This window comes from Bubalus kerabau, chromosome 2 (assembly GCF_029407905.1).
Source record: "Bubalus kerabau isolate K-KA32 ecotype Philippines breed swamp buffalo chromosome 2, PCC_UOA_SB_1v2, whole genome shotgun sequence".
Classification (NCBI taxonomy): domain Eukaryota; kingdom Metazoa; phylum Chordata; class Mammalia; order Artiodactyla; family Bovidae; genus Bubalus; species Bubalus kerabau.
Window position 1 is genome coordinate 49128137 of NC_073625.1, and position 60948 is coordinate 49189084.

A 60948-nucleotide genomic window follows, 5' to 3' on the forward strand; every position below is an offset into this window, starting at 1 on the left:
AAGTGGGTTTTTTTGGACATCCAGACACTGGATTTCTTCTGCCTTTCTACCCCGTGTTGCCATTTAGATTTATATCTCAGACCATCTGCTTCTTACTGGAGCATCTCATCAGTGTCTGGTTCTCTTACTTCTCTAGTTTCTTAAATTGAGTCTTTTCCTTAAATTGCCTTTCTGCTTTAAAAAAAATCACTCCTAATTTCAAATTAAATTTACTTCTGAATTAAAATTTGAGATCACTCTTCAGTTTTAATTGCTGCAAGGATTTGGAGAACGTTACTCTACATTCCCAGAGTCATTTTTCTTGTCTTTTGTGTTAAGACTATAGAATTCAAAACATCGTTATTCGTGACATTTCAAATCTGTTTTCAGGAAAATGGTCCAAATGCTATCCTCCCACTGACACACTATCTCCTTACCAGTAATATCTTCTTATAAACAAAACTAGTCCAGTTTGAAACGTTCCTTTTGGAGCCAAGTATAAACATTATCTAAATTTTGGGTGTAATCCTAGATTGGGAAGGAATCTGTGTGGAATTTTTTTGAAGTTACTGATGTCTGTATCTGCTCAATTCAGGAGTCTTTGCTTTTGCGCAGCTAGCTGTTCACATTAATTGCACTCAGGATTTCTCCAACTGCAATATAAAAATGATATTTGCACTAAGTCTGAATAGGAGCTCTGGTTTCTGGACATGTTCAGTGACTCCATGATCAAAGAGTTAATGATCATACATGGTTTTCAGCCTCTTGCCTGAAAGGTTTAGGAGGATTGACACCGCCTGAGCTTTTGTCGTGGTTGCATAAAGTCATTCTTTGTGTCTTACAACCTAGGTGTGGTCAGTAACTTTTAGTGCCCACCAATACCCATGCTCTCCTCTTCCTTCCTGGCACACTGCAGGGCATCATTTCCAAGCTGCTTGCAGTCAGGTGGCTCAGTTCTGGCCCATGAAATGTGGGCAGAAAATGCTGCGGAGGACCTGCAGGCCCTAGAAGTTAGCATTAAAAAAAAATAAAGCCTGAGTCCCTGAATGACTGTGTGGAGCTGAGTAAATCCTCCTTTTGTCTTTAATGGCATTAGACTGTCATGTAAGGAAGCAATTAACTTTTATCCTGCTTTCACTATGCATTTGTTCATTTGTGGGCAGATTCTAGCATGGCATAGAAAGATGGGCACAGATAGATCCCATGCCCCCTGCCCCTCCCTGTGTCCCTGCCCCTAGGGTTGTGGAAGGGGTTCATATCAGGACACAGCAGGCAAATCTCAGTGATGGAGTGAGCACAGGAAAGGCTGGGACACTGAGAAAACGATGTGTCAGAGCAAGTCAGAGGATTCCAGCCCCACAGGACCCCCCACAGCCCTTTCCCACTGCTGCTCTGGTTTCCTACTGCCATGTAGTCAAAGCTATGGTTTTCCCAGTGGTAATATATGGATGTGAGGGTGGACCGTAAAGAAAGCTGAGTGCCAAAGAATTGATGCTTTTGAACTGTGGTGTTGGAGAAGACTCTTGAGAGTCCCTTGGACTGCAAGGAAATCTAACCAGTCCATCCTAAAGGAAATCAGTCCTGAGTGTTCATTAGAAGGACTGATGCTGAAGTTCCAATACTTTGGCCACCTGATGCAAAGAACTGACTCATTGGAAAGACCCTGATGCTGGGAAAGATTGAAGGCAGGAGGAGAAGGGGACGACAGAGGATGAGATGGTTGGATGGCATCACCGACTAGATGGACATGGGTTTGAGCAAGCTCTGGGAGATGGTGAAGGACAGGGAAGCCTGGAGTGCTGCAGTCCATGGGGTCACAAAGAGTTGGACACGACTGAGTGACTGAACTGAACTGAACTGACTGCTACTCCTGCCATCTTCATAAACTGTCCATCTCTCTATCCTACTTTTTGATTGTAAAAATTCTGATCAGCCTCTGCTAATTACATAGATATTTTTCCTTCTATCTTTCCCATTCAAAAAATATTCCTCTAATCAGATATTACCTCCCCTGTGAACTTAGCCACTCCCAGGGAGTCCTACTGCTGCTGCTAAGTCGCTTCAGTCGTGTCTGACTCTGTGTGACCCCATAGACGGCAGCCCACCAGGCTCCCCCGTCCCTGGGATTCTCCAGGCAAGAACACTGGAGTGGGTTGCCATTTCCTTCTCCAATGCATGGAAGTGAGAAGTGAAAGGGAAGTCGCTCAGTCGTGTCTGACTCTTCGCAACCCCATGGACTGCAGCCTACCAGGCTCCTCCATCCATGGGAAAGAGTACTGGAGTGGGGTCCTAGTGCAGACTGAATATCCCATACAAATTGTGGTTATGATTATTATCACATGACACTGTGACTATTGGTTCAGTGTGTCCCTGACTAGAGTGTAACTCCTTGACAGAGCTCCTATTGGCTTTCTTTCCTCCACTTCTAGCACAGTCCAGGCACAAAGCAAGTGCTCAACAAATGTTTGCTGAGTGAATGAAAAAAGCATAGTTTATCAAATGTCAGTGCACCAAGACTCCTTCAGCTGCTCGGTATAGAAATCCCAATTCAGACTGGCTTGAATAGGGAAAAAGTGTGGCTCACATCTTTTTTTAAAAATCAAGAAAGAATGTCACTACCCCATGGCCACAACTACTGCGTCAGTGCTCTGGAGCCCTTGAGCTGCAGCTACTGGGTCCCCGCACCTAGAGCCTGTGCTCCTCAACGAGAGAAGCCTTTGAAACGAGAGAAGCCTTTGAAACGAGAGAAGCCTTTGAAACGAGAAGCCTGTGTGCCACAGCTAGAGAGTAGCCCCTGCCCTCTGCAACCAGAGAAAGCCACTGTGCAGCAATGAAGACCTAGCACAACCAAAAACAAAATAAATCTTTTTTTTTTTTTTTTAAAGAAAGAATGTCAGGCATGGCTTGATCTGGGTGCTGGAAAAAAAAAAAGATTGTTAGGAATATCTTTCTACTTCTTATCTCTGTTTTTCACTGGGTTGGCTTCACTCGCAAGCGCACCCCTTCTGGACACTTGGCAGTTGCCAACAGATCCATGGTTCCCTTCTACAAGTTCAGCAGCCTCCAGAGAAAACCATCCTTCCCATAGTGCCACCCCAACTATGGGTAGAGGCAGAGCAAGCGGCGGGGGTAGGGACCTGTCTGCAGGTCCAGTGGCTGAGACTCTGCACTTCCGATGCAGGGGGACCAGGTTCAATCTCTGGTCAGGGAACTGGATCCCACAGGCGGCAACTAAGACCTGGCGCAACCAAGTAAATAAATATTAAAGGGGCGTGGGGGGTGGGGCAATGTGACACGCTTGCACCCATTCTGCTTACGCCAGCCTGGAATTCACCCCCAGATGAATAGTGGAAAAGAGTCTGCCTGCAATGCCAGAGGCGAGGGTTCGATCCCTGGATGGGGAAGATCCCCTGGAGGAGGGCAAGGCAACCCACCCCAGTATTCTTGCCTGGAGAATCCCAAGGACAGAGGAGCCTGGTGGGCTACAGTCCATGGAGTTACAAAGAGTCGGACATGACTGAGCGACTGAGCACACACAGATAGATATTAATACATAGTGAAAGTCGGGTGCTCACAATCCACAGTCAAGAAACCTGAAGAAAGAAATCCACAGTAAGACTGAAGGAGAACAATGTCCACCTAGCATCTTTGAGGAAACCACGTAAACCCACTACCAGGGACAGTTGGCCCACTCTGTGCCCCTTCATTAGGCTCCATCTGGCCTCCTTGGTCTGGCCTTCAATCTCCCTGACATCCAGAAGGCAGGGCTCCTGCTGAGGTGCGGCCAGGTCTTTGACTGCTGGGAATTTGCTCACAAATCCCTTTGGGGATCTCCAGCCCAACTCGTTCCGGGAAATTCATGTTCTTTTCCTGTCTTCAGTTCAGTTCAGTCACTCAGTTAACTGTGTCTGACTCTGCGACCCCATGGACTGCTTCACGCCAGGCTTCCCTGTCCATCACCAACTCCCGGAGTTCACTCAAACCCATGTCCACTGAGTCGGTGATGCCATCCAGCCATCTCATCCTCTGTCGTCCCCTTCTCCTCCTGCCCCCAATCCCTCCCAGCATCAGGGACTTTTCAAATGAGTCAGTTCTTCGCATCAGGTGGCCAAAGTGTCTTACCCCTGTCTTTTTCCACCTGTGCCTCTGATCAGTATCAACACTTAAGAGAATGATATCAATACTTTGTTGCCAGGTTTCAGCTGATGGGTAGATGCCCCTCCCTTCCTTTCCCTCCAAGTCTGGGAGCAAAGCAGGCCAGTGGTACTGGCGTCAGCATTCCTAGTCCAGGGATGACGAGGTTTCTGGGTCATGAAGTCCTAGAAACCTTCAGTGGAATCTAGGACAGATAATCATCTAAAATTGTCTTATAATTAATAAGTTATGCACTGTTCCATACTAAGTGGAGTACTTACCATCACATTGCAACACAATGTAAAACCGTTAAGCCTCTGGTTCAGGGAGAATTATGTCTCTACACATTTCTCAAATTCTTTCTTTTGCTACAAAATGAACTAATGAATAAATCCTTTAAGAAAACCCTGTGAAATATAGATACTACTAAACGATGTAAACAGGCAGAAAACAGGTCTACGAACTTGCAGTAAAACAAGTAAAACATACTCCGATGTGGATGCATGGGTAAGACGGATGCAAACAAGAACACTCTGAATAGCCACTAAGTTAAAATGGCAGAAGGGACACAGTTAACAAGAATATGTTGAATCTATGTATTAAAGATATTACTCAGCCATAAAAAAGAATGAAATAATGCCATTTGCAGCAACGTGGATGGACCTAGAGACTGGTGTGGGGCCTCCCTCGTAGCTCAGCTGGTAAAGAATTCTCCTGCAATTCAGGAGACCCTGGTTTGATTCCTGGGTCAGGAAGATCTGCAGGAGAAGGGATAGGCTACCCACTCCAGTATTCTTGGGCTTTCCTGGTGGCTAAGCGGTAAAGAATCCACCTGCAATGCGGGAGACCTTGGTTTGATCCCTGGGTTGGGAAGATTCCCTGGAGAAGGGAAAGGCTACCAATTCCAGTATTCTGGCCTGGAGAATTCCATGGACTGTATAGTCCATGGGGTAGTACAGAGTAGGACACGACTGAGTGACTTTCACTTTCAGAGACTGTATACTGAGTGAAGTGAGTTAGAGAAAGACAAATATAGATATTGCTTATATGTGGAACCTAAAAAAAAATGGTATAAATGAACCCATTTACAAAGTAGAAATAGAGTCACAGATGTACAAAACAAACTTATGATTCCTAAGGAGTAAGGGAGGGCGGGATAATTTGGGATATTGGGATGGACATTTATACAGTATTATATATAAAACATACAGTTAATAAGGACCTACTGTATAGTACAGGGAACTCTTCTCAATACTCTGTAACAACCAATATGGAAATAGAATCTTAAAAAGGAGTGGATATATGTATGTGCATAACTGAATCACTTTTCTGCACAGCAGAAACTAACCCAACATTGTAAATCAACTAAACTCCAGTAAAAATTAATTTTAAAAAATTGTTTGAAAAATACACTTTTAGAAAGGAGAAAAACACTACTTATACTTTTTAAAAAAGTAAAACTCAAACTCTGTGCCAACTTCAAAGTAAACACAAAGCACTATCAAACATCTTGCCCAGTTTCCTGAATGGACTCTTAGCTTGCCTCTCTGCTATGATCCTACATCTGTGTGTGTCTTCAGGAGTGCAGTTCAGCTCAGTCGCTCAGTCACGTCCGACTCTTTGCAACCCCATGAACCGCAGCACGCCAGGCCGCCCTGTCCATCACCAACTCCTGGAGTTTACTCAAACTCATGTCCATTGAGTCGGTGATGCCATCCAACCATCTCATCCTCTGTCGTCCCCCTCTCCTTCTGCCTTCAATCTTTCCCAGCATCAGGGTCTTTTCCAATGAGTCAGTTCTTCGCATCAAGTGGCCAAAGTATTGGAGTTTCAGCTTCAACATCAGTCCTTCCAATGAACACCCAGGACTGATCTCCTTTAGGATGGACTGGTTGGATCTCATTGCAGTCCAAGGAACTCTCAAGAGTCTTCTCCAACACCACAATTCAAAAGCATCAATTCTTCTGCACTCAGCTTTCTTTATAGTCCAACTCTCACATCCATACATGACCACTGGAAAAACCATAGCCTTGACTAGATGGACCTTTGTTGACAAAGTAATATCTCTGCTTTTTAATATGCTGTGTACTAGTTTCCCTGGTAGCTCAGTCGATCCCCAGGTAGGGAAGATCCCGTGAAGAAGGAAATGGCAACCCACTCCAGTACTCTTGCTTGGAAAATTCCATGGATGGAGGAGCCTGGTAGGCTACAGTCCATGGGACTGCAGAGTTGGACATGACTGAGCAGATTCGCTGACTGACTGACTAGGTTGGTCATAACTTTCCTTCCAAGGACTGACTTCCTCAGTTCAGCCTTCTTTATCTTCCTCTTGTGCATAGGTGCCCTCAGGGCAGGATCCAGGTTTTGTTTCCTTTTGTATCTTCTGCTTGGCCTTACCTGACTCCTGCCTTTGCCCCCTTCACTCTCCCAGCCTCTGGTCCTCACGCGCAGGCCTGGCCCACCTTGGGCACTGGAAGCAGAATCAAGTCCCATCGAGCTCTTTGTTCGTTTTCTCATTCTGCACTGTATCCCCAGGGCTAGCAAAGTGCCTGCACCTCGGAAGCTCCCCATGAGCGTTTGCTGGATGAATGGATGGATGACGTCATGACGGCTGTGAACCAGCGTCTCACCTCCTGTTCAGGTTTACTGGGCTGAGACGATTGGTCATCTCCTTACCCTCCCTCCAGCTCCTGCTGATGGCCTTGTGCTGCCTGTGTGCCCGCCCTAGCACTCTTAGCTCTGTCCCCCTTGGGTTTTGCATTGACCTGCGCTGCCCTCTTGTAGTGGTGCGGGTCAGCCTAGCTCCTTTCCCTCTGTCACCATCTTCTGTGGACGCATGTTTAACCCCCCGGGCACTGACTTTCCATCGGTGTCTCCTTAGCACTCCTCCTGCGGGGGCCGTCACCAGATCCTGTTCAGAGGTCTCATTCCCAGCATCTTGCCGTGCCCACCACCATACAGATAGATACCCTGGATTATATTGTTTTCTCTCTTTGGTCATCAGCTAAGTCAGGGGAAATTTACTTATTCAGAAAAACTGAAATCTGGTGTCCTATTTCACAACATGTGTCATTTCAATCACACCATAAAAGAAGACCACACACACATCAATTAAACGCCAGACACCCATAGGGCATTTTCACCCAAGTTGGACATCAGGGTTGCTCTTTCAATTCAGCATGCGTTCCTACCTAATTTGATCATTTAACAGTGTTTACATACTGTTTCACATTTGGATTTCAGTTCATAGGACTTCCCTAGGGGTACACTGGATAGGAATCACCTGCGAATGGGGGGGCAGGGGTTCGATCCCTGATCTGGGAAGATCCCACATGCCTTCGAGCAACCAAACCCATGTGCCACAGCTACTGAGCCTGCGAACTTGAGCCTGTGCTTGGTAACAAGTGAAGCCACGGCAACGAGAAGCCTGAGCACTGGAAGGAGGAGTATCCGCTGCTAGCCACAACGAGAGAGAGCCCGTGTGGCAGCAAAAGACCCATTGCAACCAACTGAAAAATAAAAAAACTTAAATCAATTGATAAGGCTTGTTTGGGGGAAAGGAGTTGGTAAATCAAGATCCCTGTGATGAATTGCTGTGCAGTGGGTCTTTTCCTTGTCTAGTGACACAGTTAATGTGGACTACAGTCCTGGTCTCGGAGACCAGGAAAATATGAACGGTCATATAAACAGAGCGATAAGAGGGAGGGGAGCGTGTTTGTCTAGTTAGACATTGAGGTTTACCATTAACTGTTTCATCATCGGTATGCATGCTGCGTTAACAGACAGTAGGTGGGTAGCTGATTCCAACAAGAAACCGCTTGTCTCCTGAATTCCAGGAAGTCAGATATTGAGGGGGAGGAGGGAATGTGTGTGCTTAAGTGGGTAAGACAGACAGTACCCTCCAATCACTCCAATTCTCTGTCCACAGACAGGATGCACTGGGTCTCCTCCCCCTGCATCTACTCTTTGCTTGCTTATTGGCGTGTTCATCTCACCACCAGCAGACACTACCGGGAGTTTTCTAGCTCGCTTTTTCAGATTTCAGGGGCCTGGTTGCTGCCCTCCCCCCACCCTCACCCCAGGCTCTTAGAAAAGAGCATGCCCTGGACTTGGGTTCCTAGCATCGCCTGCCTTTGCTGAAACTGCAAGTGAGAAAGTTTACGACGTGTTATTCCGGGGCTTCCTTTTTTTCCCAGAGGCTGCTCATTTCTAAGGAGAGGCTGTGATAACAAAACTGCTTATTTTCTTTCAGGTGAGTTTCAATGAATCTGCTCATGAAGGGGAACCTGGCTGGCCCGCGCTGAGACGAGAATGGCACCTCCTTCTGGGCACAGCTTCTTTCTGATCGGTGCGCTGGGTGTCTTTGCACTCAACTGCTTCACCAGGGCTCAGAGGAACGGCACGCTCATTTTCATCAAGGAAAACACCATTCGGAAGTGCAGCTGCTCAGCAGACATCCGCGACTGTGACTACAGTTTGGCCAACCTGATGTGCAGCTGTAAAACCGTGCTGCCTCTTGCCGTTGAGCAAACGAGCTACAGTGACCGTCTGACCATCTGGTTCACAGACACATCTGCGCTGGGGCTCCTGCTGAACTTCACGCTGGTCCGGGACCTGAAGCTTTCCCTGTGCAGTACCAACACTCTCCCCACTGAGTACCTGGCTATTTGCGGTCTGAAGAGGCTTCGGGTCAGCACGGAGGCCAAGCATCCCTCCCCTGAACAGAGTTTGCTCATCCACGACGGTGGGGAGAGTGAATCCAGAGAGAAGCCCACGTTACAGCAAGGCTGGCAAACCTGTATGTATCTCTCCTTCTTAGACATGGCACTCTTCAACAGGGAGTCTGCCTTAAAATCATACAGTGTTGCAAACTCTGCCAGCGTGGCCAACAACTTCCCCTATTTTTCCTACCTTAAAACCTTCCCAGTTCTAAACAATAAAAGCTATGTGGTCACCTTCATTTACTAACATCGTAGCTGTGCCCATCCTCTGGGGACTTTGGCATCTGCTGGATCCTCTCAACAAGGGATCTGTGAACAAGGTCATGGGTATTCCTAGCCTCAACTTCACTTCTCCTCCAGCCTCCTTTCAGACAGAGCCAGCCCTCTGCTCCACCCACGCCTGGCCCTGGGAAAACAAAATAAAAATAATAAAAAAAACCTACTTGATTCAGTCCAGAAGCATATGTTGGGGCCAGCTAGAGGCTAGGTTTTTGCTACTAAGGGAGGGTAGGGAAATGTCAGATCAGTGCACCCCAAGGACTGCTTAGTGGAGCTCAGCAGAGGGGGTGAACCCTAAAGAAAGGAGTCTTCCAGGATTTCGCTGGTGATGCAGCGATTGACACTTGACTTTCAATGCAGGGGGTGCTGGTTCGATCCTTGGTCAGAGAACTAAGATCCCACATGCCTCGTGGCCAAAAACCCAAAATATAAAACAGAAGCAATGTGTAAAAAATTCAATAAAGACTTTCAAAAAGTGAAAGAGAACTGAAAGTGTTAGTCGCTCATTCTTGTCTCACTCTCTGCAACCAGTGGACTGTAGCCCACCAGGCTCCTCTAGCCATGGACTTCTCTAGGCAAGAACACTGGAATATGTAGCTATTTCTTTCTCCAGGGGATCTTCTCGACCCAGGGATCAAACTTGGGTCTCCTGGCAGATTCTTTACCATCTGCCATCTGAGCCACCAAGGAAGCCCTTTAAAAAAAAAAAAAAAAAGCATCTTCCTTCAAAACATTGCCTTTTTTCTTCCCTCCTTCATGTTCTTACATAGTCTGGAATTCCCCTACATAGAGAATGACAGACTTCAGTGGTTTTGGGACAAGGAGCCCCTCAAAATGATTGGATCCTCTTAGACTGGTATTTTCCAAACATCTTGTAAAGCACATTCACACTGAGAGAGGGAAGTCTTGTGAGTGTGTTCAGTGGCGGGGAGTGGTGGGTGGTGCGGGTGGGGAGGGTTGAAGCCTGGTGGATATGGTGGAAGCTTAGGGCTGAATGAGAACATCAGGGTCCGAGAGGGAAGTCACAAAAGCCAAGTGCATTGGGGTTTTTGTTGCTTAGAAAGAGGCCTAAATCCGGGGAACGCTCTCTCCCTCTGGCCCTTCTCTCCCTCTCTTGCCTGGCCACCTCCTACCTTTGGCCCAGCTACACAGCTTCCCCACTGTTCCTCCCCTCCTCCTCCTCCTGCTCCAGAAATCAAAGCTTAGATTAATACCGCTGGAACTGTGTTTGACTACATTAGGGGCTAGCCTGGGAATGTAATAACCCCTTTATAACACTACTCGCATGGGTAAATACATCCAGATTACTGATAGATAATTAACAGAAGAATTTCTAGGGCTCAGTCCATTTGGAAGTTTAAGACTGGGAAGTGAAGACACTCTGTATGATGCGGTTAACATAAAATGCTTTTATGTGTGTTCATACAAAGAACCAAGGCAATATTTTTCATTAATTTTCCCTGGAGAATAGCTGCTTTACAAAGTTGTGTCAGCTTCTGCTCTCAGCAAAGTGAATCACCACACGGATACACGTACCCTCCCTCTTGTGGATTTCCTCCCGTTTAGGTCGCCAGCAAGCACGGAGGAGAGTTCGCGGTGCAGGACAGTGGGTTCTCATCAGTTATTTATTCTATAGATAGTATCCATTTTAAAAAATTAAACTGACTCATCATTGGACAAAGAAAATCTTCCCTCACAGAAACCCAATTCAACACTAAAGTGGGATATAAAGAATTTGTGGCAATTATGGTACAAACACCTAAACCCAGAAGGCAGAAAGTTGGAACGTATTGAATGCATGATACCATAATGATAAGAAATAGTTCTACCATGAAATAACACGTATTTTTCTCTTAGCCTTAACACCAGGTAGCTGAAATAACCTGAAATGTTTCCATTTGCTTAACTGGTGAGAGATTTGGCCATTTAGACTAATTAGCATGTATCTATAATGTCAGTGCTTAAATTAGGCCAGAACTAAGACCAAGATACCAATTTTAATAGAAAGATGTGATGACCTTATCACTGACATCGTATGTGAGAGGTAAGATTAAAGTGGTAGAAAAAGATAAATAAGGAAACAAAAGAGAGAGAAAGAATGGCAAGAAGGATATAGATGAAAAGATTAATATTAAATGTATTTACTGCCATTAGTTACTGAAAATGTAACAAATTGAATTTTAATAATTTTTATTAATAAAGTATAAAATTTACTGATACTACAAATTATGAGTATCTTAATGTGCATATCTTCCATTTGGTGACTTTTAATAGCTTCAGAGCTCTTTCACATATATTTTAAGTAATTCTTACAAGAAATACTTTTGGGGTCCTCCTCTTGTGGCTCAGTGGTAAAGAATCTGCCTGTCAATGTAGGGGACACGGGTTTGATCCCTGATCCCGGAAGATCCCACGTGCTGCAGAGCAACTAAGCCTGCGTGCCACAGCTACTGAACCGGAGCTCTAGAGCCCCGGAGTCACAACTGCTGAGCCCTGCAACAGTTGGGGCTGTTGCAACAACTGTTGCAACAAAGCAGTTGCAACAACGCACTGCAATTACTGAAGCCTCTGCTCCCCAACCAGAGAAGCCACCGCAAGGAGAAGCTCGAGCACCGCATGCGAGACAGGCCCCGCCCACCACAACTGCACACAGCAACAAAGACCCGATGCAACCCAGAACAATGCTTTAACAAGCGGACAAGAAAAAAGTAACTAGTGTACAGTGGAACTATATGTAACCTTGCTCTGCATTTTCCAAGTCTCCTGTAAATGTGTTATTATGTTTTCATAATTAAAAAAAAAAAAAAAACTCATGTTCCAAAAAAAAAAAAAAAAATTCTGAACACAATGATAAATTCATCTTTGATAGGAAGAAGGTCACTTTTTTCAGTTTCCTGAGTGGAGCCGAGAGAAGTACAGATGCAAGTGGGTGTGTAGATGTGGTTCCCTCCGATGCTTCTCTATTGTCAGTAAGAAATTAGCTAGTTATTAGCTGGGGATAGAACGAAGGATTTGAGAAGAGGTGTATCATAATCTCATGGTTTGGGAAAGCTGGTGGCTCAGAGGTTAAAGCGTCTGCCTGCAATGCAGGAGACCTGGGTTCAATCCCTGGGTCGGGAAGATCTCCTGGAGAAGGAAATGGCAACCCACTCCAGTATTCTTGCCTGGAAAATCCCGTGGACAGAGGAACCTGGTAGGCTACAGTCCATGGGGTCGCAAATAGTTGGATGACTGAGCAACTTCACTTTCTTTTCTTTCTATGGGAAAGTAAACTTAACAAGGGAACATTAAAAATACGGGACAGATAAATTGGTTGAAATCCCAAAGGTACAGATGGCTCTCTCATGATCTCTTCATTGCCATATGTTTACATGTTTTAAAACTTTGCCATTGTTTCACTGGAGTGATGGGAACAGGAAACGATAAAAACACATGATTATTCCCATATCATTAACTCAAAATCTATTTACCTCTTCCAAAACTTTCCCACTTCTTCTTTGCTTATTGGTTTGTTAAGAACCGCTGTTGTTGTTCTGTTGCTAAGTCGTGTCCGACTCTTTGTGACTCCATGGACTGCAGCACTCCAGGCTTTCCTGTCCTTCACCATCACCTGGAGTCTGCTCAAACTCGTGTCCATTGAGTCGGTGATGCCATCCAGCCATCTCATCCTTCGTCGTTCCCTTCTCCTCCTGCCTTCAATCTTTCCCAGCATCAGGGTCTTTTCCAATGAGTCAGCTCTTCGCATCAGGTGGCCAAAGTATTAGAGCTTTACTGTCCAATATTCCAATGGATATTCAGGGTTGATTTCCTTTGGGATTGACTGGTTTGATCTCCTTGCTGTCCAAGGGACCCTCAGGAGTTTTCTCCATTACCACAATTTGAAAGCATTATATTCTTCTTAAATCAGTTGTGAAATTTGTATTTTGCCAAAATATACATTTTCTGTAGAATTTCCAATGTATTGTCACTGGGTACCATACAACATTTTCTCACAATTAATTTGGCTCTTCCTCATGTCTAGTTATAGTTAAAGTTTTGGGGGATATGTATGTTCCTTAATTAAGTTTGAGTTTTTCTTGGTAATCCCTATGTTTGGGGTTTTATTTTATTATTTTCTAATTTATTTTTTATTAGTAATCATTTTATCTTTGACTATTTCTACTATACACATTCTTTGAATTGTTTTGCTGTTTTTTTTTTCTTTGTTTTTCTGAGGCTGAATATTTCTCTTTTCACTTGTGTAATTATAAACAGTTTATTTTTTTCCTTTTTTAAAATATGAATTTATTTATTTTAATTGGAGGGTAATTACTTTACAATATTGTAGTGGTTTTGCCATACATTGACATGAATCAGCCATCGGTGTACATGTGTTCCCCGTCCTGAACCCCCCTCCCACCTCCCTCCCCATCCCATCCCTCTGGGTCACCCCAGTGCATCAGCCCTGAGCACCCTGTCTCATGCACTGAACCTGGACTGGCGATCCATTTCACATATGATAATATACATGTTTCAGTGCTATTCTCCCAAATCATCCCACCCTCGCCCTCTCCCACAGAGTCCAAAAGACTGTTCTATACATCTGTGTCTCTTTTGCTATCTCACATATAGGGTTATTGTTACCATCTTTCTAAATTCCATATATATGTGTTAGTATACTATATTGGTTTTTTTCTTTCTGGCTTACTTCACTCTGAATAGGCTCCAGTTTCATCTGCCTCATTAGAACTGATTCAAATGTATTCTTTTTAATGGCTGAGTAATACTCCATTGTGTATATGTACCACAGCTTTCTTATCCATTTGTCTGCCAATGGACATCTAGGATGCTTCCATGTCCTGGCTATTGCAAACAGCGTTGTGATGAATATTGGGGTACACGTGTCTCTTTCAATTCTGGTTTCCTTGGTGTATATGCCCAGCAGTTGGATTGCTGGGTCATATGGCAGTTCTATTTCCAGTTTTTTAAGGAATCTCCACACTGTTCTCCATAGTGGCTGTACTAGTTTGCATTCCCACCAACAGTGGAAGAGGCTTCCCTTTTCTCCACACCCTCTCCGGCATTTATTGCTTGTAGACTTTTGGACAGCAGCCATTCTGACTGGCGTGAAATGGTACCTCATTGTGGTTTTGATTTGCATTTCTCTGATAATGAGTGATGTTGAGCATCTTTTCATGTGTTTGTTAGCCATCTGTATGTCTTCTTTGGAGAAATGTCTGTTTAGTTCTTTGGCCCAATTTTTGATTGGGTTGTTTATTTTTCTGGAATTGAGCTGCAGGATTTGCTTGTATATTTTTGAGATTAATTCTTTGTCAGTTGCTTCGTTTGCTATTACTTTCTCCCATTCTGAAGGCTGCCTTTTCACCTTGCTTATAGTTTCCTTTGTTGTTCGAAAGCTTTTAAGTTTAATTAGGTCCCATTTGTTTATTTTTGCTTTTATTTCCAATACTCTGGGCGGTGGGTCATAGAGGATCCTGCTGTGATATATGTAGGAGAATGTTTTGCCTATGTTTTCCTCTAGGAGTTTTCTAGTTTCTGGTCTTACATTTAGATCTTAATCCATTTTTAGTTTATTTTTGTGTATGGTGTTAGAAAGTGTTCTAGTTTCATTCTTTTACAAGTGGTTGACCAGTTTTCCCAGCACCACTTGTTAAAGAGATTGTCTTTTCTCCACTGTATATTCTTGCCTCCTTTGTCAAAGATAAGGTGTCCATAGGTGCGTGGGTTTATCTCTGGGCTAAAGTTATACATTATTCTGTGAGTACCCCTTTAGGTATGTACCATATAGGCAAATGACACTTTTATATGTCATTATAAGTGTCATAAAAATGACACTTTTATTAATTTCTAGAGATCTTAGATAATGTATGTCTTATTTCCCCTTTGATTTAGAGATTTAGATGACTGTTCATTAATTCCCAAATAGTTAAGACTTTTTTTTTGTATCGGAGGGGTTATTCAGCTTCCTGAATTTGGCTCATCATTTAACTTTTTTTCTCTGGTTAGAGAACATTCCCTGTAAAAATCTCTGTTTTGAAGAATTTGTTCAGTTGTTTGTTTACCCAGGTTAATGACTGACATTTATAAATGTTTCACAGATGCCATGGGTAATTAAATAGTCTCTATTTGGAGAGAACATAATTTTATTAATCTATATATTTGAGCTCACTGATTATATTATTAAAATCCTATACAAACTTACGCATTATTTGACTACTTCATCTGCCTGATTCAGACAGAGACCCACATACAAATAATAATAAAAAATAATGTATTTAGTGTCCATTTGATGTCTGCAGTTAATTTAAGAGGAAATCTGGAAAGTTAACTAACCAGGGACAGATACAGAGAAGGCCACAGTCTGGCTCAGCTATGGCTAGGGTTTTTCTGAATGAGTACAACAAACCATTCAATCCTAAAGGAAATCAACTCTGAATATTCATTGGGAGTACTGATGCTGAAGCTAAAACTCCAATACTTTGGCCACCTGATGGAAAGAGTCAACTCATTGGAAAAGACCCTAATGCTGGGAAAGATTGAAAGCAGGAAGAGAAGGGGACGACAGAGGATGAGATGGTTGGACTGAATCACCAGCTCAATGAGTTTGAGCAAACTCCAGGAGATGATGAAGGACAAGGAATCCTGGCCTGCTGCAGTCCATGGGGTGGCAAAGAGTTGGACAGGACTAAACAACAACAACAAAGCAGGAGTGGGGAAGGAAGCTGAGCTTGTCGGAATGGAGTGACTATAATCTTGTCCCCATGAAATCCAATCTGGATGAGGCAGGAAACAAAGGCAGGAGGAAGAGAATGGGCAGTGAAAAGTGATGGGTTCTGGACTGGAGGTAGAATAGACAAACTAGAAGATGGAAGTAAAGTTTTACGAAAGTGAAAGAGAAGTCGCTCAGTCATGTCCAACTCTTTGCAACCCCATGGACTGTAGTCTACCAGGCTCCTCCCTCCATGGGATTCTCCAGGCAAGAGTACTGGAGTGGGTTGCCATTTCCTTCTTCATTGAGAAGTTGGAATGAGTTGGAAGTTTTACCAAGAAAGATGCCAAGTAACTCCCTAGTAACTTGGAGAATATGCAAGTTGCAAACTCCAAGATGCAGTCCTTATGATAAGATTAGAGTGAGGAGGTTAGAGAACTAACTCCAAGTAGAAGTTGCACTGGAATGTTGAAAACATGAAGAATGAGAGAGTGAATGTTCATAAAATATTTCTGGAAAGAAATGCTCCAAAAATTAAGTGTTAAGATTAATAACAATTATTACTTCCTTCTTTGTATTGTTCTGCATTTTCTAAATTTCTAAAATGTAGTAATGCAGGTAACACTTGTATAATTAGATAAGGGACTTCCCTGGTGGCTCAGATGGTAAACAATTTGCCTGCAATGCAGGATACCTGGGTTCATTCCTTGGGTTGGGAAGATCCCCTGGAGAAGGGAATGGCTACCCACTCCAGTATTCTTGCCTGGAGAATCCCATGGACAGATGAGCCTGGCGGGCTACAGTCCACGGGGAAGCAAAGCGTCAGACAGGACTAAGCAACTAATACTTTCAAAGGTTATTTTTAAAAGTCCACTTCATTTTTTCAAAAATTTGGAGCTTGGGGACTTATCTGGTGGTCCAGTGATTGAGAATCTGCCTGCCAGTGCAGGAGAGACAGGTCTGATCCCTGGTCTAGGAAGATTCTGCATGCCAGAACACTCTAGAGCCTGTGATCAACACTATGAGAAGCCACCACAACGAGACGCCCATGAACTGCAGCTAGAGTGTAGACCCCACTCACTGCAGCTAGAGAAAGTCCACAAGCAGCAGTGAAGACCCAGCGCAACCAAAAATAAACAAGCAAATAGAATATTTTAAAAGATCTGAAAAATTAAAAGCTTGATTTGATGCCTCGCTCTGTAATCATGCTATAATGTTATTCTGTATTTCTTGTGCAATTCTGCTGCCCTGGAGTAAAATTAAATAGTACAGAAAAAAGACACATTCCTTCATCTTTCCTCCCAAAAGAGATACTTGTAACTCTGTTGTCTTTGATAAGGTATCTGCTTTTGACTTTTTCCCCAAGAAGGAAAGACAACAATGTCTGAACGATTTTGAGCTAATAGAGGTGAATTCTCTGAGAAAGGATGCATAGCTATTTTTGCTTCTGTATTGGTTGTATAGTCCTTAGATGTATTTATAAAGAGTTTATTGTGAATGTAATATAAATATCACATGGTACTATGATTATGAATTGTACTTGTTGACATACTAACACCGGAAGATATAAAACACTAAATCAGATAAAATGATTTGTTATTATTCAGTCACTAAGTTGTGGCCGACTCTCTGTGAGCCCAAGGACTGCAGCACACCAGGGTTCCCTGTCCTTCACTATCTCCCGGAGTTTGTTCAAACTCATGTCCATTGTGTTGATGATGCGATCCAACCACCTCATCCTCTGTTCTCCCTTCTCTTTCTGCCCTCAAATTTTCCCAGCACCAGGGTCTTTTCCAATAAGTCGGCTTTTTGCAACAGGTGGCCAAAGTATTGGAGAAGGGAATGGCAAACTACTTCAGTATCCTTGCCTTGAGAACCCCATGAACAGTATGAAAAGGCATGAATAACACTGGAGTGGGTTGCCATTTCCTTCTCCAGAGGATCTTCCCAACCCAGAGATGGAACCTGCCTCTCCTGCATTGCCAGTGGATTCTTCACCACTGAGCCACCTGAGAGGGACTGTGAAGCTAGCAGTGAAAAAAAAAACCAAAAAACAAAATCTCCTCCCCCAGGAAGCTTACATTTTACTTTAAGTTAATGCAAAACTGTCTTCGCTAAATCAAGGACAAGAAATTTAATGAAATAATTAAATGTTTTCTCCAGCTTTTTGCCCCCCAGAATAGAATTCTTGAGTTATTTAGGAAGAAAGGAAAAATTTGTAGACCAGGAATTCCTAGACTATTAGATTTTGCATGCCACATAAAATTTTTAGATATAATAAACAATTTGGGGGGACTTATAGCTTTCACTACTTTTCAGTTTGTCAAATAAGGGTATGAAAACAAACAAAATATACCATCATCATTATTTCATTTAAGGAAAGAGATTTTAGAATCTTAATATGGAAGGAGGAAGATGACCTCAGAACAAAGCACCATTTTCTCCCCCCTGATAAGAGACATCTGGCTACTATACACGAGTAGACTGTTCGTGTGCTTCTCATTTGGCAACTGACTAGGGAAAACTTCACGGGCTCACAGAGCTACATTTAGTAATCATCGTCTCAGATTACAGAGTCTAATACTGAGTTGGCAAACAAAACAAACAAAAGTGGTTTGCCTATTTTGTCTGAAATCATGGGTCAGTTATTCCATGCGAAGTCACAATTTAGTAGGAAAAAAAAACTAATTGGGATTATTGCTTGGAAAGGTAACTTTAAAAAGCACTGGGTATGGCACATATACACAGTGGAATATTACTCAGCTATAAAAAGGAATACATTTGAGTCTAAATGAGGTGGATGAACCTAGAGCCTATTACACAGAGGGAAGTAAGTCAGAAAGAGAAAGACAAATATCATGTATTAATGCATATACATGGAATCTAGAAAGAGAGTACTGACGATCCTACTGGCAGGGTACCAAAGGAGACACCGATATTTTGTGACACAGAGGGGGAAGGAGAAGGTTGGATGATATGAGAAAATAGCATGGAAACATACATTACCATATGTAAAAAAGACAGCCAGTGGGCATTCGACGTGTGACACGGGAACCCAAAGCCAGTGCTGTGTGACAACCTAGAGGCGAGGGACGGGAAGGGGGGCGGATTGCAAGAGGGAGGGGACATAGGTATATCTAATGTTGACTCATGTTGATGAATGCCAAAAACTGTCACAGCAGTGTAATTACTCTCTAATTAAGAAAAAAAAAATCACTGGGGACCTCCCTGCAGTCCAATTAAGACTTTGCCTTCTGATGAGGGGGTGTGGGTTCGATCCCTGGTCAAGGAGCTAAGATCCCACAGGGCTCACAGCTAAAAAAATGAAGTGTAAAACAGAAGCAATATAAACAAAAAATTCAAGAAAGACTCTCAAAATGGTCCACGTGATCAAAAAATACAACAAAATTTATTTTCTTAAAAAAGCATTGAACTGATTTCAAACAAAATGATGGATGCAAGCATTCTACGAAAGCGGTGTTTGTCTAAAAACACTCCAACATTAAATAGTGATGCTATGCTGTAAACAGTCAGTTTAATACTCAGTGCACAGAGCAGTTTATAAAATAATTAGTTTCAGATCATATACTGGCTGACAGGCGATGAAAGCAGCTCTTCTGTTTCAGGAATTTAATTTCCACAAGCTCTGTAATCTCTAGAAGGGCCTTTGACTTGTGTTAGCAGCAAGATAACCTCTGAATCTTTAACTTTGCCCTTCAATTATCTGAATAGATAGATTATAAAAGTTATAAATACATCCTGGCTTTTCATTTGTTAGCTTGCTTTAAAACAACCAATGTTCTCCTCTCTATCCATATTTAATCATCACTTTCGTACTGGAAGACCGTTTTGAAGTTTCAGGCCAAGATATTAACACAGTCTGCTCTGAACCGTATCTTTCTCACTACCTCTGTCCTAATCATGTTACTGCAAATCTGTCTCTTGGCACTGGCACTGGTGTCTACAGGCTGACCAGGCACAATTTGAAGCTTTTGTGATGAGAACTGGAGTTCAATTTCACCAACGAAACACTCTGCTGGAATCAGAACTTAATGCTGAACAGCCAGAATATAAGAACTTAGAGTAATGCGAGTAGAATGGAAGCCAGATGTTATTAACTTTCTCTACTAACTGGAAGAAAATGTTACAGAGGACACTCTCAGCCTAGATCATCTTTCTAGCTTTCAAAAGTGAGTCACAGGTGGGCAGATTTCAAATGCAGTCAAAGAAAACCAGTGAAAAGAGCCAGTTGTGTGTGAAATCTTGAGCTTGGGATCTTTTGCTTCAACCTGCAACTTAAATCTCAAGTGAAATTTTGACAGAATGGTGTAGGCAAACAGACAGTGTGGTAGGAGTACAAACTGGCATGGTTGGGAGGGCGAAATGAATGAATGCGGTTAAAACGTGTGTAAGTCATGGGAATGTAGTGATAAAATAGAACTTGATTTGGTAAATAATACTATATTACAGAAAAATACTATATTACATATTTGAAAGTTGCTAAGAGAATGGATCTTAAAAGTTCTCATGGCAAGACAAAAACTTTGTAGCTACGCATGGTGATGAAAGTTAACTAAACTCTTGTGATCATTTTTCAATATATGTAAATATTGTATCATTCTGTTGTACACGTGAAACCAATATAATATTCTATGTCAGGTGACTTCATTTGTATTTCTCTGGTGGCTTAGTGGTAAAGAATCTGCCTGTAATTAGGAGATGTGGGTTTGATCTTTGGATCAGGAAGGTCCCCTGGAGAAGGAAATGGCAACCCATTCCAGTATTCTTGCCTGAAATCCCATGGACAGAGGAGTTTGGCAGGCTATAGCCCATGGGGTTGCAAAAGAGTTGGACGTGACTTAGCAACTGAACAACAATTACATTAAAAAAAAAATTTTTTTTTAAACTGGGATGCTGCTATAGAGAGCAGCTTAGAATTGGCAAAATTACAAATGCACACTTGTGGATGTAGTAATTTCAATACCAATGCATCCTACTCATTACCATTTTTCAAAGCTTTTCATCACAGTATTGATTATCATAGCAAGACTGGAAAAAAACATTAATACCAATTCTTATGAAACTACTTAAATATTAATAAATTATGGTACATTTGAACAATGGATCACTATGCAGGTTGGTAGAAGGGACAACACTTTATGAACAGATATGAACTGATGTCCAATGTATGTCAGACTAAAAAAGTAATTTACACATTGTATTAAAAAAAGGTAATTCATAAAATACACATCTTCATTTTTATGTTCAAAGAATATCTCTTGTTGTTCCATCACTAAGATGTGTCCAACTGTGACTCCATGTACTGAAGCATGTCAAGCTTCCCTGTCCTTCACTATCTCCGATAGTTTGCTCAAACTCATGGCCATTGAGTCAGTAATGCCATCCAACCATCTCATCCTCTGCTGCCCCCTTCTCCCGTCCTCAATCTTTCTCAGAATCAGGGTCTTTTCCAATGAGTTGGCTCTTCAAATCAGGTGGACAAAGTATTGGAACTTCATCTTCAGCATCAGTCCTTCCAGTGAATATTCAGGGTTGATTTCCTTTAGGAGTGACTGGTTTGGTCTCCTTGCAGACCAAGGGACTCTCAAGAAGATGAGTCTTCTCCAGCACTACAATTCAAAAGCATCAGTTCTTCAACACTCAACCTTCTTTATGGTCCAACTCTCACATCTGTACACAACTGTTGGAAAAACCATAGGTTTGACTATCCAGACCTTTGATGACAAAGTGATGTCTCTGTAATATGCTGTCTAGGTTTGTCATAGCTTTTCTTCCAAGGAGCAAGTGTCTTAACTTCATGGCTGCCATCAACATCTACAGTGATTTTAGAGTCCAAGAAAATAAAATCTGTCATGTTTTCACTTTTCCCCCATCTATTTGCCATGAAGTGTGGGACTAGATGCCATGGTCTTTGTTTTTTGAATATTGAGTTTTAAGCCAGCTTTTTCACTCTCCTCTTTCACCTTCATCAAGAGGCTCTGTAGATCCTCTTTGCTTTCTGCCATAAGGGTGGTGTCATCTGCGTATCTGAGATTATTGATATATCTCCTGGCAATCTTGATTCCAACTTGCGAGTCATCCAGCCCAGCATTTTGTATGATGTATTCTGCATATAAATTAAATAAGCAGGATGACAATATACAGCCTTGATGTACTCCTTTCCCAATTTTGAACCAGTTCATTGTTCTATGTCTGGTTCCAACTGTTGCTTCTTGTTCTACATATAGGTTTCTCAGGAGACAGATGAAGTTGTCTGATATTCCCATCTCTTTAAGAATTTTCCACAGTTTGTTGTGATACACATAGTCAAAGGTTTTAGTGTAGTCAATGAAATGGAAGTAGATGCTTTTTCTTTTTTGGAACTCTCTTACTTTTTCTATGACCCAACAGATGTCGACAATTTGATCTCTGCCTTGTCTAAATTCAGCTTTTACATCTGCAAGTTCTTGGTTCACATACTGCTGAAGCCTAACTTGATGGATTTTGAGCATTACTTTGCTAGAATGTGAAATGAGTGCAACCGCACAGTAATCTGAACATTCTTTGTCATTGCCTTTCTTTGGGATTGGAATAAAAGCTGACTTTTTCAGTCCTGTGGCCACTGCTGAGTTTTCCAAATTTCCTGGCATATTGAGTGCAGCACTTTCACAGCATCATCTTTCAGGATTTGGAATAGCTCAGCTGGAATTCCATCACCTCCACTACCTTTGTTCATAGTGATGCTTCCTAAGGCCCCCTTGGCTTCACACTCCAGGATGTCTGGCTCTAGGCATGTGACCACACCATAGTGTTTATCTGGGTCATTAAGACATTTTTGTACAGTTCTGTGTATTTTCTCCACCTCTTCTTAATCTCTTCTATTTCTATTAGGTCCTTGCCGTTTCTGTCCTTTATTGAGCCCATTTTTGTAGGAAATGTTCCCTTGGAATCTCCAGTTTTCTTGAAGAGATCTCTAGTCTTTCCCATTCTATTATTTTCCTCTATTTCTTTGCATTGTTCACTTAAGGCAATCTTATCTCTCCTTGCTATTCTCTGAACTCTGCATTTAGTTGGATATACTTTTCCTTTCTCCTTTGCCTTTCACTTCTCTTCTTTTCTCCTGCTATTTGTAAGGTTTCTTTAGACAACCACTTGCCTTATGGCATTTTTATTTGGGATAGTTTTGGCCACCACCTCCTGTATAAAATGTTACGAACCTCCATCCATAATTCTTTAGGCACTCTATAAGACTTAATCCTCTGAATCTATTCATTACCTTTACTATATAATCATAAGGGATTTGATTTAGGTCATACCTGAATGGTCTAGTGGCTTTCCCTACTTTCTTCAGTTTAAGTCTGAATTTGCAATAAGGAGCTCATGATCTGAGCCATAGTCAGCTCCCAGTCTTGTTTTTGCAGACTGTATAGAGCTTCTCCATCTTTGGCTACAAAGAATATAATTGATCTGCTTTTGGTATTGACCATCTGATGATGTCCATGTGCAGAGTTGTCGCTTGTGTTGGAAAAGGGTGTTTGCTATGATCAGTGTGTTCTCTTGGCCTTTGCCCTGCTCCATTTTGTACTCCAAGGCCAAACTTGCCTGTTACTCCAGGCATCTCTTGACTTCCTACTTTTGCATTCCAACCCCCTATGTTGAAAAGGATCTCTTTTTGGTGTTAGTTCTAGAAGGTCTTGTAGGTCTTCATAGAAAGAATCAACTTCAGCTTCTTCAGCATCAGTGGTTGGGGTACAGACTTGGATTACTGTGATACTGAATGGTTTGCCTTGGAAACGAACTGAGATCATTCTGTTGTTTCTGAAATTGCATCCAGGTACTACATTTCAGACTCAATTTCTATTGACTATGAGGGCTACTCCATTTCTTCTAAGGGATTTTTTCCCACAGTAATAAATATAATGGTGTGAATTAAATTCCTGTGATCCCACTAGAGACTGAGATAGATCTGCCTGTCAGCGTTGAAGAGCTCCTGCAGAGGTATGGGTTGGCAGTAGCCTGCTGCGGGGACAGGGTCACTGGCAGCAGCAATCCTGGGAGGCATGTGTTGGCATATGTCCTTTTTGAAGGTTGCCAGTAGTTCTACCATAGAGCCTGTAGACTCCAGTATTGAGTTGCATCAGGGCATAACTAACATAGCATAGATCCAAATATCAGCAGACAATTGGATTAAAGCTTTACTGAGCATGGCCCTAACCACCAGAGCAATACCCAGATTTTCCCACAACCAGTCCCTCCCACCAGGAAGCAAGAACTATAATCCCACACCCTCCAGAAAACCAGTATCACACAAAGCTAACCAAAATCATCACACAGACAACAGTCTTGTGGTTCTCAAGGATGCTATCAAGCCACCTGAGGGCCACCCAAGACTTAACAGCTCATGGTGGAGAGTTCTGAGAAAACTGTCCACTGGAGAAGGGGATGGCAAACCACTTCAGTATTCCTGCCTCGAAAACCCCATGAACAGTATGAAAAAACAAAAAAAAATATGACACTGAAGGATAAGCTCCCCAGGTCAGGAGGTGTCCAACAGGCTACTGTGGAGGAGCAGAGAAGTAACTCCAAAAAGAATGAAGAGGCTGGGCGAAAGTGGAAATGTAGCTAAGTTGTGGATGTGTCTGGTGGTGAAAGTAAAGTCTGATACTGTAAAGAACAATATTGCATAGGAAGCTATAATGTTAGGTCCATGAATCAAGGTAAATTAGATTTAGTCAAGCAGGAGAGGGTAAGAGTAAACACCAACATTTTAGGAATCAGTGAACTAAAATGGACAGGAATGGGTGTATTTAATTGAGAAGTCCTCTGGAGGATCATAAAACTTTTAACATTGCCAGCCACTGGAAGGTGCCTAGAAATGGATGTGAATACCTCTTGTAACCTTTTGAATTTTGAAACAAGAAAATTCACATCTAGGCACATAGGCGAAGGAGAAGGCCCTACATTCGGTGACACAATGAGAAAGTACGTGAACTCAACTTCAGAGTCAATGTGCCCTTGCCACTTTAAAGGGTTACCTCTGTGACATACGTCTGAAACGTGTCTCGCTATGTCGATTTTTTCCTACACTTGTTTCTGAAATCAGCCAAGTTGAGGAACTGCTAGCAAACCTGGCCTTCTTTTGAAAAAACCAAGGACACTTTTGCTTTCATTGTAATAGAGGGAAAGGTGCTTAAAAAGAAAAAAAAAAGGCCAAATAACATTTTATCCTGTATGACACTCCGTCTTTTTGAAAGTGCTCTTAAATCATGAAGGTGTAGAAATATGACGTACAAAGAAGGTTAGGCATATTAATATATCACGGCTCAGTAATCTGGCCTAGAGAATTCCATGGACTGTATAGTCCAAGGGGTCGCAGAGAGTCAGACACGACTGAGCGACCTTCATTTCACTTCACTCAATTCAGTCTCAAGAAAAAATATCGCACCCTTGGGATTCCACTTCCAGCTCCTCCCTACCTCCTCCCACTCCACCTTGGATCTCCTCCTTCCCTCCCCACTACTTCTCCGCCTTTACCCCGTCTCCTCCTTCACTCCCAGCGCTTGTAGGGAGGTTTCCTCGCGTGACTACGTCAGTGAGGGAGACGCACTGCAGCACCCGGTGCTGACTCTTTCCTCTTGTCTCTATGATTCTCTTTGTGACCGGCCGGACGGCTCCGGACTCCCAGAGTTCCGTGCCAATAGTCCTCCGGGCCGACAGGGGGACGCCACCGGTCGGGTCGGGGTGGTGGGGAACAAAACAAAACTGACGTTCTCGCGAGAGGCGCGGAGTTCTCTCCAATCATTGCGCGCTTGAGCGCCTGCGCGCTCCCCGCGGTGCGCGGTAGCTGGGAAAGGGAAACAAGGAGCCCGGCTGGACTCCCGGGGAGATCGCGCGTGCGCTGTCGCGAGCTCCGCGCTGCCGGGGCGGCGGAGTTGGGAGCCGGCTGGTGTGTGTGTGTGTGAGAGCGCCGTGCGGGACGCGGGGCAATGTTCCGAAAGGCCCGGCGGGTGAACGTGCGCAAGCGGAATGACTCGGAGGAGGAGGAGCGAGAGCGCGATGAGGAGCAGGAGCCCCCGCCGTTGCTGCCGCCGCCGCCTGGCACCGGCGAGGAGCCTGGCCCCGGCCCGGGCCCCGGCGGCGGCGGAGGCGACAGGGCCCCAGCGGGCGAGTCCCTGCTGGGCCCGGGGCCGCCGCCGCCGCCGCCGGCCGCGCTGACCTCGGGGACGGAGGCCGGGGGCTGCCTCCCCGGCGGCGCGGAGCCGGGCAACGGGCTGAAGCCGCGCAAGAGGCCGCGCGAGAACAAAGAGGTGCCCCGGGCCAGCCTGCTCAGCTTCCAGGACGAGGACGAAGGTAAACCGCCGCGCCTCGGGGGACCCCCCCGGACCCCGGGATCTCTATCCTAGCTAGGCCTCCACCGCGGGTCCCTGCGTTCCCAGGACGCTTCAAGCCTCAGCATCCCCTTCCCCCGCCCCGGAAACCCAGTCGCTTCTTCCCGCCCCGACCCGCTGCACGTTTTCCCCCGCCTTCGGCCTTCTGCGCAGGCAGGGTTGGGGGGGCGGGGGCGGGGGACGTGTTCCCGCGCCGCCGCCGGCCTTGTCTTAACTACCGCCTCCTCGCCGGCCTCCCGAGCATCTCCTGTTCCGAGGGGCCGGGGACCTAAGATCAGTCATTCTGAGTTTTTTTTCACCTGGAAATTCAGTGTCTCCTTGTCCTGCCTCGTTCCTAGCCGCTGTGTTTTAGGGAGAACCAGACTGCTTTATTAGATGGCTCCCTGGACTGCCCTGGGCACGTTCTCCGGGCCTTCCGTAGGTCCCCGTGCCCACGCCTCTTTGGCATGCTCGTCCTGGTCAGACATCCTTGAGTAGGAAGGGGCCAGACATCCTTGACCAGAAAGGCTGAGTATGTCAAGAGGAGTGCTAGGTCTGGAAAGAGAAGCCCAGAGTTGAAGCTCTGGTTCTGAGTCACTTTGGGCCAGCCCTTGGCGATCGCCGATCCTGTTTCGGATCCTCAGTTTCCCTGTAAAAGCAAATAGGGGTACAAATGTGCGACCTTAACTCACATTAACATTTGGACCGTGAAAAGAGACGGTGTAATGGTAATTCAAGGCGGTTTATCTAATCTGGTGTGAGGGGCCAGGCTACAGTGGATTTAGATTTCTGATCGTAGATGAGCCTTCTATCATTTTACTTCCCCAATTGTTGAGTGTATGTTTGTATAATCCAGTTAAGTCTATGTTATGAAAAAAGAATTTAAGACTTGGAAATCTGACTTGCATCTTGATGCGTGATGCTTTCTTGTTTCCAGTAATAGGCAGTTTCTGAAGTCTGCCAGGAGTCTAGTCACATTTTCGTTTTCGCTGATGTAGGGACAGCTTGGTAAAGTGTTTGCATTCGACTGTTAAAGTTTTCAAATCAAAGATGACGGATACGCCATTGAAATTTATTTTTGAAAAGTTGATTAGCTCTCAGCTTGGTCTTGAAATAACTGTCTGTGTGTGATGGGTTAGAGAGTTACTCAGTCTTGACAGGTCTGTAAACTAGCACCTTTTGATTTTGGATATTTTATTTAAGATACCTTAAGAATTTGATAATTAGGTGCTTTTTTGAAGATCTCGTTTCCTCTCCTGAAATAAATGATTTAAGACAGTAGAACACACAACTTTGTGCAGTTACATGTGTTATGCCTTTAAAAAGTCTCAGATTGGCATTTTATTCCAGATTATGAAGTTGATTCAGTTTTTGGAAGCCGATTACGGATTTTAAGTAATTTCAAATTGTGTAATGATTTGTGTAATGTTTGAGTATATTTAGAAGAATTCAAAAGTTAGAATGGAAAATATTGTCTGAAAATAGTTGCTACAGATTTTGTTTATTTTTTAAAGAAAATGAAGAAGTTTTCAAAGTGAAGAAATCAAGTTACAGCAAAAAGATAGTAAAATTGCTTAAGAAAGAATATAAAGAAGATCTTGAAAAATCTAAGATTAAGACAGAACTCAACTCATCTGCCGACAGTAAGTACTAATTTGATTCTTTTGAAGTGACAAAATGAAACGCTCACAGGGATTGAATAGATTTGGTGTATATACAGTGAACTTGTTCGCTTGATTCTGTCATTGTCAAGGGCTCAAGTTGAGTAATGATGCAGTTTTATTTAATTCCAACACGACTGCATTGTGAATGCATTATTTAGAAAGACAGAACCATTGCCGCTGGAATGTTTCTGCTGCAGTGACTAAATTCTTCCAGTTTTCTGACTAGTGTTCCAAGTGCTGTTGAACAGAGAGAGGTTTCCCACTTAAACCTGAGACACAGTTTGTTTTTGTTTGAAGGAGTACTGTGCAAATTCCTATACTTGTATTCTGTACTTATATTTTGTAGAGACAAGTTTTGGGTTCCTTTGGTTTTATTTTACACAGTCATTTTAATTCTTCGAGAACATTTAGGAACCCCCGAAGTCTAATGTTGATAATGTTCCCATTTAGCAGCCTTATCAGATACATGAATGCACACTTCTGGGTGTGTGGCACCTGCCTCCATTGTACAAAACACCTCTTATGTCCTCTCACAGCCTAAGTTAAACTTTTAAGCATTTATTTGTCCTTAGGAAAGTGGTTTCATGATAATATGCTGTGGTCTAGTTATTCTCATGCAAATGCTTTAGGGAGATCTTTTTATTTTGTGGAATTAAAGATAGAATTATTATTGCCCAGTTCTCCACTATAGGCTTGATGTGGGAACGTATGTCATTATATCTCAAGTTTGCAGTCTAATTTTGGAGACAACATCACTTCAGTGTATAACTGGATCCCGAATTTGGCAAAATGTCTAGTCAGTGACTTAAAGCTTAACTGCACTTTTCTTTTTAGAGATGGGTGAAGGAATGCTTCATAGATAAAGTGGAATTTGAAGCTGGATTTTTGATCTTTTAAATTACAAAGAAAATAGGGGAGGTGTGGGGCTATTATTCAGAGACTTGCTGTTTTGGAAAAGAGCAAGTACATGTGACAGGCTGAGTAGATGATTTGTGGGGGATGCAGAGGTTTAGGTGAAAGGTACGTTGTTGACAGATTGTGAAGGGTGTTTAGTATCTAGTATGAGGTTTAGAGTTGCCATTTCAGGGGCCTGCCAGGATGGTGACATGATAAATGCCTTTTGAAATCTTAACCAGGTGTTAGCATGCAGCATGGATTGGCACAAGGAAACATTAGAGGCCTAAAGCAGTTTAAATGCAAGGGCCAGCTTTGATCCAGTAATAGTGGGTTTAAAAAGGTCTCAGTTGAGCAAGACTGAGGCTTTTCCTGACTCGGTGGGAAATTGTAGGTGAATTTAAAATGTTTGCTGTGGGTGTGGGGAAAGAAATAGAAAAAGATTTTTTGAGAAGTATTCCAAAGGAAGAATTGGTAGACATAATGTATGCTTCAGCTATTGGATCTAGAAGAAATAGATTTGAGCTTTTGTGGCAGGTGACTGAGAGGATAATTATGTATGATATACAGAAATAGGGAATGCAGGTGGGAGGAGGAGTATTTTTAGGGGAACTGATTATTTTGGAGTCTAGGAAGCTGCTTCATTTTTTCCAGATCTCTTAAGAACCAACTGTGTATGATGAAATTGAAGAAGAAAGCTCAGGAAAAGTGAGAACTGAGAAAAGACCATTTACTGTTGGGTTTAAAAACTGAAGCAGGTGCAAAGTTTATGTGGCCACCTTGTTTTCATATTAACTGATTTCCTACTCAACAGATAACTCAATTAATATCCCCCCCAAAGGTAGACGTCACTGTTCCTGTTTCATTAACCAGCTCACAATCCCAAACTTTTCCTACCCCCAACCCTCCTTAGATCGGCAGAGGTGCATTAACTGGAAAACAAGGGTAGTATCAACTTAGAAAACCTACCTTTGGGATATTCCAAATTGATGAGTTCACCTTTGAACTTGAATTTGAGTAGAAATAGCCAGTGAATAGTTGGAGATGTAGATTTTGTTTTGGTGTTCATTGAGGTGATAATTGAAGCCAGGGGTAAATGGAATCGAGGCTGCAGCATAAAGGAAATATTCCTGAGGACCAAAGACTTCACCTGTAATAAGCGTACACATAGAGAGGACGGTTTACTCAAGAGATACAAAGAGTCATAAAGTCCAAAGGAGAACAGATAGGAAAGTTTCAAGATGATGAGTGTTGATGAGTGTCAATTGTATGAAATAGTATCAGGAAGGTCAGGAAAAGGAAGGGCTGTTGGTGTGGTGGCTGGGTTTTGCGGGGGGCAGGGGAGGCATCTGGCAAAAGAGACTAATTTACTTGCCAAGCTCTGCCTGTTTAGAGGAAGGAACATCATTTGCTAAATTGCTCAGTGATACTGTATCAGGTAGCTGTGGCTGCAGCCTCTGGTTTAGTTGGTGAGCTTGGAAAGGGAGATAATCAAAGGCTGTTTGCCAAGGTCGAGACTGGCAAACTGGTGAAGAAGTGGGAGGTTGCAGGTCCACATGGCTGCTTTGGAAGATTGGCAGAGAGAGTAGATGACAATAGCTAGAGAAATAGTTGGGATCATGTCGAAGTTCTTTTGCTAAAGAGAAGCCTGTGTCGCTTTGTAGACAGAATAGAGGAGATGGAGAACGTGCCCACAGTCAGAGTAGGATATTTGTGGCCTCAGGTTTCCTAAAGTAGCGAAGACATTGAGGCCCAAGAGGAGCCTCAGAAAAGGTTATTCAGCCTCTCTTTTTATAAAGCTGTCTGGAAGGATAATACAGGACTAACAAAAATTCACCTGTTACCATGTTCTGGACTTTGTATTTGCTCTGTCACAAGCAAATAACTTATGAACTTATTACAACACTGAGTCTTTTAAAGTCTGCAGGAATCATCTGGGCGTACTGGATCAAGTAAACCTTTTCGCAATTCTGTTTTGTCTGTTAAAAGCCATTGATTTAGTGTTAATTGAGAGCAAAAGCAAATGGGTAGTTCTTGACTCCCGGTATCTTTATGCATCTGATAAAGTGAGTTTTAACATCAGCCTCAGAATGCACTTCAGAGGAAATCTGTGGCAATGAGGTAGAGTGGTGAATTAAAAAAATTTAAGAGATCTGAAGCAGAGTGACCTAAATCTTCTAAGTAAAGTTGTGGGGTGGGGGTGAGGGGGGTAGGATCTTATGTCCAGGATTCTTCTTTAGAGGAGTAGGAGATGTAGGAGATGGTTTGAGAACGTTCGAAGCAGTTTTGGGGAGGGGCACATGCTAGGGAAACAACAGAAGTGTATCTTTCATATTTAGAATGAACTTTTTGTTTCACTCTTTCATTATATTCTTGGTGCCTCGTATGTGCATTGCCAGGTTCAGTGATTGAGGGCGAAAAATGCCTGTTTTTCTGCATTTTGCCTGGGATGGAAGGTGTAATAGGACTATTTAGTTGTAAGTAAAGTAAGCCATTTGGTATGAACCGCTGTGGCAGTGGTGCCCCCTGGAACCCTGTGGCAAGAAAGTAGTCTTGAAGCTGGCCTCCGGAATGGCCTGCGGAAGAGAGAGCTGTCTTCTCTGTCCACGTGATGGAGTGTAGCGACTCCACAGCTCCCTTCCTGGTTTGCATGTGGTGGTTTTTAGTGCTAACTAGTTTCTAACTTGTCTCTGTGTCCCAGTTCCAGGTTGCCAGAAAAATCAGGTTTAGTCACAAATCCACTGTTCCAAACATTCAGTTGTGGCAACAGCCTCAGGGGTTTACACAGTGTAACTGTGACTTTTGGGTCTCCACTCTTCAGATGATGGTTATCACCTAAGACGATATCCTATAAAGTGTTCATTACAGAGAAGTTTCTATCTTGTTCTTGATAGAAAGCTGCCTCAAATGGGCTTCCCTGGTGATTCAGACGTTAAAGAATCTGCAATGCAGGAGACCCAGGTTTGATCCCTGAATCCGGAAGATCCCCTGGAGAAGGAAATGGCAACCCACTCCAGTATTCTTGCCTGGAGAATCTCATGGACAGAGGAGCCTCGGGGGCTGTAGTCCATGGGGGTCTCACAGAGTTGGACATGACTGAGATACTAACACAGATGGATTTAGAGTTAAATGAAATACTGACATATAAAGTGAATAATGCTCCCAAGAGGTGAGAACAGTTACCTATGAGAGTTGAGAGGAAGAAGTTAGTTTTGGTAAAGTGGTAAACTTTCAATAAAGTTAACTAAAGGCAGGGATTGGGCAGGGCCACGCGTCCCTCTACCCTCTGTATTGTTTCTGCCTCCTGGCTGGCTGCTGTGATCATGTCACATGTCAGCAGTTTGAGGATTTTTATAAACAATTAGAATAGTTGATGCTTTAATGAATTGAGCCTATAATTGCATTAAAAGTGCCTCCTTAATTTATGGATTTTGTTTTAGATATGCTGTATTATTTACTTATTTTTTCCAAAAATGTAGACGAACCACCTTTGGACAAAGCAGGTCATGTTAAGGACACCAGTCTAGAAGATGGAGTTATCATCAGTGAACACGGGGAAGATGAAATGGATATGGAAAGTGAGAAGGAAGAAGAAAAGCCAAAGGCTGGTGGAGCCTTTTCAAATGCTTTATCTTCTTTAAATGTTCTCCGTCCAGGTATGTACTTGCAGATGTTCCTCAGAACTGAAGTGATCCCTCAGGAATGAGCCATCTGTAATGATGGTCGTTAAGGAAGGAGTTAGCTAAGTGGTGTTTCTTACGACATCTGTTTGGAGTCAGGCTGTTTCCTTTTGCAAATACAGAAAGAAGGAGAACTAGAAAGTTAAGTTCATTCTCAGACAGGCAGTTTTATTATCAAAACAAATGAGGGGTTCAGGTAAATGGATAAATAGTACAAAAGTCCTTTTTTTTAAAATGTATTTCAGATTAAGATTTTAACTTTTTCAAGAACTGCTACCAAAAGCAAAACTGCTGCTAGCTTTATATTCAGGGGTTTTTTTACATTTTAATGGAAATAGTTTGCAGATCCATTCACTGGCTAATCAGCTTTTGAATAAATACTTAGTCACCAGTTTTAAATTATGAAGAGTAACCATTTAACTCATTATAAAATTTAAAAATGCTTATTCTGTGGGAGCTTTCACTGCTGTGACCAAGGTTTGATCACTGGTCTGAAAACTTCCACAAGCCATGCAACACAGCCAAGAAACTGATACTAATTTTTTAAAAAAGTCAAAATGTTTGCTCTGGGTTTGTAAAGTTGTGAAAAATTACATATATAGATCTAATAGCATTCTGATTGGTACAGTCTTTATGGGAAGCTGTTTGACATTATGAATCAGGAGATTTCAGATGTACTTACTCTTTGACCTGTAATTCCATAGCTATAAATGTATCCCACGGAAATAATGTTTTTATTGTAGCATTAACTGCAATGAGAAACATTTAGAAAAAATGTGTAGTAAGAGAGGAATAGCTTAGTAAGTTAAGTTACGGTGCATTTACATGATGAGATATCCCATAGCTACTTAAATAATAAATTAGAAAAGTAGCAAGGCGTTAATTTTTACTGTAGGTGAAAGTGTTAATTAATTTGATTATGTAGTAGATTATGCTTTATCTATTGAATGTTGTAAACCACTAAAAATTGTTTATGCAAAACAACAACATGGAAAAGCTTATATTTTAATATGAAGAAAAATTAGACACAGGATTATATATTCAATGTGTTTTCGGGTGAACCGAAAACTATTTGCAGGTGAAATACACTCTAAATCTAATAGTGTGTTTTAGGGTTGTAAGAGTGTAGATCCCTTTTTTGCTTTTGTTCTCCAGTTTAGTAATAAATATGACTTTATTACTTTTGTTTAGTTCTTAAAAATGAAAAATAAAAACCATTAAAATAAAACTGTTTTCATGAATTTTCCCCTCCCTGCCTTCCTGTATATATTGCCATTGTATATATTTTGTTTCCTTAGCTTCTTTCAGTTTCTGTTTAAACTAAGTTAAAAAAATAAATCAGTCGTACGGCAGGCAGAGTTTGGGGAGAGGGGTGAGGATGCCAGCAAGGGATGTTAGAACATCATTTATGCACGGCTGTCTTGGAGAGATTCTTTTATCTTTCATAGTTTCAAGAAAATAGAACCATTCTTCCTAATATGGCATGGGTTCTAATCCTTACTGTTTGTTTCCAGGAGAAATTCCAGATGCAGCTTTTATACATGCAGCAAGGAAAAAGCGTCAGATGGCCCGGGAATTGGGAGATTTCACTCCTCATGATAGTGAGCCTGGGAAAGGCCGCCTTGTTAGAGAAGATGAGAACGATGCCAGCGATGATGAAGATGATGATGAGAAACGCCGCATAGTTTTTTCTGTGAAAGAAAAGTCACAGAGACAGAAAATTGCAGAGGAAATAGGTAACTTTATTTAGTGCAACAGTAAGCCTGTTGTTACTAAATTTTATTTGATACTACAATCAAGTAAAATGTATCATATTTATTTAAACTATGTTTAATGTTGAAGATTGCCTCATAGCTCAGTTGGTAAAGAACTTGCCTGCAATGCGGGAGAGCCTGGTTCGATTCCTGGGTCAGGAAGATCCCCTGGGGAAGGGATAGGCCACCCACTCCAGTATTCTTGGGCTTCCCTGGTGGCTCAGCTGGTAAAGGATCCGTCTGCAATGCAGGAAACCTGAGTTCAGTCACTGGGTTGGGACGACGATCCCTTGGAGAAGGGAAAGGCCACCCACTCCAGTATTCTGGCCTGGAGAATTCCATGGCTCATGGTGTTGCAAAGTGTCGGAGACAACTGAGCGACTTTCACTTCAGTTTAAATGTTGGAGAACTGTTCTTGCTTGGATATTAAGTGTCTTAACTGGAATTTTGGGGGAAGTGTAGCATGATTTTGATAGCTAATGTTTATTGAGGACTGTGTGATGGGTATTGTGCTAAGCACCCAACATGTTATAAATACATTTAATTGGCTCTTCATTCTGAGGAGGCATTAGGTTTCATTCTTCTCTTTGTTGAATTGATGTCAAACTAACAGAGGTTAGGAAGCCTGTCTAAGGTTTTAACTGTTAAATTGATACTGCCTCTTGCTTAAGGAATAACTGTATTTATTAAGACAGGTAAAGCAGAAGAGTCAGATATGAGACAGATCATAACAGACACTTTAATTTTAGTAAAGTTGAGTTCATGCCAATATTCTTGCTTGATTTTGTGAAATATCAGGGTAGCATCTCTTCCCTTGCTGCTTTTTGGACTTATTTTCTCCCTGCTTATGGCCATAGGTATCGAGGGGAGTGATGATGACGCTCTAGTAACTGGGGAGCAGGATGAAGAGCTCAGCCGATGGGAGCAGGAGCAGATAAGGAAAGGAATCAATATCCCGCAGGTGAGAGCTAAACAGCTAAGCTTCAAACCTGAAAAAGTGAATTAAGATTTCTAGCCTATTTTATTGAAATGAAAAACATATTGCCAAAAAAAAAAAGCTGTCCACTGTATAGATTAAATGTTTCTTTCTTGCACAACTTTTTTTTTCCTAACTTTAAAAATTATTTTGTAGAAGATGGATTTCTCAGTAGTGCAAAAATCTTAACTGTAGATGAAAAATATCTTCCAAAGTAGTTACAACAACTTGTTCTATAGAAGTAAGTAGTTCAATGGAAATGTCATACAAAGTTTCTTTTTGTTAGTGTTTTGACACAATTTAACATCCCTACTAACTCAAAATCTCTTCATTATTGTTTTCCTGAAAGTTATTGGAAATGAATCCAGTAATCCCACAAGAGAAATTTCATCCAGCCCTACTTTTGATTTTGAGAAGCTCTGCAATTACTTACTTTAATTACATACTGTTTAAAAAAATGGGTTGATTATTTCCTGTTAGTTTTTTATTCTTTTTGTAGTTCTAGCTACTGGTTTTAATATATATCCCATTTCTCATCTAGGTTCAAGCAAGTCAGCCCACGGAAGTGAACATGTACTACCAGAACACCTACCAGACAATGCCTTATGGTTCATCCTATGGCATTCCGTATAGTTATTCAGCCTATGGATCATCCGATGCCAAATCTCAAAAAACAGATAATACAGTCCCTTTCAAAACTCCCAGTAATGAGATGACTCCCGTTACTATTGATTTGGTAAAGAAACAGCTTAAAGACAGGTAGGGCAGATCAACTTCTTAAAGACCTGTCTTCTAGCTTTCCATTCCCTCAGGCAACATGTAGTCTGGGGTAGCAGATACAGAATATCGGCAAAGAAGATTGACTGGCCTATCTTCAAAATCTAACCAGAAGATGACTTCATACTTTGTTCTGCTACCTACTTGGATTCCTTCTGTGGAAGCCTCGAAGTTTTTTTTTTTTTAAATACCACTCCATGATCTGGTTGAAGACAGTTCTCAGTTTTCTGCTCTTGGACTCTGAAAAAAGTGTAGTCAGGATATGGGGGGAAAGGCAAAACAGTGAGATTTTGGTTAGCCCACCAAATAACTTTATATAAGAAGTCTGTAGACTACCATTTTCTTGAGCAAAACAGGAGTACAGATGAAAAGATCTACTCCAAGCGTTTTTAGATTCTAATAGCAGAACGAAATGCATTATTATAAATATTGCAAGTGTCCTGACAGCTAGACTTCCAGATGTAAATGTGTGATATTTATCCTTTTCTGTTCTTAAGGTTGGACTCCATGAAAGAACTGCACAAAACAAACCGACAGCAGCACGAGAAACACCTGCAAAGCCGCGCGGACTCCACCAGGGCCATTGAGAGATTAGAAGGGTCTTCTGGGGGTATTGGTGAACGGTATAAATTTTTGCAAGAAATGCGAGGGTATGTCCAAGACTTGCTTGAGTGTTTCAGTGAAAAGGTAAGAATGCAAAAATATTAATCTCTTTGAATAAGGCAAAACCTAGGGAGGTCTAGATTTCTGTATTTCTCAGAGAATATCCACTGACTTTAGCTTTAGAAGTGATGAAAAGTCATGCTTCATTTTCTCTACTTCATTAGCAGCATTCTATCTTGGGGGCAATTTAGTGCCTTTGTTGAAAACTAAAAAGATAAATCAAAGCACATTTAAAGACTTTGGCAGATCCTGCCATAACTTAATGATGGATTACCAGCCTGTCCTGGGTTATTAGAATATAAGGGACTCACTGATGAAATTTTCTTTCTTATGGTTCAGATCTAAACTTATCTTTAAACTGTTTGTATAGGTAATTCCAAATATGTATAGCATAAAGTTGTAAAATTTTATTAGTTTTTATTTTTTACCCTAGATAAAGTTGATTGCCATTGCTAGTAATAGTTTTCATCTGAATAAACCTGTGCTTTATCCATTTCAGAAACCATTCATTGACCATAATTTGTTTTAAGGTCTCATTTCCGAGTTTTTTTCTTTTTGGTATGATAGTCAATTGGCAGTTATTTGCGTTCTGTTGTACCATTTGTTTCCATTTTTTTGTTAGCTGCACACAGAATTCTCTTTCAAGCAACTTTTAATTGATTTTTCTTTAAGACAAATTTATTGTTTGATGCACTGGTTAAAAGCATTTGTGGACTTCACAGCCTTGTCTTTAAAAAGAATTAAAATCAGTACTTTTGAGTATCCTCTCTCTAAACTTTCATGGGATACAGGATTAGAAGGCACATTCTCTCTTATCCTTGGTCATATGAATTAGCATAGAATTTGTAGGCATATAGTACGTTTAAATGAGTATTTTAACTTTTTATTATCTCTTGATCAGTATCTTAAGGCCAAAGACTGGCTGGCTAAAGAACAGTGCCAAACTGTGTCTTCCTAATGAGTCTTAGTGACTCCAGCCAGTCTGGTCAGATCCATGAAGTCTTCTCTGGAGGATTTGTGTTCTTGTCCTGATCATCTGATTTCTGGGGAAGCAGCTACATTCTGGGCTGTAATTGCCCATGTGGCAGGTCTGTGGCTTAGGGTGATAAGTACCAGGGTGAGAAGGAAACATAAGTTCGACTCTGTGCAGAGGAGCTGAGTTAAGAGGAGAAGTGGACAGAAATGTCAGAGCTGGCGGTGTGTCCTACTAACAAAGCCCTGTGAACCCAGGGGCGTGGTGGTGGGGGCTGGCCCAGTAAGCTTTTGTGACTAGAGAAAGGGTCTTTGTCTTAAACCATACTTTGTAAGTAAAATTTGTCCCTGTGGAGTTTTTCTTGGAAATATCTTGGTCTTTGCTTTGCAACTTAATTGAGTAAACTTACACACTGTGATTGCAAACTGAGCTCTTAAAAAATATTGACAGTAATACGATCAACTAGATTGTACCACTCTTGAGTTAGAGACTAGTAGAATATCTAGTTCATATTGTTTTCAGTTGCTTATTATCTCGAAAACATTTAGTATATATGCTTTCTCTCTCCTGGTTACTGTGTTCCTAGGGAAGTATACCTCAGACTACGCTGAGGTTTTTACAGTCACTTAGGTAAAGGTTTTTGAAGCAGATCTTAAACCATATCTGTTATATAGTGGCTACATTTTAATTAAAAGAGAAGTAGGTAATTCTCTTTTGAAGATAACTTTATTTCATTTTGACATTTCCATTTCCATTTGATTTTACCAAGCCTGCTGCTGAGTTAATAATGTCGTAAATTGTCATTCTGGAAATACTGTGTCAGGGTAAGACCATAAAAAGATAAGCTTTCTTTTGTTTTTTTCTCTTTCATTATAAAGGTTTAAGTGATTTCGAGCTTAGATTTTTATTTTTGCAGATTATTTTAACTTTCCATTGTTTTGTTTTCCTGGAGTCGTCTTCCTTCTTGTGTTCTTTGCCTTAAATTTGGTCTTGAAATAATGGTAGTCAGTAGCAGTTTTGAGTTTGGAGAGGGTAAAGAAATTGTCACGGTGCACTCTTGTAATAAATCATAAATCAGTATTGTTAAGAAACATGAAAGAGAGGTGAAAATGTGCTTTAGGACTTTTATTCTCAGAATTTTCTCAGGGCTTTGTTAAAAGGCATTTTAATTACCTAAACAGAAATTACATTATCAGAATTTTAACTGTAAATTGGATAATTAAGATTCTGTCTGATGCAGCCTCAGGCATCTAGCTCTTAGCAGTAAGACGAGTGTTAATAACCTCCAGGACTAAAGGAGTGCATTGTAGGCATGTCCTTAGTCCTGTACGGTTTGCAAAAAAAATGAGGGGGTGGGTGAGTGTAAGTCACAACAATATGACAATAATTGCTTGAAAAATGGATTATGCTTAACCTTCGAGTTAGAGTCTGTGGGCTCAGCTGATATCATCAAGGTCTGGGGATGCTGCTGCCCATGGTGTAGCATATGAAAGAATGAAATAACTGCATCAGTTTGACCTTTCTGTGAACATTTGTTGCTTTTGCAATGGAATCATTCAAGTGTATGAAATTGCTTTTATTCCACCTGCTTCTTTTTATTTTCCATTTGCAGTCTGTTCAGTTCAGGAAGCTGCTATTACACTTGGTGCCAGTGTTGCCCAACTCTAAATAGTGTGTTTTTTTATTCGCACTAACCATCAGGAAACTAGAATTTCTGGTTTCCTCAGGTATGTCTAGTGGTTGTTAGTGTTTTGTGAAAGTTTCATAGCATTTGATTATATAGCATAAGGTATTTATAAAAAGAGAATGTTTTCTGGTTTTTCCTTTTAAGTTAGGTCTCATTCCGTAAGCTTTTTGTACTCTGTATGAACCAATTGAATGCTTAGCTGTGGCTGTTAACCTGGAAAAATCTGTTGACTTTGTAAAGCAACAATTTATGCAAGCAATTTTATTTAAAAATATGGAAAAAATTAAATATTTGATGGGAACAGAAGAACTTTCTGAGTTTCAAATAGATTGATTTTTAGACAGGTTAATGATAGCTAGAAATTTTATTCACTTTATTAATATAAATGAATGCAGTTCACATTTTAAATGTGTAATAAAGCCACAAAGTAGTATAACATTACTGTAAAGTACTTGGTCCTTGTGAATGATAGAGCAATTTAAATGTCCAAAATTGGGCAGTTAGCAAACTCTTTACCTACTCAGAGCCGTTTTTTTGGTCTTACATAGCAATATTAGTTTATTTTAAGCTACAAAAATTGCAAGGTAGATCATGCTGCTAGAACACTAAAAATGGATTCACGTACTTTAAAAGAAAAGCACTAAAATTTCTGACATTTCTTTACTCACTCTCTTTACTGTTGTTAAAGTGTTTAAGTTTCCTAACTAAACTTTTGCTCCAACAACTAGGCACTGGACATTATAGTTCCATATACGGAATAAAAGAAGAAGTGTTACTTCCCAGACGTCGTAGAACTGAATTACTATTTGTATTTCATTGGAAATTCATGATTATTCTGTCCAGAGGGTACTCCTTCAGAAATCCGGAAATAATATGGAACCCTCAAATAAAGAAGCATCTGAGGAGTTTGGTGTTACGGAGTGTGTTGTATTTTTACAGGTGCCACTGATTAATGAACTTGAATCAGCAATACATCAGCTGTACAAACAGCGAGCTTCCCGCCTTGTCCAAAGACGACAAGATGATATTAAAGATGAATCTTCGGAGTTTTCAAGCCATTCAAGTCAGTCCATCTTGAAGGTTTTTATTATTCATTAAACAACCTTGTTCACTTAGTGCATCCTAATTGAAACGTAGACATCTCAGGGCATTTTTTTTTTTTTTTTAAAGAAACGAATTTCCTTGCTCTTATGTCAGGTAGATCTAAAATTATTAATAGCATGTGCTTGGATTGTGTTTAAGAAAATATAGCTTCACAAAGGAGCACAAATCATGTACTAATATTCTGTCTTATTCTTCTTTGGGCATATTTTTTCATTCTTCAAAGTATAGTAAGGACATCATCAGTATTTTATCTTAAAACCAGTATCTACTTGTCCCTAAGTGATTTTTTTCCCCCATTTTAACATCAATACAAATGCTAACACAAATGCTGTTGTTGATCATAAGGTTTTGAGTTAGGGGTTGGGAAATTTTGGATGGGAGAGAGGGTTTTATTACATAACAAATGATACAATTCCAAGATTAGGGGAGTTTTGAGCTTCACCCCTTGCATAAAGCAAAATTTTTTGCATTGAAATTTTTTTTTTTTTTCTATTTTGCCTTATATAACTAGTTTTTTTGTTTTTTGGGTTTTTTTTTTAGTAAGTCAGTTGATGCCAACACTTCTTGAAATTTTAGTGTAAAAATCTGGAAATTTAAAATTTATATTCCTTTCATTGTGATGTGGGTTATGGAAAACCAAAATGAATTAGAAAGCTCTTAATACGAGTTTAGCTGAAACTCTTTAACCACACATATTAAAAAGCATTTTGACTCCACTTTTTCGCTGCCCTCTGTATTCTTGAGTGCTGTAATAGGAATTTTCCTGTGCTGGGTTTCTCCTGGCTTTTTTGTCGTCTCTTTGGTCCCTGTGTCAGCAGTTCTTAAATGGATGTATACATCAGAATTACCCGTGATATTAATTTAAAATGCAGATTTCTTGGTCCTGTCTCCAGAAATTCTTGCCAGGTCTTGGATGGTGTCCAGTAATCTGCATGTTAAACAGCCACTCCAGGTGTTCCAAGTGCAAAGTGCCCTGTTCTTATTCTTTCTGAAAACAATGCTTTGTCATATAGTGTGTCCTCTAAATTAGAGAGACATTGAAACCCTGGAAAGCATTCTCCTGTGTGCCGAGTGGGTTTTGGAGCATCATAAAGAGACAGTGACATGGCCCTCAGATGAGTCAGACTCAGTGTAAGCCATGTGAATGGCTTTGACCTTCTGTTTTTGCCATACACATTTAAATTTGGATTAGTGCCATTTGGGGCACCTAAATAACTAATGCATGCCTCTCAAATCACTTTTGATCCAGATAGAACCAGATTTCTGGGGCAAATTACAGGTAATCATTATATCTATGATGGGAAGTAATTTCCTTTTAAGTTAAATGGTTGTGTGAGCTGTGCATTTCATCAAATACCTTTTCCTAGCTATAATCTGTTCTTTATAATTTGGAGGTATTTACTTACATGAGATTCAGAGTAAGGGTTGAATGATGGGTGTTAATTATCAATAGATTGACAGTTGGAAAGAAATGAAAGGTAATGAGAAAGTGAAAAGTATCGTCCTAAAGGGAGTATTCATTATTGCCAAAGATTTGAGGAAGACTGCATGGGATACGGAAGTATCAATTTCTTTTTCTGATATCTTTTTTTTAAAGAAACAAAAATACAGCCTGAAATTCTTCTGTTTAGATTTGCAAGTGCTTTACCACAGTTACCGCATATAGTTCTTACAGAAAGAAGGAAGCTATCAGTTGAGTTGTCTCCTCTGTCTCCTTCAATATATATTTTAAAAAGTCTCTAAATATAAACATTTTAAGTATTATACTAAGTTAACATTATAATTTTCTTTAGAATACTTCTTTAATGATGGCTGCCTTTTAAAGAGGCAGGAATCATTTCTGTAGTTTGGGACTTTTTAGCTAATTTATCTGTGATATGTAGTGGAGTCCCAGTTGAGGTAAAGCCGGGGCATCTTGTTTACTAAGCAGTAAAAGAGTCAACTTTTATTTATTTATTTATTTATTTTAATTAGAGGCTAATTACTTTACAGTATTGTATTGGTTTTGCCATACATCAACATGAATCTGCCACAGGTGTACACAAAAGAAGTAGGGTCTAGGGTAGTTAGGATACACTGAAGTAGACACCAACACTTTTTTTGGTTTTATTTTCCCTGTTGCTGTGCCACGTCTTTGGTATCAGGAAAAAACTTCAGTTGAGGTCTTTCATTTTGCACATCATTCCGCCCTCCTACCCCCCACACACCCTCTAGGGTTTTTGCTTCCCATTACTATCCTGCATATTACAGGATGTCTCCATGGTGTCGAACTTGAATGTAGAAATAAAGCATCACAGAGAGATGTTTCCCCCATTTCTGCTTCTACCCTAGGCAGGAGAGTCTCCAGGATTCTTCTCTGGACAAAGAGAGTGGGTCCAGAGAAAAGACCATGAGACACTATTATCTGGGGGCCCCAAGAAAAGGTTGACTTTTACCCAGTGATCTGATGGAGGCGCCTCTGTTAGACAGCTCCCACCTGCATCCACGAAATTTCCAGTCTCACTCCTGTGTAGTTAATGATCATCGGAGACCAACACAAGCAGTAGGACCAAAGAGACTGAGGACACAAATGCAGGTGGCAGGAGAAAATTTAAAACATAATTGCTGTCCTTGGGAGATGGCAGAAGAGATCCTACATGTAGCACAAGTAGAAGACGCTATAAAAAAGAAATATTCTAAGAAGAATAGCCATACCTTGGAAACTAAAAAATGGTAACTGATGTATAAACAGGAATGTCGAAAGCTAAGTTAGAAAATTTGTCCTAGAAATTAAAAAGAGAGAGAGATGGAAAATGGGAAAAAAAGAAATAAGGGAATTGTGCTTTGAAAGTAGTGGTTGAGAAAGCACAACTTGGTCCTATTCAGATAGGATTTTTAGTCTATATTGTTGATTCTGCCCTTGTTTTTTAAAATAGTAATAGAGAATAAATTTCTACAAAGAAAAATTAGAACAAAATAGAATAAATCATTAAATTCCTACAACAAAGGTGTTTTTTCATACTTCCTACTTAGCAGTCACTCTTTGCTGTCATTTCATATCATTCAGCAATATGATGCTTAAGTTCATTCCTTAAAAAGTAATGTATTATTTTTCCCTTTACACAGATAACTTAGGTTTTTAACTTACTTTGTCATCATGATAGCATAAACTAGTTTTGTTACTTAGACATAAGAACAGGGATTCAGCCAGTTTGCATTGGGGTAGTGTTGTCAGACTCTCTATTTCTCTGCTCCTTTTTGTGGAAACATGGATTAATATTGAGATTTGCTCTAAATTAGCAAACTATCTGGTTTATCAGTTATTGCAGAATCCCACTGTTGAGATTAGAAAGCAGTCTGTCATTATGGCTTATTCTGTGCAAACTCTTTCCTCAAGATTGTTGGAGGAAGGCTTTTAATTTAACCATTGTTGTTTTCCAGATAAAGCTCTGATGGCACCAAATCTTGACTCCTTTGGACGAGATCGGGCACTGTATCAAGAACATGCCAAACGTCGGATTGCAGAACGGGAGGCCAGGAGGTAATCTCCAGATGCTTGCTGTTGGTCGGTTTGTGAAGGGAGGAGTCTCCTTTATCTGGTTTGGAAACTCACTGCTTGTTATTTAGGACTCGTCGTAGACAAGCCAGAGAGCAGACTGGTAAGATGGCAGATCACCTTGAAGGCCTTTCTAGTGATGATGAAGAAACTTCTACGGATATCACAAATTTCAATCTGGAAAAAGGTTAGACTTTTATTTGGAAATGAAATTCATTGTCATTGTGCTTTCTGCTTGGCTGTAGTTGTTACCATGAAATAATGTGAGGTTTTGTGGCCTCTGCTTTAGAACCTGGCACTTGTTGCTTGCTTGCACCTGTTTTTATCTGTTTTTATTACTGAATAGCGTGATGAATTCTCACAATTAGTGGTAACACTTTGTTGTGGGGTTTACTTAGTTATTTGCATTATAAATAATATTACTCTTCAGAATCGTAGAATTTTAAAAGTGACAGGAGAATGTTTCAGATCCCAAGGGCCACCCTAATGCAGCCTGTCTGGTCTGGAAAGGTAAAGGTTGGCAGTAGGGAGCCCTCCTCAGCCCTAAAGGGAGTTCCTGATTTGGGGAGTCCTGAATCATTCAACCACGGGGAATAGTTAGCACTGTTACATGAAGGAGTTTCCAGAAGGAACCCCAAGTAAAAGTCTTTATTTCCCACCATTGGCTGCAGTTATCTGTCATTTATTAACTTTGGAACATAGTTGGAGAAGCTTATTTTGTTTCTCCCGCTTTTTTATAGTGAACATTTCTAAACATACAGGAAATTGGAAAGAATAGCACAGTGATCACCATCTACCTGTCACCCAAATCCAGCAGTTCTTACCATCAGTTGGCCAAGTTTGTTTCGGATATGTGTGTGTTTCGCTGAACCATTTGAAATTAACCTACAGACATCATGGCACTTTCCTCTAAAAACTTTAACATATTTAATGTCTCCCCCCTGAAAAAGGATGCTTTTCTACCTTATTGTAACACTATTACCACCCTTGAGAAAAATGAACTGAAATTTCTTAGTATCATATCTGTATTCAGTACTTCCCAAATTCTCAGGACTGTTTTTGTGGGTTGCTCTGTGTTTTCCAAACCTGGATCCACACAAGGCTCCTGCATTGCACTTGATCATTGCACCTTTTTAATCTAGAATTAATGAATATCATGAGTACCTTATAATACACACACTCCTACTATCTGTTCAAGGCATTTGCTTTCTGAAGGCCATTTGTCTTATAAAATGTCCTACATTCTAAATTTGTTTCCTCGTGGTATTAACTTGTTCCTCCAGTCACTGTATTTCTTGTAAACTGGAATTTAAGTCTGGAGTCTTAATTAGATTCAGGTTAAACCTTTTTGGTGAGAATACTTCATACAAGATGCTCTTTCTATTATATAATAGTAGATGGCAAATGTTAGGTTGCCTTCTATCAGTGGTGTTTAGGTGGATCTTAAGAAGTAGATTGTCATGACTAGATCTCTTCATTATAAAGAGTCCACTGTTCAGAGTCATATAGAGCATCAAATAACTTCACTCAAAGATCCTAGCATCCATTGCAGATTCATATCTGTTAGTTATTGCAATCACCAAGCAACTTTGGAAGAACAGATATGATTGGTCATTGATGATCACGCACATCTGTTATTTAAATGGTGATCTGTGGGCTGAAGAGCTGGATATAGAGTTTGTATTTTATGCAATTACTCACACTTACTGTTCCATGGTAACTGAAATTTGAACTGAGTTTTGGGGAACGGGTGTTAGACTATAGTAGCAGATAATGGTACATATTAGAACTATGCAGAATGGCAACTGCCTGCACTGTAGTTTGTGTGATAGACATTTGGAGGCTAAGTTTATCTCTGTTTCCTTTGCTTTAAGTTTCAGTTGATAATTCATTTCAGTTGCTCAGTCTTGTCCAACTCTTTGCGACCCCATGGACTGTTCCTTTGTTAATGAGCCTAGCTTATTACTTACTCAGGCTACAGAGAAAATGCTGAAAATAATTGAACTGCGTTTTTTCTACTGCATACTAAGTTAACATTTCTCTGTGGGGTTTCTTTGTTATTTTTGTTGGTTTTAGATCGCATTTCAAAAGAGTCCAGCAAAGTTTTTGAAGATGTCCTTGAAAGTTTCTATTCAATCGATTGTATTAAATCCCAGTTTGAAGCCTGGCGTTCAAAATACTACACATCCTATAAGCATGCCTACATCGGCCTTTGTTTGCCAAAGCTGCTCAACCCCCTCATAAGGCTGCAGCTTCTCACTTGGACTCCGCTTGAGGTGAGTGTCTTCTCTCACTGTTGGAAAGCAGGATACCATGATGCTTGGGGAAGAGATGAAGCTTGAATAAAGTATTTTTCCCAGGAGGTACCTCATGCTCAGGGCTATAAGTGATACAGAGTATCACTGGGTATAATCTTACCAATCTTTCCTTTTATGTTCTGTCCCTTTTTAAGAGCACCATCTATTGCTTCTCAATTTGTATACAGTATCTTTCTCAACTAAAATTACAAGTGTTGACATGGAGATAGGAACATGAATGAATAAGAACTTGGTCCTTTGATCCCAGAAAACTGTAGAACGTCATGGGAAAGCTCAGTGAAGATGTGAAGTGGGGCCCTGAACTAAGTCAGTGGCGATGGAAATCAGGAGGATGAGATAAACTGGTAGATTTAAGAGGTGCAATCAATAGAAACTGTTTGCCTGTTACCTAAGGGAGGTAATTGTCTAGGTAATTGTTGAATTGTCTGTGTACATCTAGTGGTCATGTTTTAGATAACGGTTTTGTAAGTTACCAGCATGTTTTGTAAGTTACCAACATACGGGTGGAGCCGTGGGCAGGAATGAGATGGGCTAGGTTGAGTATGTAAACTATACCAAAAAGAAGGCTGAGGTGGAAGCCCCGGAAACAACAGGAGAAAAACGTGAGCTCTGGGGACTCTTCGGCTCCCAGCTCCTGCTTGCCCAGCCGCCGTGGCGCTGCACACTGTGCTGTGTGTCCCAGAGCGCAGCAGAGGCTCACGGCACGGTGGTGCGCCCCTGCCAGCTCTCCATCTTCACAGCTCCTCCCTCTGTCCCGCAGCTGCCAGCTGTCTCAGCCTCCCTGAGCTCCCTTTCTGGCTCCTGACTCAGCAGCACTGCTCTGCTTGGTGGTTCCCTACCCTGATCTGCTCTCCTGACCAGGAGTCACCTCCTTTGACTGCCTTCTTTCAGGGGCCATAGTCCTATGCTGCCTCTGGTGGTCCATTGTCTAAGAATAGATGTTTCCTATATTTTGTCGCATATTTAGTTTATGGCTGAAGGCTGAATCCAGTTCCAGTTACTCTCTTTGTGGCTAGAAGCAGAACTAGCCACTGTTTTAAATGTTTGGGTAACCTTTTAAATATTTTCTAGGCAAAATGTCGTGACTTTGAGAACATGCTGTGGTTTGAATCTTTGCTGTTTTACGGTTGTGAAGAGCGAGAGCAAGAAAAGGACGATGTCGATGTCGCACTGTTGCCTACCATTGTGGAAAAGGTGATTCTTCCTAAACTAACAGGTATAGATTACGGAATTGAACATTCAGACACATTGGGTTTTTCATATCTATTGTTAGGAGTTTTTAATCAGAGCATATGTTCTCATAGAAATTACATTATTAATAATGAAGTTATAATCAGACTGATGAAGTTATAACCAGAGATGGCTAAAGGGTACCTGTCTCTTACCTTGGGACTTTGAAGACCACCTTGGGGAAGGCCTGGAATTGGGGGCAGTAGGGAGATTTTAGACTTTTAAGGACTGCCTGAAGCAAAACTGAATACATAGTTTTGGGAACAATATGCATTTTTCCAGGGAGCAGTTTCATTTCTTTTATCAATTTCTCACAAAAGTTTAGAAATCATTGACCTAGGGAGCTATTTAAAATATGAAAAAAGTTTAGGTTCAGTTAGAGATTCTTGACACTGGGACAGAATCTCCTGGGATATAAAAATCCTATTTTCCCCAATCTTGATTTTCACCAAGAAGCAGAAAATAATAGGAATCTGTGTCTCCTCTTCACCTTTGCCTAATCGTGAACATTTCTGTGGTTAATTGGACAAAGACAACTGAAACTGAAGCTCATGCTCTAGAGAGAGAGTCACGATTGGCATTTCTAAACGGAGAACTGCTTGACATCAGATTTACGTCAGCTGCAGTTTACGTCTATATCTCAGTACTTTCTACCTTTTTTTTTTCTTAACAGTGATTGCTGAAAATATGTGGGACCCCTTTTCTACAACACAGACTTCAAGAATGGTTGGAATTACTCTAAAATTAATAAATGGATATCCTTCAGTGGTGAATGCAGAAAATAAAAATACACAGGTAATTTAGTTATTATTTATGAAAAGTTTAAAAATTTTTATATATCTTCTCTCCCTTTGAAAACGAGCAAGTTGAGAAAACGAGTGGGTTATAGTCAGAAAATCTGATTCTCCCACTTGAGGTATCTGGTCCTTTATATAGAAAATCTGAGATAGTGGTTTTTAATTTTAAAAGAGTCTAGATAGCTTCTTATCTATACTGTTTTCATCCTTCTCACCACCCCATCCCTATTCACAATCAGACATCCCTTAAAGAACTTTATTTTGGGGGGGGGGGTAAGAAAAGCAGAAAAGTAGTGGGATGTGTACCAATTGATAATTTAAATCCCGAAACATGTAATAGCATGTAAAACAATCAGGTGTTGTTATTGTATAATTAGTTTCCAAACTTTAAATTGCTGCTGCCCCCACTGAACTTTCTTACGAGCAATATAGACATAGGAAAGTACTCCTTATCATTGTTTTACTTTCACTGACCTCATTTTGAGAAGAACCAGACTTACAGGTCTGATTTTAAACCTTTATATAGTAGATTAAGGGGCTGGAAGATTTCTAAATGACTTTATTACTTGGTAATTGATGAGGTGTGAACTAAGAAAGACCTTTGGTGAGAAAGTAAATTTGAGCTGTTCACTCAAAATTGAATACTCAGTTAATTAGGTGCTTTGGAATGTGGCTTAGTTTTATTTCCTAAACTTTTACCTTAACCCTTATTATAATGCATGATCTATTTTTAACTCTTCAGGTATACCTAAAAGCACTTCTATTGAGAATGAGGAGAACTTTAGATGATGATGTATTCATGCCCTTGTATCCCAAAAAGTAAGTCATTCCTAAAAATGTTAATGATGGTAATATTCTCTATTGTCTTTCAGAGAAAGCTTCTTAAATTTTGGGAAAACTAATTAAGCGTAGCTTGTAATATAAACTTTACCTACGTAGTCTAAACGTGTAGCCCAAACTGAGGAGCTCATTGTGGAAACCGCTTCCCTTAAGCAGAATAAAACAAATAGTGCTCCGTTATCTCAGAATACATAGCCATTACCTTTTAAAATTACTATCTTCTGGAATACAGTTGAAAATCAGAAAAATTCATTGCTTCCTTTGTTCACCTCTTACTTAACAGATATCTTCTAAAAATAAGATGGAACTTAACACACAACTTTTGATCATGACGTGTTTCTCTTTTTTTCCTTAGTGTCTTGGAAAATAAAAATTCTGGGCCTTACTTGTTTTTTCAACGACAGTTTTGGTCTTCAGTTAAGGTAAGTGTCTACAAGCTATCTGAAAGCTTTGGATTTTGTTTGACTTTCATACAGTATATTTCCAAAAAGTATTTTAATATTTGGTTAAGTAACTTCATAGGTTTGATGTTTCCAGAGGAGAAAATGAATTCTGAGTCCCGATAAGGTCCAGACTACCCAACAAAATGCCTTACTAAACCACAGTTGATTTAGTCAGCAAATAGAGCGCCAGGTGCTCTTCTAGGTTGGGGGAATATAGCACTGAATAAGACAGAGGTAGAGCCATCATGGTATTCATAACCCAGCACAATTGGCTAGAGCAAATAAGTAACCTCAGGAGGAGTTTTGAAAAAAGAAATTCAGAGTTGTGTTGGAGCATATGACAAGGGGCATAGAAGATTCCCATCCATCCTGAGAAGTGATATTTAGGTTGTTAGTTGACCCTGAGGTGAGGGAGAGAAAGATATACTAGAACTGAGAGAAGTCCAGGGTGGCTAGAGTTAGGGAAGAGATAAGCAATCCAGATGATACAAAAGCTATAATTTACGTGGAAACATTATAGGAGACTCCTCTAATCAAGATTATAACCCAAATCCCCCAATTCCTAAGACCTTTTTATTGTCTTATAGTTTTCTTGGTAAGAATGTCTTAGGAATGGAATTATATACTAGTTAGCCTTTTGAATCTGGGTGCATTCATGTAACATAATGCATTCATGATTTAGTGTTATTTTATATTCATTCCTGTCTTCAAATGGTGAATACAGCATTTAAAAATTTTTTATTGAAATATAGTTGACTTGACAGTGTTGTATAGTAGACTGATTGACTTATACATATATATATCCTTTCTCAGATTCTTCTGGATATGTCATTTTTTGGTGTGGTTTTTTATCCATTAGATAGTTTACAGTTTGGAGTAATTATGAATAAACCTGTCAGCATACAGGTTTTTCTGGGTATATAAGTTTTTATTTCTGTTTGATAAATATCTAGATTAGTAGGTAAATATCTAAAAGCTGTTTTCTAAACCAACAGTATTAGTGTTCTATTTCTTTCTCACACACTTCAGTATCTTTCAGGGTTTTTATTTTTTAAGCCATTCTCCAAGTGTATGTTCAGGTCTTGTTAAGATTTGTGTTTCCCTAATGACTGATGATGCTGAGCATGTTTTCATGTACTTACTTACCATCTGTATGTGGCTCAGATGGTAAAGAAACTGCCTGCAGTGCAGGAGATCCAGGTTTGATCCCTGGGTTGGGAAGATCCTCTGGAGAAGGGCATAGCAACCCATTCCAATATTCTTGCCTGGAGAACTCCAAGGACAGAGGAGCCTGGTGGGTGACAATCCATGGGGTTGCAAAGAGTTGGACACAACTGAGCAACTAACACTCATATGTTCTTTAGTGAAGTGTCTCTGCAAATCTTTGGCCCATTTTTAAAAATTGGGTTTTCTTATTATTGAGCTTTGAGTTTTGTATTCTTGATACAAATACTTCACATACATGATTTGCAAACTTTTTCCCCTGAGTCTGTAGCTTGTCTTCATTCTCGCAGAAGTTCTTCATTCTGATGAAGTCCAATTACTACTTTACCCTGTTATGGATTGTGCTTTACGTGTCACATCTGAAAAATCTTTGTGTAACACAAGGCCACTAAGTTTTTTCTCTAGCCTTTCTTCTAGATATTTCATGGCTAAGTTCTACATTTAAGTCCGTGATCCATTTTGAGTTAATTTTTATATATGGCATGAGGCCTGGTTGTTCAGGTTCATTTGCCCCAGCACACTTTGTTGAAAAGATTATCTTTTATTAAATTCATTTGCTTTTGTACCTTTGTTGAAAATCATCTGCCCTTATATGGGTCGTGGAAGGGTTTTTAAGTAGGGAGGTGACTTGCAAAATATTGCCATTTTTTAGATATTGCAGTTGCTGTGTGGAGATAATGGTAAAGGTAGGTAAAGGTAAAGGAGGTAAAGATGGTAATAATGAAAATGGGAATTAGTACTTACCACATATTTACTGTGTTCCAAGTGCTGTACCACACTCTTTATTCAGATTATATTCTCTTGAATCCTCACAACAGTCCTGTGAGCTTAACTCCACTGATGGGACACTGGGGTGCGGAATCACCTACCCAGGCTTACTCCTTTGTTAACTGGTAGAGATGGGAGTCTCCTTCAGGCCAGTCTGACTCTTCAGCAGTTCTTCTCAGCTGCGGTTCTGGGAACAAACACTTAGGTCCTGTGCCCTAAGGCCTCTATCGTGTATGTATCTGGAATGGTACTAGTTTGTCCCATCCTCGGGAAAATTAAAGAGTTACGCAGATCATTTTCTGTAGGATTGAGTTCTGTCACAGACCCTGCTTGAGAAGAGCTGTCCCAGAGCCATAAAGAGATGACAGCAGCCTCCGTTAGGGGCCTGGCAGCGGGGACCGAGAGAAGGGGCAGCAGGGGTGGGGTGGGTGAGACAGCTTGAGGGAAAGGCTGCGAGTGACGTGTCGGCTGTGGCCTGCTTGATTTGTTGGATAATGTTGTATTTCCTAGGATGAGAGATACTGAGAACATAGAAGTATTTATGGTAGAATGCGCGGGGACTTTTGGGTATTGAGCATAAGTAGCTTCCAGTGTCCTGGTTCATGAGGTCTGGTAAACATGCAAGTCTTACAGGTTAGTCTCTCAGTGGTGTCTGACTCTGCGACCCCATGGACTGTAGCCTGCCAGGCTCCTCTGTCCGTGGGATTTTCCAGGCAAGAATACTGGAGTGGGTTTCCATTTCCTTCTCCAGGGGATTTTCCTAATCCAGGGATTGAACCCAAGTGTCCCGCATTACAGGTGGATTCTTTGCCAGTGAGCCACCAGGGAAGCATGCAATGTGGTAGTCAGAAAGAAAATTTCCATCTTTTGGCATAGTCATAGGACTATGATGTTTTTCATGATTTTCAAGGGCGGACATTTATCTAAGAATAATCACTTCTCTGCCAGTACTTGTTATGATGGAAACTGTTCTTACCTGCATTGTCCACTACAGTAACTACTAACTCTGTGTGGCTATTTAAAATTTAGTAAATCTCAGTCATTCTAGGAAATATTCAGGCCCTTCAAAACTGCTTCTTAGTGCTTGGGCAAGACATGGTCCATGGTATTTCATAAGGTGTTTTAGTGTGTAAGTAATTTACTTTGTATGTACTTAATTTAATCGCTTTACATTGCCACTCAGTACTTTTCTTCCCTTCTCAAAAAAACAAACTTCTAGTAACAGAGATCTGATTTGTGGTTGCAACAGGTGGGGTTCAGTTCATTTCATTTAGTCGAGTCCAACTCTTTGTGACCCCATGGACTGCAGCACACCAGGCCTCCCTGTCCATCACCAACTCCTGGAGTTTAACTCAAACTCATGCCCATTGAGTCGGTGATGCCATTCAACCATCTTATCTGTGTTGTCCCCTTCTCCTTCTGCCGTCAATCTTTCCCAGCATCAGGGTCTTTTCCAATGAGTCAGCTGTTTGCATCAGGTGACCAAAGTATTGGAGCTTCAGCATCAGTTCCTCCACTGAATATTCAGGACTGATTTCCTTTAGGATGGACTGGTTGGATCTCCTTGCAGTCCAAGGGATTCTCAAGAGTCTTCTTCAACACCACAGTTCAAAAGCATCAATTCTTTGGTGCTCAGCTTTCTTTATAGTCCAACTCTCACATCCATACATGACCACTGGAAAAACCATAGCCTTGACTAGATGGGCCTTTGTTGGCAAAGTAATGTCTTTGCTTTTTAATATGCTGTCTAAATGGGGAGATGGGGTCAAGTAATCAAAAGATACAAACATCCATTTGTAAAGTAGGTTCTGAGGATGTAAAGTTCAACATGATGACTGTAATTAACTGTAGTGTACTGTATATTTGAAAATTGCTAAGAGAATAGAAAAAAGATGTGTAACTCTGTGAAGGGAGGGATGTTAACTAAACTTGTGCTAATCATTTCACAATATATATTTTAACTATCACTATATGTTTAAATTGTTAAACTTGTGCAATGTTAGATGTCAATTATATCTCACTGGAACTGGGAAAAATAATTTTTCTCTTCTTTCTAGCTCTTAGGGAATTTTCTTCAATGGTATGGCATTTTCTCAAACAAAACTCTTCAGGAATTATCAATAGATGGTTTATTAAATAGATACATTCTCATGGCTTTTCAGAATTCAGAATATGGCGATGACAGCATCAAAAAAGCCCAAAATGTGAGTTAAATGACACATACTGTAGTTTTTAAAGCATATACGTTAAAATGAATTGTTTTGTTTGAGGAGATTTGAGAAATTTATGAAAACCCCTTTGATTATTGAATTTGCTGTAACGTTGACAGTCAGCTTGCCTCCCAGGTAGTCCCAAATCCCCTTAGCATTTTTTATGTAAAAATTTGTGCTGTTCTATGTGTATATTTATCCTTCTATCCATCTATCTATATCAATATTTATTTTTGTAGGTACTAATAAAAGTTTTAACTTGGAGATAGTTTTTTAACAGTTGAATGAATGCTATTCTAAGTGTTACTAAAGAAATGGTTTCTTTTCTCATTTAAGAAGTAATTTTAGTTAATTTTGTTTTACTTTATATACATGAGTTTACTTTATATGCATGTGTTATATACACAATTTTGATAGTTTTTTTAATTTTTAAACAATAATACAATTAAATTCTGCAAGTACAGTATAGCTTTTTGACCTGTACCATGTCAGAGTAATTCTCTGACTTACTCCCTCACCATCAAATATTTTTGTGTCTTGTTTCCTGTAAACATAGATTTTGTTGTGTATTACAGTATAAACATCAACATTAGGAAATTACATTTATATATTGTCACCTAATTCTTAGAGCTCTTTTCAAGTTTTATCAGCTCTCTCAATAATATCCAAAGAAATTGGCAAAAGAAATTTCCAGATCATCCTTTGCATTCAGTTGTCATTTGAAGGTTTCCTTGACCTTCATACCTTGATACCCCTGAAAACGATAGGCCAGTTTTTTGTAGAATGTCCTTCAGTTTGGGTTTTTCTGATATTCTCTCATGGCTATATTCACATTTTGCATCTTTGGCAAGAATTGTCCTAGACTTGATTAGTATGGGCTCCTTCAGGTTGACCTCTGTGACCTTGTTTCTAATTTGGGGGAGCATTTCTTTGTTTCCTGGCACGATGTTCCAGGCACACCTGGTACTTGCTTGGCTCAGTTCGAATCCGTTGTTTCTGCAAGCATCCCCAGGTTCTTCGGTGGGGCGCCTTGTCTGCCCACTGGCCGCTTTCTCGCAAGTGGGAACAGGCTTCCCCTTGCTCAGGTTTCGGTTCCCTATGCCGAGTTGCCACCATGCCGTGCTGGCCCTGCCTGCCCAAGGCTGCCCCTCTGGCGTGATGCTTTCTCCACCCTGTGCTGGGCCGGTGTGGCTCCCGCTGTTGGCACAGATGCCTGCTGACTGAACCATTCCGCGGGGAGGGGCTGTGATTTGGTATTTATGCTGTACATATTATTACATCACAAGCTGCTGACAAAAGGTCAGCTCAATTCATGTAGGGCTTGGAAGACTGGAAAGGGAGGCGGTTGGTTATCAATTTTATGTCCCCAATGTACTTAAATTTTGGAGAAATTATCTTTTACTTTGGGTGTCTGTCGAAGTTTAAAATTAGAGTATATCCAAGTATATTTGTATAGCTTATGTAGAAAATCTGGTTTAAAAGAATATCCCTTCTAAGTAATTAGTTAATACGTAGCTCAATAGCATATCCTCCAGTTAAATACATTATACCTGTTGTCTAGACTTGGCTTTTAGACACTTTATTTTTGTTTTAACTGTTCTACATCTTTCTTCTCCATAGGTAATTAATTGTTTCCCCAAGCAGTGGTTCGTGAATCTTAAAGGAGAAAGAACTATTTCTCAGTTAGAAAACTTCTGTCGATACCTTGTACACTTAGCAGATACAATTTACAGAAACAGTATTGGGTGCTCTGATGTGGAAAAAAGAAATGCAAGGTAATTATTTATAATTGCTGAATGAAACAGTGATCTAGAGTCTTAGTTGTTGGGTCTAGTATTATTAAAATGCTTTTGGTAGAGACATGTTTATATTTTACTTTAAATTGTACATTGACTTCATATTGATAAACCTACCAAAAATGTGCATTGTATTTTTCACTTTTGCAACTCTTACCTAATCTTTTTTCAGTATGTTATTTATTCATGAAAATATTAAGGCAAGACTTCTAGTAAGCACCAGCTGTAAGGGGAATGAATGAATCATTATTTTCTCTGCCTTCCCCCATGAAAAATTGAGGAGACTGTAGACTCTTAGAATGTCATGCATCTTGGTCTTTCGAGGTTCATTTTACAGATATAAACCCAAGAAAAAATAGCCACTGAAACCCCAAGTATATTGAAGGTTATATCCCAATTTGGGGATGTTTATGTTCTATGTTAAGTTTTATATCATTTTGGTGTTGGTTGCAGTGTTTTGGGGAGTTTAAATATAAACAAACAGTATTCACTTTTCTACAGAAAAGAATTTAGCAGCTATTTAAATACCTGCTGTGTGCAGTGCACATAAGGTAGGCTCCATGTGGGTCACAACATCTTACAAATTATAATCCTTCCCAGAAGGGTGCTTACTACAGTTCTGTAGAGAAGAGACAACTGACAATGTCACACTGACTCAAACTAATGTTAAACGTACTTCCTGGACCAGCAGCAGCAGCATCACCTGGGAGCTTTGTTAGAGACGCAGATTCTCAGGCCTCACCCCAGACCTGCTGAACAGAATTCCGAGGGAGGGGCCTGGTGGTCTGTGTTTCAGCACTCCTCTAGCTAATTCTGATGTATGCTAAAATTTGAGGATTGCTGAGAATGACTTGTAGCTGGGTGATAAAGGAAGCCAGATTATACTTTATTATTGGATTTTAGAGAAATGGAAGTTATGCTGGATCTTGATAGATTGGTGATAAATACTCACAAATACAATTTGTGTTCCTGGTATATTCTGGAAGAGCTAGGACTTGGGTTTGGAAGGAATGGGTGGCTGGGCTCCGAAGTAGGCAATAGATTGCTTTCGTTCCTTTCTAGATATTAATGAAAAATCATGGATCTGAACGAGATGTGGGGTGTTTTGTTTTTTTTAAATGAGTCCTTTTTCTGGCTAGTCATCTAAACAGGAAAGTTTTTTCTTTTTTAATATGGTTAATTTTTTTCACATGCTATAACTTGCTTATCTCTGTTTCCTTTTTTCTTTTTTAGAGAAAACATAAAACAGATAGTAAAACTCCTTGCAAGTGTTCGAGCTCTGGATCATGCTATGTCTGTTGCAAGTGACCACAATGTGAAAGAATTTAAGTCTTTGATCGAAGGAAAATAGATCTATGAGACTAAAAAAAAGCCTATTTGCTCTAATACCATTCCCAGTGTAAAAAATTTGTATATATGTAAAGTTTCTTAAACTGTAAAATATTGACTCATTTTAATACAAAGAATGTTATTAATATTCAATACTGTGTCTTTAAATGCGATTTCTTCAGAATGAAAGGAATTCAATTTCTAGGAAGTCTATGAATGGTTTCCTTACTGCCTGCCATACTTTGTTTACAGAAGTATTTTATATGGTCAATTAATTAACCCTCTCAGTTAATTGTTCTCTGTCAAGGATGTGTGTGCAGTGTATATTGTATAGTTATGCATATGTATATTTATACCACCATGGAGTTACTTTCACACTGGAAATTTGTGGTGTTTTTCTACAGAGTAAGCCTTTTAACAGCAGAAAAATTATTCAGTAGCAAATTGTCTTAGGGAAATTACTACACTGTTGCAACAAAAGGGCTGGCAAGTGACTATTCACACTTTTGGTTAGCAGTTGCTGTCACTGAAGCTGTGCTGCCTTAAAATTGAGAGTTGGGTGTGGACTTAGTCATTGGTGAATGGTGAACTTTTCTTCCTTGAATTAGCATTACAGTCAACTGTTCATTTAATGTGAGCTCTAAATAATATATGCAACATAGGTTTCTGAAGAGAACACAGACATTTCATTTCTGGAAATAATAGACCCACAGCCTAACTGCATGGTTTTGGGCTGACTGCCCTGTCTCATTCATGATTTTACTCCCTGACCAGCTTAAATACATGCATTTGTATTTTAGTAGTCTAGCATTATATTTAAAATCCCACATATGTGAGTTATATATGCAATAAAGAACACATTTTGCTGATTCCCCACACCCAGGCAGTTTAATATCCATGGTCTTCTATAATATTTATGTACTGTGCTTAGTTGGTCAGTCGTGTCTGACTCTTTGAGACCCCATGGACTGTAGCCTACCAGGCTCCTCTGTCCTTGGGGATTCTCTAGGCAAAAATACTGGAGTGAATTGCCATGCCCTCCTCCAGGGGATCTTCCCAACCCAGGGATCAAACCCAGGTCTCCCACATTGCAGGCAGATTCTTTACTGACTGAACCACCAGGGAAGCCCTATAATATTTATACCATGTTGTAAATGATTCTGTGATTTTCAAAAGAGGAACTTTTTGGAAATTAAGAACTACTGTTGGATAGTTACATATGTAATTAGGCTTTAGCCAAGCATTAAATTAATTTTTAAATAGAACCATTGTTGTATTTGGCTGGCGACTAATTTTAGTTAGAGCATTTCAAATGACTAATATAGTGAGATCATTAGCATGAGTAGCCTTGGTCAAGTCAAATACTATTTAGAACAGTGTCATGCACTCTTTATTGCTCTTGTCAATTTTATCTTTATTGTAGGAACACTGCTTATCCCTACAGATTCATTCTCAATAAATTTTGTTACAACTCAGTGGCCTACTAAATAGAATTAAAATAGAAGGCTTATTCTCAACTTCAGTGTACTAAAATATATAAACATGTATATATGTATATGACATGCACATCATTTGTGCCTTAAATTTGTTTTTTGAAACCTATTGGACTGATTACTTTTCCTATATCTGCTTTTAAGGACTCGAAGTTAAACTCAGATTCTTCATCCTATAAAATCCATCAGGCTCTTATACTTTCAGGAGTGAGTTTGGTGTAAGATGAATTTAGCATAGAACTGTGCGTTAAACAAGTAGTTCTCATATCTCAACCAGAAATTTTTTATTCCTGAAATAGGTAAAGGACATTCTTTCTTAGGAAGGAAATTGTCAAATGTTTAAATTCAGAGGGTGACATTTTAATAAAGCTTGAGGTTTTTGTCTTTTCAGTTTTTTCTTTTGGCGCAGTCTTCCAAAATACTTGCAAAATAGATGAGGAGGGTTTTTGAAAAGGAAAGTTATTGAAATACTATAAACCACAGTCATAAAGACCGATAACTACTGTTGTGTACCAGATGATGCTGGTGAGCCACATCCTTATTGATGTCATGGTGCAAACACCTGCAGCTGTGCCAGAGGGCTTTCTCAGCCTGTGCTACAGGCTAGAGGGTCCACCACCTCTGGGAGCAACCCTTGGCCAAAGAAAGGAGGGGGAGGGTAAGTCCCCCAGTGTGTTAGTTCAGGTCCTCTGGGGAGCAGTCCCTGAGATGGCATTGGATATACAAGAGATTTGGGGGGTGGAAATGATGATGGGAATGAAGGAGAAGGGAGCGGGAGGAGGCTGAGAGAGCTTTAGAGCCAAGAGATTGTGAGCAAGTGTGACCTCTGAGGGTGAGTGGGAAGGAATTAAGGAAGGTGTCAGACATCAGTGGAGTTCTCAGGAAGTTTCAGCAAGGCTGACGGATTCCTCAGTACAAAGTCATGGTCCTGAGGAGTTTTGTGTTTCCAGGAGCTGGCCTGCCTTTGTATCCCTACCAGCTCAGTAGTGGGTAGAGGACAGTTCTTGAGGAGCACAGCCACTCTTTGGAGATGTAAAGGAGCATGCTTTCATGTTGACCATACCAGCTTCCTAGTTTCGGGAAAACAGGTATGATCCGTGTCATCTCTCACAAGGCTGCAATTGTCTTGAACCAGAGTTATCTGCAGTGATGACCTCATCACCCAGAACTGGCCCAGAATTTTCAGGAATCTTAAGTGACTTCCTCATGAGAATATACTAAAATACAGAGTTCCCTGGTTGTTTTAAAGATAGGTTTGTGGGGTATGATTTATTATAAATGTTTTACCCTCTATAAACATGTATAGTTCAGGGCATTTGGACAAATGCCTAATTTTGTTTTAAATGAGAATTTCCCTTGAAATTATGACATCCTCCTAAAAATAGTCACATGTTTTAGAGCTGCAAGATACAATACAAAAATGTCAGTTGCTACATTGTGGTTTTTTATGGTTACAATGACTCTTCTCATTTCTAACACTAAAATATCCATGTAGTAAAGGGAGTGTTGCCATTCCTTGATTATGACAACACTTTGTTGTTTCAAGTAAATGAAAATAAGAACTGTCTATGGGCATTGGGTTCACAGTTTCTAAGAGACTGCAGATTGCTCAGCAAAGGCAGACAGGCTAAAAATTGTTACGTGGAATCAGTATTGATACACAATGTTGACTGGTCACTGGCCTGCTTCTGGACCTCTGAGCCCCAGTTATTGTACTGGCTTCCTCCCAACCCCATCACCCCTAACTCTCACAGAGGCTCAGAGGTTAGACTCATCCAGTACTAGGAAAATGCCTAGCAAAGTGTTTCTCAGAATGTATACTGTGGTTCACCAGTTCAGGGGCTGTTACTTTAAACGATCTTTAGGAAAATGAGACCGAAATATAAGATATGACACCAAAAAATTCCTAGAAGGGAATGTAGGCAAAACATCCTCTACCACAATTCATACCAGTGATTTCTTAGGTCAGTCTCCCAAGGTAATAGAAATAAAAGCAAAAATAAATAAATGGGACCTAATCAAATTTACAAGTTTTTATACAGCAAAGGGGGAGAAGGCAATGGCACCCCACTCCAGTTCTGTTGCCGAGAAAATCCCATGGATGGAGCCTGGTAGGCTGCAATCCATGGGGTCGCTAAGAGTCGGACACGACTGAGCGACTTCACTTTCACTTTCATACAGCAAAGGAAACCATAAAAGAAAAAGACACCTACAAATTGGGATATTTGCAAATTATATGACTGACAAGGGCTTAATTTCCAAAATATGTAAACAAAAACCCAATCATAAAATGGGCAGAAGGCCTAAATAGACATTCCTCCAAAGAAGACATGCAGATGGCCAACAGGCACATGAATAGATGCTTAATGTCACTATTAGAGAAATGCAAATAAAAACTACAGTGAGGTACCAATTCACACTGGTCAGAATGGCCATCATTTTAAAAATCTACACGTAACATGCTGGAGAAAGTGTGGAAGAAAGGGAACCCTTCTACACTTGGTGGGAATGCAAATTGGTGCAGCACTATGGAGAACAGTATGGAGTTTCCTTAAAAAACTAAAAAGAGAGTTGTCATTTGATTCAGCAATCCCATTCCTGGGC

General features: G+C 40.5%; 2 protein-coding genes across 4 annotated transcripts; both read left to right on the forward strand.

Moving 5' to 3' along the window:
- The first annotated feature begins 8379 nt into the window (after positions 1–8379).
- EPCIP (exosomal polycystin 1 interacting protein) lies at positions 8380–9468 on the forward strand. The gene has a single exon (XM_055570203.1). It carries the CDS (start codon positions 8425–8427, stop codon positions 9079–9081), a length of 657 nt encoding a protein of 218 aa, XP_055426178.1. The 5' UTR covers positions 8380–8424; the 3' UTR covers positions 9082–9468.
- Positions 9469–25638: 16170 nt separating this feature from the next.
- On the forward strand, positions 25639–58734 carry PAXBP1 (PAX3 and PAX7 binding protein 1). Of its 3 annotated transcripts, none has more exons than XM_055567680.1 (18): positions 25639–26172; positions 27704–27832; positions 32227–32403; positions 33942–34163; positions 35039–35142; positions 35699–35916; positions 36432–36621; positions 40197–40320; positions 43782–43881; positions 43968–44083; positions 45973–46172; positions 47286–47430; positions 48118–48239; positions 48984–49060; positions 49437–49503; positions 53679–53720; positions 55347–55501; positions 56756–58734. In XM_055567680.1, the coding sequence occupies exons 1-18, from the start codon at positions 25809–25811 to the stop codon at positions 56871–56873; spliced, it is 2670 nt and encodes an 889-aa protein (XP_055423655.1). In that variant the 5' UTR covers positions 25639–25808; the 3' UTR covers positions 56874–58734. The 3 variants fall into 3 exon arrangements, with proteins under 3 accessions (XP_055423655.1, XP_055423656.1, XP_055423653.1); XM_055567678.1 differs by having other exon boundaries at positions 25641–26172; positions 53574–53720; XM_055567681.1 differs by lacking the exon at positions 53679–53720.
- The last annotated feature ends 2214 nt before the right edge of the window (positions 58735–60948 follow it).

What these genes read in the sequence shown, in the direction of transcription:
- EPCIP (XM_055570203.1), top strand. Translation starts at nt 8,425, where the DNA reads ATGGCACCTCCTTCTGGGCACAGCTTCTTTCTGATCGGTGCGCTGGGT.
- PAXBP1 (XM_055567678.1), top strand. Translation starts at nt 25,809, where the DNA reads ATGTTCCGAAAGGCCCGGCGGGTGAACGTGCGCAAGCGGAATGACTCG. An exon ending in GATTCTTCCTAAACTAACAG is followed by an intron (nt 47,431 to 48,117) that starts GTATAGATTACG and finishes TTTTCTTAACAG; the next exon opens with TGATTGCTGAAAATATGTGG. An exon ending in AGTTTTGGTCTTCAGTTAAG is followed by an intron (nt 49,504 to 53,573) that starts GTAAGTGTCTAC and finishes TCTTCTTTCTAG; the next exon opens with CTCTTAGGGAATTTTCTTCA.